Source organism: Hippichthys cyanospilos, chromosome 13 (genome assembly GCF_059441005.1).
Source record: "Hippichthys cyanospilos isolate Australia breed blue-spotted pipefish chromosome 13, RoL_Hcya_1.0, whole genome shotgun sequence".
Classification (NCBI taxonomy): domain Eukaryota; kingdom Metazoa; phylum Chordata; class Actinopteri; order Syngnathiformes; family Syngnathidae; genus Hippichthys; species Hippichthys cyanospilos.
The window spans coordinates 19,608,049-19,680,137 of NC_142381.1; the positions used below are offsets into that span (position 1 = coordinate 19,608,049).

At 40.6% G+C, this 72,089-nt stretch overlaps 2 protein-coding genes across 5 annotated transcripts in view; both read right to left on the reverse strand.

Moving 5' to 3' along the window:
* Positions 1–7,467: 7,467 nt before the first annotated feature.
* On the reverse strand, positions 7,468–45,664 carry LOC148414169 (cytoplasmic polyadenylation element-binding protein 4-like). 3 transcript variants are annotated; one of them, XM_088431229.1, is made up of 12 exons: positions 45,574–45,664; positions 43,599–44,713; positions 34,795–34,893; positions 34,188–34,278; positions 25,499–25,549; positions 20,426–20,449; positions 19,714–19,890; positions 14,747–14,836; positions 14,549–14,667; positions 11,628–11,742; positions 11,148–11,329; positions 7,468–10,410 (listed from the first exon to the last, which is right to left on the reverse strand). In XM_088431229.1, the coding sequence occupies exons 2-12, from the start codon at positions 44,655–44,657 to the stop codon at positions 10,183–10,185; spliced, it is 2,235 nt and encodes a 744-aa protein (XP_088287355.1). In that variant the 5' UTR covers positions 44,658–44,713; positions 45,574–45,664; the 3' UTR covers positions 7,468–10,182. The 3 variants fall into 3 exon arrangements, with proteins under 3 accessions (XP_088287355.1, XP_088287356.1, XP_088287357.1); XM_088431230.1 differs by having other exon boundaries at positions 45,491–45,615; XM_088431231.1 differs by lacking the exon at positions 20,426–20,449.
* Positions 45,665–67,558: 21,894 nt separating this feature from the next.
* The window catches only part of stc2a (stanniocalcin 2a), a 6,714-nt gene continuing 2,183 nt past the window's right edge, over positions 67,559–72,089 (reverse strand). For both annotated transcript variants that reach the window (XM_088432224.1, XM_088432223.1), the window contains exons 2-4: positions 72,056–72,089; positions 70,628–70,839; positions 67,559–70,505 (exon numbers count right to left, since the gene is read on the reverse strand). The exon at positions 72,056–72,089 is cut by the window's right edge. In XM_088432224.1, coding sequence (XP_088288350.1) covers positions 70,151–70,505; positions 70,628–70,839; positions 72,056–72,089 — 601 coding nt within the window. In that variant the 3' untranslated portion in view covers positions 67,559–70,150. The remainder of the gene's footprint in view (positions 70,506–70,627; positions 70,840–72,055) is intronic.

Consider the following 72,089-nt stretch of genomic DNA (forward strand, 5'->3'; position numbering starts at 1 on the left):
TTTTGTGGAACGCGAGTATTTGTTTGTATGTGATTGTTTTAGTTTTGATGTGTTGGGATTGGTGTAATTTGCTGTGTTTATTTTTCTAGAAATGTGCATGATCGCAACCAACCAACGGGTGGGGATAGCGCGTTAATCGTTAAAAATCTTTGACAGGTCATCGAGGGAGCGCCGTGCCCCAGCGTAACTCGTCGTTTGGTGCATCTACGTTACAAACAGTATGGAGGAAGTACAAGTGCTCATGGAACAGCTACAACAGTGTAAAGCTTCTAATGAACTCCTGGAGCAGCAGCTGCAAGCTCAACAAGTTTAGCCCTGTCAGGATTTGAACTCACAGTCTGGGACTTCCCTTTCAAATGCGGCCAGTACAAGCTGTTTGCCCAGTGAAACTGGTAACAAACGTTATGTGTATGTTACGAAAGAGCGTAAGTGTCCTAAGTTTACGAGTAGATTGTTGATTTGCTTACTGTTGAACAATGGGTGGAAGAGGTGCGCAGATGCTTGGAAGACATATGCCGGCAGTCAAACAGGTGCTTTTTGTTACAGATCACTTAGAGGGGGGTGAATTTTCATGCAGTTGGTAACCGGGATACCCCTGAGAAGATTTTTGACTGAAAATTTTAGTTGCACGCAATCCTACGTAAATGCACAGCTTAAATTGTTCCAGCGCTTGCAACAAGAGGGTGAATCCCTGCGTGATTATTCCCATGCTCTGAAGTCACTAATGGATTCAGCGCTACTTAAAACACCGGGCGGCATCCGAAATAGTGATGTTCTTTTACACGATCAGTTCATGGAAAATCTCTCTGACGACACTTTGCAACGAGAGTTAGAGCGATGCGTCCTCCAAAGGCCTACCATTGAAATGGGCCCCGTGAAATGGCCCCGCACGTAGACAGAGACTAAGCCTATTTGTTACCGCTGTAATAAAGCTGGTCCCATCGCGAGGTATTGCAGGGTAAACTTAAAGTCAAATCGGCATGCGACCTCCATCTATTAAGCCACATTATGTCGCCAGGGCGTGGAAGAAGGCCCTGAGTTTGAGTCTCCGGAAAACTAGACACCTCTGGTGCAGAGAGCCAGGCATCAGAAACAGGGTTTGTGGGCTCAAGTGAGGGTGATCCCAGACTCACTGGCGACTTCTCAGTAGTTGAGGACATGATGGCTGGTGTTGTCGTCCCATGTCTTCTCGACACTGGGTCAATGGTCACTACCATACGGGAGAGTTTTTTTTCGATAAATTCATTAAGCCACAGGGGATAGGACTTGTGAAGAAATGTTCTTGGTTACGGCTTAAGGCTGCTAACGGTCTCAGCATTCCCTCCAAAGATTATGTGGAGCTTGAAATTGTAGTACTCTGCAGAACGTTAGAGAAAATGGGTGTTCTTATCACCAAACTTCCCCCTAGCGAGTCCGTGGATTCAAACCCTTCAATGCCTGGTCTTTTAGGGATGAATGTTATTCGGTGTTTCTACAGTCAATTGTTTGGGCAGTTTGGCCGCAACTTCCTTCAACGGCCTATCATGAAAGCGGCTGGAAGCGAATGGCGAGAGGCCTTAGTGAGGTGCCAACGGATCGACAACAGTAACCACGCAAGGGTCCCTAGGGAAAGCTAAAGTTCAAGGCCCAGCAGTTTGTGTTCTGGCTGGCTCCTTGCCCTGGGTTAGCACCATCTGCCCCGCAGCCCAGAACCTGAGGCTACCATCGGTGCTATTAGAACCCTTGCATGATACTAACCATCTCCCTGTTGGCCTCCTGATTTCCTCCGCCCTTCTTATGATTCATCAAAGGAAGGTGGAAATTCCTGTTGTAAACGTCAGCTCAGAAGCAGTGCGTCTTCGCCCTCTTACTCAGCTGGGGGAGTTGTTTGTAGTGGACACCCAGCAATCGAGTACCACTGTAACCCTTATGGAGGGTGAAGGGCAAGAGACAGTGGCCATTATCCAGCAGATAGAAATGGATCCTGTCCTTGGTCCTGAATTCACCCCCCCGTCCTGGCCCAATCTATCCCCAGAACAGAAGCATCAAGCCACGAAGCTTTTGAAGACTCACGCCGCTGTGTTTTGTCAAAGTGATGGGGACATAGGATGCACCAGCCTGGTAGCGCATGAAATACCCTTGCTTGATGAGGCGCCCATACGGCAACGCTATCGCCGCCTGCCGATATCGCAGTATGAGCAGGTAAAGGCTCACATACAGGAACTCGTGGACAAAGGGATTGTACGGCCAAGCTCCAGTCCCTTTTCATCTTCTACAGTCATTGTCTTCAAGAAAAATGGAGAGATGAGGCTTTGTGTTGACTATTGGTTGCTGAATGCCAAGACCAGAAATGATGCGTACCCACTAACCCGGATTGAAGAGACCTTGAATGCATTGACAGGTGCACGGTGGTTTTCAACATTAGACCTGGCAAGCGGTTACAATCAGGTGCCAGTCGCAGAAAAAGACAAGCCTAAAACAGCCTTCTGTACACCTTTCGGCCTTTTTGAGTTCAACCGCATGCCATTTGGATTGTGCAATGACCCAAGAACCTTCCAAAGATTGATGGAGCGGATATTTGGAGACCAGAGTTTACAATCCTTGCTGCTGTATCTTGATGACGTCATAATCTTTTCCCCAACCTTCGACCAACATCTGCAGCGGCTCCACCTTGTGCTGACCAATCTGAAGCTGAAATTGCCGAAGTGCAATTTTTTTCAGCCGGAGGTGCGATACCTTGGACATCTGATCTCAGCAGGGGGGGTAGCAACTGATCCCTCAAAGATAAATGCCGTAGCAGAGTGGCAAAGACCAACTACATGGAAGGAATTGCAGTCCTTTCTAGGGTTTGCTTCATACTACCGGCGTTTTGTACAAGCATTTGCAAAGTATGCTGCACCGCTCCACAAATTAGTGGCTACAATGGGTGGCACTACAAATAAGAGATTCAGAGAGAAGAGACCCATTGCTGAGCTGTGGAGTGAAGATTGTGAGAAAGCTTTTCAAAAATTCAAACCAATGCTGATCAGTGCCCCAGTTTTGGGTTACGCCAACTTCAAAGATCCTTTTATCCTTGAAATTGACACAAGCCATGCCGATTTGGGGGCAGTGTTGTCTCAGGACCAGGAGGGGAGAAGACAACCAATTGCTTTTGCCAGTAGAGGGCTCCTGCCAACAGAAACGAACATGTCCAACTACAGTTCCAGGAAGCTTGATTTTCTGGCCCTGAAGAGGGCGGTAACTCAGATGTTCCGTGAGTATTTGTTGGGGAATAAATTTGTTGTCTTGACTGACAATAATCCATTAAGCTATCTCCAAACGACCAACCTGAATGCAGTGGAGCATCGCTGGGCATCGGAAATGGCAGTGTTCGACTTTGAGATAAAGTATCGCCCAGGCCCAGCAAATTAAAATGCAGACGCATTGTCACGTCAATTCTTAGTATTTCTTTGTTAGTCCCTGGCTTCCCTGTGCTGCAGGGCGAGCTGGCAAGACATCTTCCCAGTTCCACTCCGAATGTTCCCTGCAACACCATCACAGCTCTGCCATTTTGATCCCAAGCTGATTTGGCCACCTTTCAAGCGGCAGACCCAGTCCTTGGAAATTTTCTTAAATTCTGAAAGAGACAGAAGCCGCCTTCAACAGTGCAAGAGTGTACGAAAGGTTGCACAACAGTGGTCGAGAATTAAGATGAAAAATGGAGTCTTGTACCGACAAATGGGTGAGGGACCAATCTTGCAGCTCTTTTTGCCACAATGCCTTCCAAATGAAGTCCTGACGCACCTTCATGATGATCACGGCCACCAGGGCATTGAGCGTACCACTGTTCTTGTGCGGAATCGTTGCTATTGGCCATTTATGGGGCAAGAAATCGAAAACTACTGCCGAAAGTGTCACCGCTGTACTCTGGTAAAAGCCACCCATCCAAAGGTGTGGACATTCAGGGGGAGTCTAGTGGCTTCAAAGCCGCTAAAAATACTGGCAATTGATTTTGAACAGTTGGAAAAATCCACAGATGGCAGAGAAAATGTATTGGTCGTAACTGATGTCTTTTCATAATTTACCCAGGCCTATGCAACTCGTGATCAGAGAGCTAGTACAGTCGCTAAGATCCTCACTGAAAAGTGGTTTTACACTTGCGGAGTTTCAAAACAAATCCATAGTGATCAAGAAAGAAATTCTGAAAGTGACCTTTTGAAACGGCTTTGCAGTCTATATGGAGTTGAAAAAAGCAGAGCAACGCCCTACCATCCATCCGCCCTACCATGAAGGGAATGGCCATTGCGAGAGATTTAATAGAACACGTTATGATCTGTTGTGTACTCTTTCCCCTGAAAATAAAAGGAAATGGCCTCAACATCCGCTCGAAGTCCTGTTTGTTTATAACACCACGGAGCATCAGTCGACTGGTTTCTCACCCTATGAGCTAATGTTTGGACAAAAGCCCCATCTCCCAAAAGACTCTTTGCTTGGCATAGGGCAAGAAGAACCCACTCAAACCTCCAGCCAGGATTGGGTTGAAGAATACTAAAAGCATCTAAATACAGTGTATACCCAAGCAAAGGACAGGTTGCTGCAGGCCGTTTGAAAGAAGAAATAAACATTATGAGGCCAATGTAACATCTCTCCTATTACCAGGTACCCTGGTGTACAAAAAGAGCCATCCGTTGGGACGCCACAAATTGCAAGATGCCTGGGACCCAATGATATTTGTGGTGGTTTAAAGTAGGGTAGGGTCTACCAGATTCGCCCAAGAGATGGAGCGGGGGATGCCAAGAATGTAAATAGATCTGAACTGAAAGTCCTGTCTCTTTTACCAGCCCCCCAGCAAAATCACTTCCAAAGCTCAGACCCAGGCTTGGTAAATAATCAACCTCAACAATTTGGTTCTGATTTGTCAGAGGAAAGTGAGTCAAGATGGCATCATGATTGTGACAGACCGAGGGCCACAGGAAGTTAGGGCACCATACCATCCACCGCACTTTCGAAAAGAAATACCATTGTTAGAGCAGGTAATACCACTATCTACAGCAACAGCAAGCCCATAGACAGACATTGATGCATTTACATCTGAGACTGGTAGGCCAAGGCGTTCCAAGAGAATTACCGCAAGGCAGATACCATTCCACACAGTCTCCCTCGAACTTTAAGAAATTACCGGGACGGTAACCTCTCAAGACTGGGACAAATGTAGGAGAATGTGCTTTTATTTTCGCATCCAGGGAGCAAGTTCTTTTGTTTTGAAAGGTGTTCCGGTAGCTCAAATATAAAATGGGCACTTGACGTACTTCCGGTTTTGCTTTTTGTGAATGAGAGGCACCTCGCGGAAGGTAGTACTGCACGTGAGAGAGTAAGACGCCAGCATATTATATTTCATCCGTCTAACAGATGATCGCTAACCTTATATCTGGGTTGCGTTATCATTTTGTGGAACGTGAGTATTTGTTTATGTTTGATAGTTTTAGTTTTGATGTGTGGGGATTGGTGTAACTTGCTGTGTTTATTTTTCTAGAAATATGCATGATCGCAACCAACCAACGGGTGGGGATAGCGCGTTAATTGGCTGACGAGGTATTGATTGCATTCAGGTGTGTATAAATCAATACGTAGTTGGGATGGACAATTTATGGATGTTTTCTGCAGGACCGTGCAGTGTTGTCCTGTTAATGATTTTTATTTCACTTTTACTATTTTATTGTTTGGGCCCTTTTTAGGTTTTAAATTAATCCACCGGGTTAAACGTTGTGCAAGGGGGTTGATACCGTGGCACATTTTTGTGAATTTGTAGTGTTTTAATTGGGGTGCAGTGTGCAGTGATCAATTGTCAGCGTGTGTCTCGCTCCTTGTACAACTATTTTAGCCTGACTGTCATAATAAAGCTGTAAGAAATATATCCAGTCTTAGTCAGTGTATTCTGACCACTGCGTGAAACCTGCTATCAGAACAATACTACAATTAAATTATATTACATTACATAGTATGGTCAATGGTAAATGCAGCACCTCCTGCTATCCGTAATGAAAAACGGTCTAACAGATTCCACTGCATCCACTCCGCTCCATTGCGGCATATTGCCCACTTTATTATTTGCTGGATTGTGGAATGTATTCTGCTTGGGGATGTGAACTAAATAAGAATTTCATTTCAAGCTATGTTTTCACTACCATGCCTGATTGTAGGTATTGTCATTTTTGGCTCATGAGCATCTTTTTTTTCCCCCAGACTTATTAAGCCTTCATAGGCCCAAATAACTCTTTCTTCACCTCACCAGACCACAGGATGGTTGACCAAAATCTAGAGTCATGCTGGAGGTGCCGTTTTAAAAGAATATAACATCAGCCGTCAACTTTTCCACGAAGCATGCTTATTTCGACAACAATTTAGCAGTACTGTATACGAATTTATGGCTGACAGGTTGATATTTAGCTTGCAGTCTCAGAAAAACCTCTTGATTTGCACAACTACCAGATAAGAAGCAAGCACGATGACAAGTGTTTTACCATGACATGGAGAAGGAGAAAAGTACGCTTTTAGATTCAGCCAATCAATCGATGGAGAAAACAATCTTCCTTTTTTTCTTTGTAAATTTTGATGTAGAACACTTTTTTTCCTGTTTGGTGTGTGGTCCATGGCCACCGTGCAGCACGGCACATATGCACAGCAGCTGTCATTGACATGACCGCGCTGGGCACTGCACGGTCCAAACACAGTATGTCAAATCCACTGATTAAAGAAGCTTTTTATTTACTTATAAATGTAAATAACAATCCTCCCTGCTTATTTGATTCTCTTATGTTGCTATTTGTGATTTTATTATGAACATAGGCCCACAAACATTACAGTGGGTGTAAAATTGATGTAAAGTAACTGTGTATGTACAGTATTGGGCATCCTTGTGTGGCATATGTATTGCAAAATAGGCTATTGGTTGACTTTGTGAACTTAATGTGCTCTTTGAATGCAACTAATTCTGGTGAAATCTAAAGGCAAAAAGCAGTGCTACTATTGTGTAAATTTCATCTCAAGCCTGTTTTTTCGTTTTTAGTTTTAGTTATTAGTTTAGCAACACTAGGCAAAGTAGCCCTAACATACTGCACATTACTATAGATAAGAATCTAGTTTTTAGGATTGTCTCGTCTTGCGCACAGTGCAGGTGTAATGTACATGTAAAACGCAGAGGATAGTGAGAAACGCAATTTTGATTCCTTTGTATGTTAAGTACATGTAAAAAAATTGATAATAAACTTGACTTTGATATGGACGAACTTGTTCCTTTAACCCAATTGCAATACTGGACTACTTCCAATAGGCATGGCACATTTATCCCATCATTAAAATATGTTCTTCTGTGACATGTCCCAAATCATTCAATCAACTTATTTTAAAAATCATTAAATTGTCCCACATTGGTCGCAATACTTAGTTTTTTTTTTCTTTCTGCGACCGTTCTTCACAAATGCAGATTTTACATAAACATAACAAAGAAAATTTTTCTTCCTCACACCTGCTTTATTCGTTCAACATCTCATGTTATCAATACTTCAAATGTATGCAGAGTTACAAACAAGGTTGGCAGCAAATGAAAAGACACTAAGAACTGTTTTGACTTCACCTACAAACCCCCCCAAAAAAAAGTCTGTAATGTTGCATAAAATAATTAGGAAGCAAATATAAAAATTTGATTTTGTGTATAAATGTGAAATTACTAAATCCAAATTATAAATGTGAAATTACACAATAAAAACAAATTAGGTAAAAAAAATATTAATAAATAACTTTCCCAGCATATAATTAAAAACTTACTTAACATTTTTGCAATCCAGTAATACTAAAGAGAAATATTCAATGTTCTTTTCATCTGAAAATGCAGAGCACAAAACAGCTATTAGAAAAACTGGACACACCAACAAGTTAAACACATCACTCCAAAAATTTAACAAAAATCTGATCCAAATCATAGTCATACATTTCAATTGAAAATATAGCAAAGTTAACACATTATCAACCTTGTTGATACAATGATTTGAATCACAGTTGCATGGTAGTAGCAAAATAAGTACGTAAGCACAAAACTAAATGTTTAAAAATAAATTTATGCATAAATTAGCTTTTTAATATATATATATATATATATATATATATATATATATATATATATATATATATTCATGTCTCGCCAACATCCATATGAGGGAACAAAAAGGAGGGAATAATATTAACGACATGAATTATGGATTCAATCGCTGACTGCAAAGACTTGTTTCTGGAAAGCAAAATACAGGTACAGTATTGCACATTGGCTCACAGTTACTTGCAACATTACATCACATTCAGGTTATGTCCCAAAGCATGCCACATCACAAAAGGGGTAAAGTGATGAAGTCTTCCCACCTATGTCCTACCAAGTGTCCTCTACATACAAAAGTGGTGTCACTGTGTAGATTGCATAAACATGTCTGTGTGAGGAAGGCAGACTCCATAATGTCAAGAGCGATAGATGATTTCCAAGAGACAATGTTAAGAAAAACTGAAGAGCTAGTGCATTAAATCATTAGGCCCTGCATTAACACTAGCCATATATTTCATGTAGTATATAATTATGCATGCCAAGACGGAAGTACAACCTTACAGGCAGTCTCAGAAAGAGGATCTAAATATTTAAACCCACTCAGAGGTGACAGAAGGATGATTACATATTGACAAAAGTCAAAACATTTATGACTTCTAATGGTGTTGACTACACCTAAGAGTGAAATACCAGAATACATATGCATTTTCAAGACTATCAAAATCTTTTAAGGTCCTGCCATGCCTTAGGATCCCATAATAATGCATGTTACTCAGGGCAGAGGAGAATCTTTGTAGTACAATTGGCTAAAGGCAGCCTATTTTGAAGCTCCAGAATCACACCAAATCACCAGACAATGCTCAGATTCACTAGCACGTAAACATATAAAAGCTAATTGAAAATTATATTAGTGTCATTCATTTTTTTCCTTAAATTAAGTTTACCATAATTGCAGATCTCTTAGTAACAAAGGTACAAAATTATTTTTCACCAAGTGAAAAAAATGAGGTATTGCAAAAGGAGTTCTCCCGTCTGTGAAAAATGTGCCTAAAATGACTATTGAAAAAAATATTTAGAAAAGTAGTGCATAATAAATGTATATATGTCCATGACAAAATAATCAGCTATAAAACACTGTACAAAAATCAGCAGGCCATGTATAAAATAATATCTTTATCTGTGACAGCAAAATTCTCGCTACAACCATATCCAAGCACAACACGAGTGAGATAAGCTCCGATCCAGGTAGACCGTGCAGTGGTATACAATGAGGACGGCTTAGGACGGCTTAGGGAGAATGGACTGTGCATTCCCGTAGTTTGTACTACATTAGCATGTTTAGCTTCCAGTGCTAAGTTCCCTGACAATATAAAGCTAGCAAATACTACTGCCAATACCTGAGCCACGAGGGCTGTGCCTTCTCCACAAGACTACTGCTACTTCTTCGGTTGCCGGACAAGGCTGTGATAACCCCGCGCTGCGTTTTAGGACAATCTGTGATAACCCCGCGCTGCGTTTTAGGACAATCTTTGGTTTGTCCTTTCCAGTCGATGTCCAAACAGAGACATCAAACAGTTGCAAGTGGTTTCAACGCGGCTCCCATCCAACGCAGGGAGACCGATGTGTGAGTTGGCCAGCTTCCAAACAAACGCTCCTCCTCCAGTCAAACTCAACTCAAACTTTGGTAAATGTTACTTGCTCTCAAATTCTTCATGCAAACAAATAAGAATAGGAAAGAAAGCATATTCGCTTCAATGCAGCTTCCATAGTCAGTATACTGTTTGTCTTGATGAACCGCAATCTTTGTTACTCTCAAAATAAAATGTAAGCAGCTTTGCCAGCTGACAACAAACAAAATTAGTCAAGTAAGAAAACACCGAAATCCAAATACTGCATTCATATGCTCATGCACACGTTTTAGTCAAAAAATAATGTATAAAATAAATGAGATTTTGTTCTCTCCTTAGCAGATACTAGATATAAGTTTAGTGGGCCCAATAAGAAACAACATATATAAATTACGTTTTTTTTTTTGTTTAAGTTAAAACAAAAGTGCATTTATGTTTTTCATATCATGGGACACCCATTACCCTTTTTTCCCAGACCATCCCCAATCCAAGGCTCTCTCCCGTGCCTTAGTTCCAGCGGAAGGAGATGTGCCGCGGTCGGTCACCACCTTCCTTCACTAGGGGCTTGTGGAACTCGCGGCCAGCCCGGGAGTGGATGGCCGCCCAGCAGTATTCACAGTAGTACTGCAGACAGGTCACATTGGCGCAGAAAAAGGGCGCAAACTTTCCCCCGCAGCGGGTGCCCTGGCACTCGTCACACAGCTGGTCGTCCAGGACGTATGGCTTTACTTCCACCTGGGAAGCATGCAGTCCAAGTTACAGCCTGAGCACTCAAATTAAATAATATTTGTGTAGCTGTCATATTTTATTATTATTTTTTTTTTAATATTTGGGTTAGCAGATTTGATTCAGAGCCAATTTGATTCAAAACGATTAGATCAAATTAAAAATGACGTCTACTTTAATTGGTTCAAATAATAAAATGGAGAAACTCATTGTTTTTTTTTTCTTTTCAGTTTCTTTACAAGCTCATCAGATGACTTTGACGTAACAAACTGATAGGCTTTATAGCCAAGTAAGGTATTGCCAGTTTTAAATAATAACAAGAAAAATTGACCAATCAGATCAGTCTAAAATAATTTATTTAAACCAGTGGTTCTTAACCTTTTTGGAACCAAACCCTACCAGTTTCATTTGCTCATTCACCGAACCCTTAGCACCACCCCAAATGTATTGAAAAACTCGCAGTGGCCGAGACCGTGCTGACAATTATTGTGGTAACAATGCTGCGCTATCGTTAGCTTAGCTCAGTAGGACCGGTAGGAAGTCTCAGAGCAGGACGCTTTCAATGACTGTGCCCACTAACTGCAGACTAGACTGAGGAGTGGACCTCTGAGGTGGAGGCAAAAAAAAAAAAAAAACAACCTCTGTGGCGGAGGCTACACCGAACCCCTGAGACCGACTCACCGAACCCCTAGGGTTCGATCGAACCCAGGTGAAGAACCACTGATTTAGACAGTGGACGGGCTTACCCTTTTGTCAATCTCCCCATGCTGCAGTTGAACAAATCTGGCACTAATGGCTGCAATGTAGCTTTGCTGGTTGGAAAATGCCACTCGACCCGCTCCCTTGGGGTATTTTAGTTCAGGATCCGTGTCAATACCAGCATAGCACACTCCACCATAGAGTCGGTCCATGATCATTGCGAGCTCCACTGGAGGGAAAACAACAAGCAAGTTGGTGGGATGAGGGCAATGCACTGCGGTTTGGGGGGCCGTGACCCAATAAGTATGGGGTGGGCAATTCCAGCCCTCGAGGGCCGGTGTCTTGTATGTTTTCCAGTTTTCTTTCCCCAACACACCTGATTTAAACAATTAGCTCATCAACAAGCTCTGCTGGAGATTGAAAATAATCCTAATCATTTGATTTATGCATGTTTGAGAGAGAAAACTGGAAAACATGCAGGACAACGGCCCTCGAGGACCAGAATTGCCCATTCCTGCAATAAGTACCTGCTCGTAGGGGGCGCGGGACACCTCCTACAAAGATGGTCTTCCTCGGGTCTAAAGGCTGAGAGCCATCCATCACAAAGTCACTATCATTTAGGTTCCATGGTCTGATTTGGACCTGGCATAAGAAATGCAGTATACAGATATCAAAGAACACAGGTTTAGATGCCATACAAGCAAACAGTAAGCAGTCTTTACACAAACCTATGAAACCAAAAAACACAACAGCAGCAAGTTTTTTTCCCCCAAGTATTTATTTAATGAGAATTTTCACCCTCTACTAGTTGAAACAAGTTTAGATGTCTTGATAAAAGATTCCTTGTATACAATTGCTTGAACACTAAAAAGGATAAAGAATTACGGCAGCAACGACTTGTCACACACACACACGCACTTATTCAACTTTTTGGGTTGGGGTTTAGGTCAGCAATCTGGTTAAAAAGATCCTCAATGGTCCCTGGGGTGAATCTCCACCCAGAGTTCATTAAGGCTCTGAATGTTGTAGGGTTATCCTAGTTGACACGCTGCTACATCATCACGTGGACATCAGCGACAGTGCCTCTGGATTGGCAAACTAGAATTGTGCTCCCTCTTTTTAGGCAGGGGGGCCGGCAGGTATGTTCCAGTTATAGAGGGATCAAACTCTTCAGCCTCCTTGGTAAGGTATATTCAGGGGTGCTGGGGTTGAAGCTCTAGGAGAGTGAACCACCTGATATGGACTGTTCAGTCCCAGTACCATCGATGTCAATGTTGAGGTGGTCTGGTTTGGTGGTCTTAGCATCGCATCTCCACATTTTGCAAATATCATTTGACATGGTGCTTCTTCAGGCCGAGATCTCCAAATCTCCCGGGAGCAATTTGCAGCAGAGTGTGATGGGGTTGAGATTCACCTCCAAATCTGAGACCATGGTCCTCAGTAGGAGTAGAGTGGTGTACACTATCAGGGTCAGGGATGAGATTCTGCCACAAATGGCGGAGATCAAGCTTCACGGGAGTCCTGTTCAAGAATGAGAGCAGGATGGATGATGGTCTTTTGTGATATGGACTCTGTAACTGTCTGTAATGGTAAAAGAGATGAAACCAAAGGCGAAGCTCTTGATTTACCAGTTGATCTATGTTTCTAACCACACCTAAGGTCAGAAGCTGTGGGTTTTGACTGAAATAATGAGATCCTAGATACAAGCAGCTGAAATAGGTTTCCTTTGCAGGGTGTTCTGGCATTCTCTTTTAGAGATACATAAGGTGAGAAGCTCAGTTTTTCAGGAGGTGCTCAGAGTGTGTGGAGAAATTCTTTGGTTATGCAAATAACACAGTTTCGGCAGCTGTCCAAGCGGATGGTCTCAGACAATCTTGAAGGTTAACATGCTGGATGTGGAGATCCTGGGCTGGTGTGGTTACATGTGGTCTATGGTTGCAAGGCTGGTTAGATGTACTGGTAAATTCTCTGAAATGCCTTTTAGTGATGGCTTATAGTAGACAATTGAAGATTAAATTCACTCTGATGGAAATCCCTGGTGTCAACATGCCAATTGCACGCCCTTGCAAAACTTGCAAACATCTGTGGCATTGTGTTGTGTGATAATACTGAACATTTCAAGAGTGGCCTTTATTGTGGACAGATTAAGGCACACCTGTGCATTAAAAATGCTGTCTAACCCACATCTTGATGTGGCACACCTGTGAGGTGGGATGTATTCGCTCAGCAAAGTAGTGTTGCTCACATGTATCACAGATTGAGATAGGTTTGTGAAAAATATTTAACAGAAATTGTTATTGTGTGTGTAGAAATTGTTTTAGATCTTTGAGTCAAAAAAGAGTCATAAAAGTGAGGGAAAAAAACAATAATAACAAAACGTAAAATAATAAATGAAACGTTGTAGTTGATTTGGCCGACTGCAAAATCTCTCTGGAACCAAAACGAAACTAAAAGACGTGGATAAGGTCGGCATATATCTTCTCTTGCACAGGCAGTGCAGAGAGGTTTAGGGGTGTTGCAAATTGCTTCTGTCGTCATTAAAGCATTTCAAGCCGTTTTCATCTGCAAGGGTGGGCCAGTGCAAGAGTGCAGAATAAGCAAGGAATGCTTAAAAATGCATCAATGAAGGAAAATAACACTTTGGGGGTGCTTAGGGACAGAAATCAACATTTTTCCATAAAGTTTAGTTTTCATGTTAAGGCCCCTAAGGTAACCCATTTAAAACTTAAAAGAACAACTCTCACATAGTTAAAACAATGCATCAGCAATGTGCCTGAAAACCTTTAAAAATAAAGACTGTAAGGCTTTGTAAATTGCCTGTATAGAGGAAAAAAAGTGCAATCTATTTCTTCTCCATTTACCATTTCATGTCCAATTTTATTTCTTTTCCACAAAATGTCATATTAGTAATATACAAATCTAATACATGCATATATAAATATTAACATTCTTCTTGTGTTTTGATTATTTATAGCAGAGTGCCCTGTTGCTGTAAGCTAATATCGTACAAACCCGTGCATGCAGAGGTAAAATTTTTTTTTTTAAAATTGGTGTTTAATTTTTTTTCAGGAATGTCTCTGAGTCTACTATGCAAGCAGATTATTTGATTAGGCAAAAAGAAAACGCTCATTACCAGTGGCAGACAGCATAAGTATTTCTTGAAACACTTTTTTTTTTAACACTGTTAAAGTGGTTATCTGTCTATGCCTATTTTAAACACTTGGTGGCAACTGATGTCCTTGAACGAGACAGAGATGCACGGGCTGTTCCCTATGCACTTGGTATGTTCCAGTGTGTGCCACTGATAGTATGCTTGCTGTATCCACTATTGTGATTTGTTAAATCTCATGTGTCTGTGTGAGCATGGAAAATACAGATGATTCTTCCCTGTTCTTCTATTTTTATATGATGAATATTCCAGTATAATAAAAACCATTCAAAAACTTACAGGCTTGTCTTTGATGGTGGGGCTGGACACACACAGGTACAGTTTGCCATCCTCTTGAATGCAGGCATCAATGAGAGCCTGAACAGAGCTCTCATCTTGAAAGAGTAGGAAGGCGTAACCTGGAAAGTTGTCATCAAAAGAGCAATGACCATCCCAACTGTTGCATTTTAAGTAGAACAAACATATAGCAGCACTCACCTTTAGGGGGAAAATAGGACTTGCTCTCTGCCTTGTGAGGCCAGTCAACAAACAAGTGACCAAAACGTCGAAAACTGGCAGTGATTTCATCTGTAACACCAATGATCAAATAATCAGTAATTTTTCATTCATTCTACCGATTTATCTAGAATCGGGTTGCAGAGGCAGCAGCTTCTGCAGGGAAGCCCAGATTTCCCTTCCAACACTTTGTCCAGCTGCTTCAGAAAGACCGCCAGGCATTCCCAGGCCAGCAGAGACATAGTCTCTCAGATGTGTCCGGAGTTGTCCCCGGGGACTCCTCCTGGTGGGACATGCCTGAACACCTCACCAGGGAGGCATCTGGGATGCATGCTAAACATATGCCTGAACAAACTCAACTAGCTCCTCTCAACGCAGATGAGTACTGGCTCGACAATGGATGGATGACCAAGTTTCTCACCTTATTGCTAAGGGAGGGCCCGGACACCCTGTGGAGGAAATTCATTTCGGCAGCTTGCACCCGGAGTCTCATCTTTCGGTCACGACCCACAGCTTGTGAGCATAGGTGAGGGCAGGAACATAGATCAACTGGCAAATAGATTGCTTCGCCTTTTGGCTCAGCTCTTTCTTTACCACAATTGATTGGTACAGAGTCCACATCACAGGAGACGGCTGCATCAATGTGTGTGGAGAAGAAACTCCTACGCTTGTGACAGGACCTCATCCCTGACCCAGAGAGGGCACTCCACCCTTTTCCCATTGAGAACCACTGTCTGAGATTTAGGGGTGCTGATCTTAATTTAATTCGCTGCACGCTTGGCTGCGAACCACAATAGTGAGAGTTGGAGGTCACGACCTGAAAAAGCCAACAGCACCACATCAACCGCAAACAGCAAAAATACAGTGCACTTTCATGCATCCTTGAGGATCCAGCTGAGGGTTTAGGGCTGGTCCACTGTTCCATGGCCGGGACGTACACCTCACTACTCCTTATATATCCGAGATTTGACTTCCTGATGGACCCTCCTCTCCAGCACCTCTGAATAGACTTTTAATGATGATGCTTTCAATAAAAGACTCAAACAGGCTGAATCATTGTCCGAGTCCATTCTTGTTCACACACAGAAATATTACAGAAACGGAGAGGATCATGTAAAGGTGATGTGTCCATCTGATTCAATTAAGAGTGGTATGAGCTTGTTCATCGGGCATAGAACACGGAGAGGTATTACATTTGACTCGTTTATTATGATCTTTTGACATATACTGTGCACACAATCATAAACTTGGTGGAACACGGATGGTGCACAACTTTGGATGTTTATGGCAAAATGAACTCAAACTGTGTTGTGAGGAAAAGGAAACGTAACTGCTTACAGTGCATTCAACGTTACAATGACACAGCATTCAGTGATCACTCTTTAATGTGGGAAATCTGAAACATGCTTAACGCTTAACTGCAAAAAATACACAACGTATGGCTATGAACACGAGAAAATGTGTTTTTACAAAAGAATTTACAAAAATTTACTCTTGTTTTGGTATAGGTTTTACATTGTCCCCAAACAGTTGGTCCGTCCTATACTTGGTAACATAGAAATATCAGAATTTGATCCCCAAATTAAGGGTGAGTCCCATCCTCATGTGCAGGCTATATTTGACGAATTATGCTATATGAATTATAATGCTGCAAATCATTTTGTAAAGATACATTTGCTGTGAAATTGGACTGGTGTTGTGGTAAAAGAATCACAATCCCAATTGCTGATTCTTCATTTGTAGTAGTGTAGTAGCACGAGCTGTTCCCATCATATATATCTAACCAGAGCACGCATCAGTTCAAATGACATACGGTCTAACAACCAAACCAACGAACCTCTTCCTGAATCAGTCACGTGGTACATGCTTCAGCATTGTACAATGTAATTGCCACCACTCGTCACTTTGCTGCTGGATTGATTACAGAAGCTTTGAAGTCTTTGTTCATATCAGCTATTAGTACAAAGTACTCGAGACAAGATGGTTGCAGCCGCAGGTGGCGGTAATTAGCGAGACCGACGTCTGTCTGCCCTGTAAAACAGCCTAATTGCTTGAACTCTACTGTGCTGCAACTTCTTGGTAAAGAGCAGTTTTGGGAACACTATGTCAAAACTGTAATGTATTATTGAATACTTATTACTGTAATTTCAAAGAAATTAGTTACAATATTACTGTACTTGAAATAATGCATTACACTACTATTGCATTACTTTTATATTACTACAACCACCATAGCTGGGAATATGCCATGCTAACTATGGCTCATTATGTTCATTACACATTCACAGAAAGGTTGGCTTAAGCCTAAAACCAAGACAAATAATTTCATCTGTATTGTATTGTAAACCTTTAGAGACAAGATAGATATATAGACAAGATTATATATATATATATATATATATATATATATATATATATATATATATATATATATATATAGTATTTTAATCCCGTTATAACTTAGTTTAATAGCATAGTGATGCATTGTTTATGCTGCAGGCAAAAACAGTTCGTGCATTTCACAATTTCAATGTTAATATTCAAGTTCAAGTTCAGTTGGCTAGGTTGGAGACATACTGTGTATCAAAAATAGATGGGTTTCAGTGGGGTAAACATTAGCAGCTAGCCTACATCATCGTTCTTGTGTATCATCTTGATACACATTGACCAGAGCTATTTAGAGACTATTATCAATAGCAATTACAGTGAAAATTAGCACTAACTTACCTTGTCATTATAACTAGTTGTGACAGGGTTTCTTTCATTTGCTGACAAGGTTTCCAAATGCTAGTGAATCCACTGTGGAAAGTGTCAACATACCTCCTAACGCATCTTCTAACCTCTTGATGTCGAAGTGTCATCCCTCAGTGAGAGAGTGCAATGCTCCGCGTGTTTTCTTTTCGCTAACATGGCATAACTAAGGCTAAATGGTTTGTCAAATAACTGGTCCTATTTCATGAAGTCGACAGCTTTTTAGGTGTCACGCGCAAAGTGGTTTATGAGATTAATCCATTCCGCGATTGGGATCGTAACGCAAATTCGCCGGATGGCAGGCAATCCAAATCTATGTTAATTAGCTAATGCGTGTAAAACCCCAGGTAAAAACATAAAAAATGTTTTTACATATTAAAAATTGGGATCAAAATAGTATAGTAAGTGCTACTTCTATATAATATACATGCATACAAATAACATCATAAATAAAAAATATATAAAGGATCTATTTACCTGAGTGATGCTTGTTACGGCCATATTTCCTAGTAAGGGTAGCCTTGGCTAGGATAGTTCAGTTTTCTTTGTATTTCTTCATTATCGCCAGCTTCATTTCCATATTAATCATCTTCTTACTTCTCTCTTTTCTCTTCTCTCAATAGCAATCTTGGGACTCATAGATAACCAATTCAAGTTTGAATTAAGCACTAAAATGCATAATAAATACGATATTGAAAGCACTCTCACACGAGATCAAGTCTTTAGGCAGCCATCTTTGTGACCCCGTATGCCGACCAATAGCAGACCAGCATCTTCGTGACCCTATCACGCTGACCAATAGTAGACCAGTACCTTAGAGAGTTGAGACACATTGCAGACGCCACATTGCTGACGCCACCAGAAAATAAGAGCAATTACCTAAAAACGCCTCGAGAGGGAGGCAAAACAACAAACAACCAACTCCACAGGTCATGACAGTTTTTGATATTAATTGTAAAGCAGGATAAATGCCTTAAAGAGGGGAGGAAAAACTCAGTATTCCACATTGTAACGTGAAAAAAAAAACATAAGCCAGGGACACCGTAACCTGGGGGTCCACTGTATCTTTCTTGCCTTTATCTCTGACGAAATGAAAGTAGTGGTTGTATGTCCATCTTGTGTGTATTATCCATAGTCAACCTTCCGTTTCATCTCAGCTGTAGTTTTGCTCCGGACTTTTCTCCTCCGATCTTGCGGTGTTTTGGGTGAATTTGGATGGGGAAAAAAACACCCCTTTCAGGCTAAAAATGCATTGAAATGCATTATTTTACTCTCATTTGTAACAATATTACAATTTTTGTGTCTAATATATTACATTACTGTTTTAAAATAAAAAGTAATGCATAACAGTAATTACATTACTTTTGTAATGCATTACTCCCAACACTGATGAAGAGTATTAAAATATTCCTCTCAACTGCACATTGTGCCCTCCTCCAAAAACATGACATTGGATACGTTCCTGGCCACACTTGACTATATTTCTCAGCACAGGGGTTGAAAAACACTGCTCTAAAGAAATGTAAACAATACACTATTAAGTACTTCAGTGAATACAGTTTGCAGGTTAACAATGTTAACAATAGGTTATTATGAAAAAAACATTTGGTGTATTTATTAGGGACAATTAATGGACGTTTTCTGGGGGCCTACGCTGTATTGTTGGTCTACGTTGACTAGATGATGGAGGCATAAAATTGTTGCAGGGGATCATTTTTAAACATCAAACTTCATATTTATCAGTTTTAATACCAGGAAGTATCACCTTTTTGATTACCATTATTGCTATAATCCATGTTTTTTTATTCTTACAAATTAACTTTGTCTTGGTCTTCGTCTTGTCTTCATGCTTAATTTCACCAGTCGTCTTTCTTTTTTCCACACACAATTCTACAGTAACATCCATATTGACTGAATTTGGTACTAATTTATTTTTAAGAAAAAAATTGCTTGTATAATCTGAAAAATAACGATGCTGCTCATTAATATGGAATAATCCCAACACCCAATAATGTAATGCAATGTAATCTTATGAGTGAATCAGAATAAAGTATTCACCAAGACTCTGATATAATACTGTGCTCTAAAATAAACACTGATGCTGCATTTGAATCATTCTGTTGTTATAAAGTCAATTCCATAGTTGCATTTAAACCTTCTAAGCAGTATAATGTCAAGATTATGGCAATTGTTGTTACCTTCATCTATGTCCGGTGGCAGCCCTCCGACAAACACTTTGCGAGAGTAGCGCTCAATGCGCTCTCCATTGAGGTGAGGGAAACAGTGCGCCGAGTCAAGTCCACTGAGCTCCTGGTCAGTGGTCTCATCCTCCCCGAAAGAGCACTCATCTTCCATAGGAAACAGAGAGGAATGGCCTAGCAGAAAAATATATATATTTTTAAAATAAATAAAAAAAAAGGTTAAAGTGGTGAAGAAACCTAGAGTGCCGATGATTAGAACACACGTTTAAAAGCAAATTATACGGTTGCAAAACTTGCAAAACCCAAGAGAATAGAAATTGTTCGATTATATCAAATTTTGTGAAAACACTCTTCTTGAGCAGTCAACCTTGTAGCAGCACAAGGACAAAGCTTCCCTTTTTTACTGCTTAATATGGCACGTGTTATTTATTAGTACTCTGCATCTAGTGCAAACCGTTGAGCCTGGAAAGGGGATCCTCCCACCTGCGGTCCCTTCTGAAGGTTTCTAATTTTCCCCCAGATGGGGTTTTAGAGATTTTCCTTCCTCTTCTGGAAGCTTTGTTCAGGGGATGCTGTTGTGTATTTATGATGTTCTAAATGATTATTTTTTCACCTGTGAACCCTTTGGAGATTGCAGTGATTAAGGGTTATAAAAATAAACTTGACGTCTTTCTTTAGTGATTTATTGCAAATGGATTCCAAGATTTACCTCGTCTTCTGCCATAGCTTCTTGCTGCATGTAAAAGAAAACAACAAAAACCTTGACATAGTTTGCTTCTCACTGCATGTCAAAGAAAATAACAACCTTGACATAGTTTGGTAATTAAACAAAAAACACTCCAATTTAAATAAATGAGTATCAAAAATGGTTGTCTGTTAGAACAAAAATGCATCAATATGCAAAAGGCATCAAAGTTTCCAGTTCAGGGACTGCATGGAGGGAATATTACTATTTTCAAGCAGATCAGACAGGTAATATCATATCATTATCAACCATTTTTTTGTGTGTGTTACTAAAATGATATGATTTTGAGAGGCATTTCTACATTGAATATTGTGCAATATCCGGTAAATGACTGAGTGAATGTAGGCGCTCCTGTCCACCTCCTTACTTTTTTCACTAGTTCCAAGAAGACTGCGAGACTACCTGCGGCTGTGCACATTACCAAACAGGCGGCGCCTTATGGGCTCAGCTGGCCGTTGTTATTCAATGCCTTCATTATATGCAGGTTTGTAGATAGTAAGATTTATCGTACTGGTTTATGGGTAAAAATGAGGCTACGTGTTGTGTGTGTGTGTGTGTGTGTGTGTGTGTGTGTGTGTGTACATACTGTATATACAGTGGGCCCCCGTGTTAGGAACTTAATCCGTTCAGCGGCTACGCTCGAAACTCGAACTGCTCGTATGACGGGCAATCCAAACCTATGTTAATTAGTGAATGCGTGCAAAAACCTTGGGTAAAAACATCGCGACTTTATACACATATTAAAAATGAGTAACATAATCTACTGTACAGTTAAATAACATAAATATACAAAGGTAAAATGACATTTACCTTTGGGACGACGTGACTTGAGCTGGTGGTGGGTGGAGGCGGAGGGGAGCAGAGACCAACCCGCAGAATGTATTTATTTATTTTCTTAAACGGGAACTTTTCTCAAACTAGAACATATCACCGGCGATTTCTTTCTCTTTAATCCATAATAGAACAAGCCTCTCCATTTTGTTGTCGACCGAGGTCCATCCCCTGGCAAGGAAAGTCTTGCCCTTAGAAGATTGCCGAGCGGTTACGGCCATACTCACGAGCAAGGTTAACTATGTGTGCGCCTGCTTCGTATTTTTTTATTATCTCCTGCTTGGTTTCTATTGTCATCATCCTCTTACTTCTTCCTTTACCGCCAATTGCAATTTTAGAAGCCATGTCTAACAGATAAAGTTTGCAAAGTCTTCACAACATTCCTTCCTTGCGTTTTTCACTCATTTTCTCTCCTTCCTTCCATCCCGACCAGCTGTGCCATCAAGCTAGATAAAGGCGTTCGGCCAATAGCATATCAGCATTTCTGTGATTGACATGACGCCGGCCAATAGCATATCCGCATCGCTGTGAGTGAGACCGGGACTGTGACCTTAATCGACCAACAGCATATCGGCATCTCCGTGACTATGGCGTTATATTTGTGCCACAATTACGCACGCGCGGAAAAAAAATTTGAGCTTTGAAAATAAAACTGAGCGAGCGTAAACAGATTTTGAGCGCAGAAAAAAGTTCTTGAAAAGAAGTTTCTCGCTCAAAATTCCTTTTTGCTCGCTCGCAATAGCATTCTCGCGCTCAACATCTCGCTCTCGTTCGCGATACTCCTCCCTCCCTCGCTCAACATCGCGTTTGCTCAGCTGCCAATCAAAGTGCTTTTACAAGCTCTGATTGGCTGGTTTTGTGTCACAATCGTAACGCGTGAGCAGAATTGAGCGAGCGTGGAGGATGACTCGAGCGAGCGAGAGCTCAATGTTGAGCAAACGCGATGTTGAGCAAGGGAGGGAGGAGTATCGAGAACGAGAGCGAGATGTTGAGCGCGAGAATGCTATTGTGAGCAAGCAAAAAGGAATTTTGAGCGAGCAATTTCTTTTTCTTTGTTCAAACTCCATCGGCGCACGCTCAAACTCTTATCATTACGTTCTCAATAGTTTTTTTCTTGCTCTCAAAATCTGTTTTCGCTCGCTCAGTTTGATTTTCTCCGCTCAATTTTTTTTTCACGCGCTCGTAATTGTGGCACAAATATAACGCCATACGTGACTGACTCCGTGACTGACACCGTGACTGAGACATTGTAAGAGCAATAGCGTTCAGCGTTGTTGATGCATCAAAGCGAAAAAAATTGTACGAACACATTGACCGGCATGTCGGATTGTTCGTAAGACGAAAGGTTTGTGCGTAAGTGGGGGACAAAAAACTCAGCGGTCCACGCTCGTAAGTCGAAATGTCGTAAAAGAGGGGGGCCGACTGTATATGACATCACTTAAGGCGTACGTGTAAAACTCAAGGAAAGCCACACACGTACACATTACTGGGCTACACAGCGTATTTATTTATTCCGGAGCTTGTAAATGTCAATAAACCCATATCAGTCATTAAAACTTGTCATTATACATGATAATGTCAAAACTTAAAAAAAAATAATTTAAATCAAATATTCACAACATTTTATGAAGTCTATTACAAATCGCCGTTTAATATGAGAACATAGTATTATTTACTTACTATTAATTGAATATGAACGAAATAAAATAACACAAACATATTAAAAACATTCTTGACTTCTTCATGCTCTCTTTCTCTTCGCACTGAGATGTAGAGTGTATCCACTCGGGTGTTCCCAAAAGTTTTTTAAAAGCACTATAGCGCATTAAGGAGCTCTCTTTACCTTTGAACTGAGATGTACAATACTGTATATCCACTCAGGTGTCCCAAGAAATTTTTAAAAGCACCATAGCGCGTGTGTCCAGCTGTGCTTTGTCAGTTTGCTACCTTGGTTAAACAATTTAAGTCTGCAAATCCATTGTTGCTCCAAACACCAAATCAATCCTTTGCAAACAAAGGGCATTCCGAGAAGAACTATTTGCCAAGGTTAGCAACCCTGGTAGCCGAGCCAGAATAACGACAGTCTAGCTCACGCCCCTGGTAGCTCAGTCAGAAAAATGGCCAAGTTGAGACAGGTTAGCTAATAGTTACGCTACAAATTTAACGCAATCCACACCCCTGGTAGCCCAGTCAGAAAAATGGTCCAAGTTAGGACAAGTTAGCTAATACCTACGCTACGCCTTTAACGCAATCAGCCAAAGCCAACACCGCGTAACTTGGTTGTTGGGCATTACAGAGGCCTCTAGATGGCGATCTTATGACTCGATTGGCTATTGCAGTCATCTATTAACTCCAGTACAGTATATGGGCCCGTTCACATATCCATTTGCGCATGCAAGGAAGCCCGCAACTGTTGAAGCGAATGCCCTAGGACCTTCGGGAGCAGGCAGATTTCATACAGCCTGGCGACACAAGTTAGCTGAATTCTAATTGGCTAAAAATTGCAACTTAAAACTACGTCACTAAAAGGAGTGTAACCAAATGTATATAATATGACACGAAAAGAACAGAATACAGAGAATTTTACAAACTAGAAAATGTGCAGTTCCTGACGAAATTGCGTGTGTAGGCATAAGCGCTGAAGGGAGAGGCATTTAATGGTGGAATGATGTTGAATGTTTGAATGGGTTGAATTTGTGGAGGAATGTGAATAATACAAAATTGGAATGGTTTGAATAGGCCAAATAATGTAAAATATACAAGAGGAAAAACAGAAAAAAAGTGGAAATTGTATGGGTATTGAAATTGCAAAAACGTAAATTAATAGGTGAAAGTAAGTGTATGGCAGTGGAAAAAACAATCTTTAATATATGAATGTGAAATGGGAAACCACAAAATGTGAAATGTTAATTCTCCCATTAGATATGAATATTGGAATATAGAGGTGAAAATATGGAATTATGGGAAAATATTAATATTTATAAATTATTAGGATGATCCATAAGGCGAAATGAATGAGTTAAATGTTGTCAATATGAAATGGGAAAGGTCAAAATGTGAAATGTTAAATCTCCCATTAGATATGAATATTGGAATATTTGGGTGAAAATATGGAAAAATGGGAAAACATTATGTATAATTATTGAAATGATCTATAGGGCGAAATGAATGAATTAAATGTTGTCAATATGAACTGGGAAAGTTCAAAATGTGAGATGTTAAATCTCCCATTAGATATGAATATTGGAATATTGAGGTGAAAATATTATGTATGAATTATTGAAATGATGGGAATGACCATTTGCACGTTAAATTTTGTTAATATGAAATGGGAACGCTCAAAATGTGAAATGTTAAATCTTCTATTGGGAAAGATTGGGAAGCCTTCCCATTGGAAAAAAAAATCAGTAATTATGGAAAAATATTGAAAATGATGAATTACCGGAATGATGCGAATGATTCCTAATGCCGCGTTCAGATGGAGCGCGAAGAGCGTACGGTTTTGTACTGTAGTCAATGGAGTTCGCGCGACAGGCGCGGAGCAACGTGCGGCATGTAATTACGCGTGATGTGAGAAGTTAAAAAAAATTGAACTTTTTTCGCATGTTGCGTCGCATCAGCCAGTCAGCTTTGGGAATGTTCAACGTCTCAAGCAGGGGGCAGGAACGAATCATGGTGGCTGCTTTGCGGTCACCGGGAGCTATCCAACACGGCCAGCTGAGCTTTCAATACAAAACGAAGCCAAGCAAGAGCACTCACCTGGCTTGTAGAAAGGCGTAAGGGAGAACTTGGGACAACTGGTATGTGCAGCGTTTGCTTCCTTTTTTTAACAGCTGTTGAACCGTTGTTACTGTGCTAAGCTAACAATAGTGCAGAACTGACAGTACAGTATTTAGCACAGTATTGATTGCGACATTGAAACTTTTTGGTTTTTTTTGGCAGACGACTGAGCGAGCCTTTGTCATAAGCAAAGGCATTCCAGTATTTTGGACAGCCTCATCTAACTTAATCAAGCTTTATTTATAAAGTACATTTCAAAAGTCTGTACTCAACCAAAGTGCTGTACAATGAAATAAAAATGCAAATAAAAACATAAAAACAAACAAAACACTTAAAACTTAAAAAGTGTAGATCACAGTTTTGTATTGTGTCATGTATCAATTTCAATTATGCCATGGTGCTTTTTAATGCAAGTAATTTACATACCATTCATAGGCAGAGGGCCATCTCCACCCAGGTGAGAGAAGTTGAAGCGCCCTATAGTGAATGACAAAAGAGGAAAGGCTTCAAACCATGTTACAACATGCGTTTGAAAGGAATTCAATTGATGTAGCAAATAATACACCATTTCAGTGTTAGTCTTACATGTACTAATGTACATAACAAGTGCATTTAAGTGCACAACACTAAACTACCACTGAACATGGTTTTCAATTTTTATTTTGGTGTGTGTCATTCAGTGATCAAAGTCATAAAGGGAATTACCTATACAGTAAACTGATAAAGAAAGCTTTTGAGTATTCAATGTGATGACACAAGAGATGAAACATTGGCGGTCCGTGACTTTCACACATAAGCCTTCAACGATGTCAGACCCTTAAATAAATACCCCTCATGCACACATGTACACATTACTGGGCGACACAGGTGATTTTCCTGAGCAATGAAACGTCAATAAACCAGCATCAGCTATTAAAACTTTATCATTATACATGATGCTGTCAAAACTTAAAAGAATGAATAATAATTTAAAATACATTTCTACGAAATTTTATGAAGTCCAAATTACAAATCACAGTTTAAGACTAGAGCTGCAAGCAGCTATAAAGGGCCCTCGCAGACCTGTGCACGTTGGGGTATGAACAGGTCGGGGTACAGTGGTACCTCGGTACTCGACCATAATCCGTTCTGAGGTGGTGGTCGAGCACCGATTTGTTCGAACACCGAAACCAATTTCCCCATAAGAAATAATGGAAAGTATGTGTGCACAAGTAAATGTGCACAAGCAGTACATGACAAAGATAAAGATAAAGATAAATAAAGCATTATAAACCATTTTGTATAATTTACTTATGTTTTGGAGAGTGGTTGATGGCATACAGGAATGGATGTGGTGAGGACGGGAGGGAGGGTTACTCCTTCCATGATGACGCTAGCTAACTGCGACGCGAGGTCGGACACTCGTACACCATGTTCATATTTTGCTATAATTTCCTTCTTCAGTTCAATAGTGGTCCTCATTGTTTTCCTCTTTGCATTCCCCTTATCACTGTCTTTCTTTGGACCCATTATTAAGGGCTAGAGCAACACGAAAAAGTTTAAATCCGGGAAGAAATACTCGAACAAACGTCTTACTCCGCTGGCGGTCTGAGTTGAACTGGCGCTTACCCGCTGGCCGAGAAGGGCTGAGGAGCGCGTTCGGGTCGGCTCGGCTAGTCGAGAACCGAAAATCTGTTCGAGGTCCGATGCATTATCTACTTGAATTTTTTGGTCGAGCACCGATTTGGTCGAGTATAGAGACGGTCGAGTATCGAGGTACCAATGTATGAACAAGGACTATGAACGATGAAAAAGTAGTTGTAGATGACTTCAGTGCAGGACTCCTACCAAATATGTAAAATTTAGACAATGTGGGTGGAGTTACTGCAGCTTTTATTGTTCCAATTTTGTGACTTACAATGCCATATAGGCCACACCCACTGTCGAAACATCGTACTGATTTGTGGAGGGCATAAGGCATGGCCACTGGCTTTTCAGAAAACATTTAAGGGATATCACTTCAAGGGGCTCAGCAGAGTACATAAAAACATTAAGGATTTGCTATATTTTTTGCTGCCACTAGGTGGCGCTCGTACTATGATTAAAAAAATAGGCTTGTAGGTGTGTTTCACATTGGACTCCCATCCCATATATGAAGTTTTAAAAATATCAGATCGTCTAGGTCAAATTACAGCAACTTTTACCGTTTTCACGAGACATCGGATTTTGAGTTGGCATAGAGGCCACGCCCTTTATTGAAAAGTCATAAAAGTTGAGAACCTTAATGTTCCAATGTGTCATAGCTTTTTTGACCATTTTTGAGTTCATTTAGTCAAACAGACATTTCACAGTACATAAAAATATAAAAAATGAGATTTTTGTCCGCCACTGGGTGGCGCTGTAAATTATTTGGAAGTTTAGCACATAGCTGTATTAGGGCATGCCTTTTAAAGTCCCTGCAAAGTTTCACATGGTTTGAAGCTGAAACAGCTGAGTTATTAAGGTTTTTGTCACTCTTGGCAAAGGAAATATCAAACATAAATTGAAGCTCCACCCCCATGTTATATGTCATGAGATATTCACGAAATTTGGACTGTGTGTGCCCGTTAGTCGGATAATGATCCATGCCAAAATTGAAGGTCATGGGGTGAACCGTTTAAGAGAAACAGGCAATAGTTTGAGACCAGCTAATATCTAAGTACAGGGCAAAATAATACATTATAAAAATTCATAACAATTTTTCTGTACATCCTAGCCCATCACTTCTATTGACTTTTATGTAGGTCTTAGAGTCTTTCATTTGCCTACAAAGTTTCATAGCTGTAGGTCAAACCAAACAGGATTGACTGTAATCTTTCGACTAATGACATTTTTTGCAGCCACTAGGTGGCGCTAGCTTTAAACTGGAATATATGTTTGTCGATGTCTTCAGGAATAGATTTTAATCCGATGTGTGAAATTGTGAGAAGATCAGATTACCTGGGTCAAATTACAACACCTATTACTGGTCCGATAAAGCTTCAGAATGAAAATGGACGTATAGGCCACGCCCATTATCGAAATATCGTACAATTTGGTGGAGGTCAGCAGGGCTGTCTAAAGGTTTTTCAGACTTAATTTCAGCGATATTACTTCAAAGGGCTCAGCTAAACACATAAAAACGTTTAAAAAATGCTATATTTTTGGCTGCAACTAGGTGGCGCTCGCACTATGACAAAAAATACGTGGATGGGTGTATTCCGCTTTGGAAACCCATCAAATATATGATGTTTAGAAAAGATAAGACCATCTGGGTCCAAACACAGCAACTTTGTTCGTTTTGGCAAGACATCAGACTGACATTTTTGTTTGCCACTAGGTGGCCTTATAAGCAATGGAAGATTTTTTTAAACACGTGTGTTAAGGGCTTGAGTCTTCATGTGTCTGAAGTTTCAGATTTTTCCAAGCTTGTAAAGCTGAGTTATAAAGGTTTGTTTCACATGTGGCAAAGTAATCATCAAAGGCATAATATGAAGCCCCGCCCCCAACATATTTGATGGCGGATCGTCACAAAAATTTGAACAAATGTGCCTCACAGTGAGATGAAACATCACAGCAAATTTGACTTCGATTAAGTAAAGCATTTAGGAGAAAAAAGGAGCAGTTCGGGACCTGCAAATGAGCAAAAACGGGACAAAGGTGCACATTCAAAAATTCATAACTCTCTTTCTGTACATCTGAGCATATGGCTCGCGCTGACTTTTTTGTAGGGCTCGAGGTCATACATAAGGCTACAAATTTTTGTAGCTCTACGTCAAACGGGCCGGGAGTGAGAGGCTATTTTCCACTCATAAGGCCATTTCGGGGCAAATTACAGCCACTTTTTTCATTTTGCCGAGTCATCTGACTTTGAGGTGGCGTGCAGACCACGCCCATTATTCTAAAGTCGTAAAATTTTAAAACCTAAATATTCCATGTCTTAATGATATTCTGACCAATTTTCACTTGTTGTACTCAAACAGACTGAGCACAATACATGAAAGTGTAAAAAATGACATTTTAATCAACCACTAGGCGGCGCTAGTAGGTATTTAAAAAAACTTTTTTTAAAAGTGTTAAAGGCATAAGTCTCCATGTGTCTATGAAATTTTAGATTTTTTTAAGCTAGTACAGTGGGCCCCCGGATTACGAACTTAATCCGTTCAGCGGCTACGCTCGTAACTCGAACTGCTCGTATGACGGGCAATCCAATCCAATTAATTCGTGAATGCGTGCAACGCGTGCAAAAACCTTAGGTAAAAACATCACGACTTTATACACATATTAAAAATGAGTAACAATCTACTGTACAGTTAAATTAATTAACATATACAAAGGAAAATGACATTTACCTTTAGAGCGACGTGACTTGAGCTGCGTGGAGGCAGAGGTGAGCAGAGACCAACCCGCATGGTTAACACAGTTACGCTGATATGCTATTGCTCTTACAATGTCACAGTCACTGTTTCAGTCACGGTGTCAGTCACGGAGATGCTAAAACATATCATCCTCTTACTTCTTCCTTTACCGCTACTAGCAATTTTAGAAGCTATGTCTAACAGATAAAGTTTGCAAAGTCTTCACAACATTCCTTCCTTCCGTTTTTCACTCATTTTCTCTCCTTCCTTCCATCCCGACCAGCTGTGCCATCAAGCTAGATAAAGGCGTTCGGCCAATAGCATATCGGCATTTCTGTGATTGACGAGATGCCGGCCAATAGCATCTCCGTGAGTGAGACGGGGTGACCTTAATCGACCAATAGCATATGGCATCTCCGTGACTGACTCCGTGACTGACACCGTGACTGAGACAGTGACTGTAACGTTGTAAGAGCAATAGCGTTCACGTTACTGTCACAAGCGTCAATTGCTGATTTTGTTGACACAGCCAAGCGAAAATATATTTGCATATACAATGGCCGGCATGTCGGATTGTTCGTAAGACGAAAGGTTTGCTCGTAAGTGGGGGACAAAAATCTCCGTGGTCGTAAATCGAATTGTTCGTAAAACAGGGTGTTCGTAAACCGGGGGCCGACTGTACATCAAAGTTATTAAGGTTTATGTCACTCTTGGCGAAGGAAAAATTGAACACATAATTTGAAGCCACGCCCCTATCATATATGTCAGCGGATCTACACCAAATTTTGCCCAGTTGCCCAGCTATGTCTAATTATAGACCACAGCAAATTTGACGGTGATTAAATAAAGCGTTTAGGGGAAACAAGGAGCAGTTTGGGACCTGCAAATGTGTATAAATGTGTGTGTAAATAATAATAATAATAATAATAATAATAATAATAATAATCCGGAGAAAAACAAGAGGGCTCTCGCAGCGGTAGCTGCTCGGGCCCTAATAATAATAATAATAATTCGGAGAAAAACAAGAGGGCTCTCGCAGCGGTAGCTGCTCGGGCCCTAATAATAATAATGATAATAATAATCCGGAGAAAAACAAGAGGGCTCTCGCAGCGGTAGCTGCTCGGGCCCTAATAATAATAATAATAATAATAATCCGGAGAAAAACAAGAGGGCTCTCGCAGCGGTAGCTGCTCGGGCCCTAATAAGAACATCATTTTATTTCTTTACTATTAATTGAAAATGAACAAAATAAAAGAGACAATGCTATCACTCACCAAAACAAACGGTGGTCATAATCGATCAGTGTTTTCAATATCTCCTGATTTTTCTTCCTCTCCCTCTTTATTGTGGAGCTCTCTCTTTCCCTTCGCACTGAGATGCAGTGTATCCACTCGGGTTCCCCAAAAGATTTAAAAAGCACCGTAGCGCATTGAGGAGCTCACTTAACCTTTGAACTGAGATGTAAAATACTGTATTTCCACTCAGGTATGCCCAAAAGTTTTTAAAAGCACCATAGCGCGTGTGTCCAGTCGTGCTTTGGTGTCTCGTTGCTGCATTAGCTAAACAATTGAAGTTTGCAATCCAAACACAGAATCGAACCTTTGCAAACAAAAGACATATCCCACAGATCAATTTGCAGCGGCCCTAAGAAGCCGTAAGCCAGGAGTACAGCTCATAGTTTGTTGATTGGAAGTGGCGGACAAACTCCTTCCCCTTCATTAACAGGTAAGCTAAAAGCTAAACCACCACCATTAAAGCAGATCAGCCAAGCTAAAACTATTGCGTAGCTTGGTTGCTGAGGATAGCACCGCCTTCCTGCAGTGAGCATTCAATCACGTCAGATTCAATGTGAGGCCTGTAGATGGCGATCTTATGACTCGATTGGCTATTACAGCTGTCTTACAACTACAGGGGCTTGTTCAAATGTGTCTTTACACACCGCGCAGATGGCCTGCAACTTTTGAAGCTAATGTGAATATGTGTGTGTGTGTATATATATATTATATATATATATATATATATATATATATATATATATATATATATATATATATATATATATATATATATATATAGCTCAAGTCACCTCGCCCCAGAGGACAATGTCATTTATTCTTTGTTTATCCATGTTAATTAAATTGACTGTACAGTACTAATTTTGAATGTATGTGTAAATTCGTAATGGTTTCAACTATGATTTCACCACGCGCTGCCAGTCAATGTGTACGTACAATTGACATCGTTTTACTATTTCGATGAAATCATCTGCTCACGCATGACACGGAAATGCTGATATGCTATTGCTCTTACAATGTCACAGTCACTGTTTCAGTCACGGTGTCAGTCACGGAGATGCCGATATGCTATTGGTTGAACGCCTACATCTAGCTTGATGGCACAGCTGGTCGGGACGGAAGGAAGGAGAGAAAATCAGTCAAAAACGGAAGGAAGGAATGTTGTTAAGACTTTGCAAACTTTATCTGCTAGACATGGCTTCTAAAATTGCTAGTGGCGGTAAAGGATGTAGTAAGAGGATGATGACAATAGAAACGAAGCAGGAGATAATAAAAAAAAAAATACGAAGGAGGCGCACGCATGGTTAACCTTGCTCGTGAGTATGGACGGAACTGCTCGGCAATCTTCTAAGGGCAAGACTTTCGTTGCCGGGGGACGGACCTCGCTCAACAACAAAATGGAGAGGCTTCTTCTATTATGGATTAAAGAGAAGGAAATCGCCGGTGATATGTTTTAGTTTGAGAAAAGTTCTTGTTTAAGAAAATGAACTAATAAATTATGCGGGTTGGTCTCTGCTCACCTCCGTCTCCACTCAGCTCAAATCACGTCGCCCCAGAGGAAAATGTCATTTATCCTTTGAGTATCCATGTTAATTAAATTAACTACACAGTAGGTTATGGTACAAATTTTAAATGTGTGTGTAAATACGTGATGGTTTTATCTCTGATTTAACCACGCGTTGCCAGTCAATGTGTACGTACAATTGACATCGTTTTACTATTTCGATGAAATCATCTGCTCACGCATGACACGGAAATGCTGATATGCTATTGCTCTTACAATGTCACAGTCACTGTTTCAGTCACGGTGTCAGTCACGGAGATGCCGATATGCTATTGGTTGAACGCCTTCATCTAGCTTGATGGCACAGCTGGTCGGGTCGGAGGGAAGGAGAGAAAATGAGTGAAAAACGGAAGGAAGGAATGTTGTTAAGATTTTGCAAACTTTATCTGTTAGACATGGCTTCTAAAATTGCTAGTGGCGGTAAAGGAAGAAGTAAGAGGATGATGACAATAGAAACGAAGCAGGATATAATAAAAAAAAAAAATACGAAGGAGGCGCACGCATGGTTAACCTTTCTCGTGAGTATGGCCGTAACCGCTCGGCAATCTTCTAAGGGCAAGACTTTCCTTGCAGGGGGACGGACCTCGATCGACAACAAAATGAAGAGGCTTCTTCTATTATGGATTAAAGAGAAGGAAATCGCCGGTGATATGTTCTAGTTTGAGAAAAGTTCCCGTTTAAGAAAATAAATAAATAAATTCTGCGGGTTGGTCTCTGCTCCCCTCCGCCTCCACCCAGCTCAAGTCACGTCGCCCCAAAGGTAAATGTCATTTTTCCTTTGTATATGTTATTTAACTGTACATTAGATTATGTTACTCATTTTTAATGTGTATAAAGTCGTGATGTTTTTACCTAAGGTTTTTGCACGCGTTGCACGCATTCACTAATTAACATAGGTTTGGATTGCCCGTCATACGAGCAGTTCGAGTTACGAGCGTAGCCGCTGAACGGATTAAGTTCGTAACACGGGGGCCCACTGCGCATATATATATATATATATATATATATATATATATATATATATATATATATATATAGCGGGGGTTGGGGACCACTGGTCTAGGGCATAGGTGTCAGACTCCAGCCCTCGATGGCCTGTATCCTGCATGTTTTCATATTTTAACAATAGCAATGATCCTAATCATTTGAATTAGGTGTGGTTGAGTGAGAAAGTTGGAAAACATGCCGGATACCGGCCCTTGAGGACTGGAGTTTGACACCTGTGGCCTAGGGGAAAACCTTCCAACTCACTGAAATAGCTCCGCAACACATCAATTGTACATGTACAAAATCAGCAAATAGTTGAGTATATGCAAATGACAAAAAGTAACAAAAAAGACCCTCATGTAAATAGAAAAAGACCAAACATGCGAGTGTTCCCACAAAAAATACATGAATAAATAAATAGCACATGACCAAAAGTATAAACAATCAACAATTTCAGTTTTCTCTGTCTATTCAATATTAACTGAAAGCTGCGCAAAAACAACAAATACTTTTGAGTGTCTTATAAGGCTTTTAGTCAGGTATCGCCAACCTTTTTGAAAGCGAGAGCTACTTCTTTGGTACTGACTAATATGATGGGCACCAGTTTATATGAAGACACTGATCATGTTAATGAATTCTCACAACAATGAAGGAACAGCTGTAAATATGTATATCTAATGAAATGTTATGTACATATAATTTATGTATATTTGTAACATTCCTAGAAAATCAAACTTCTATCACTTGTGAGCTACTTTCACTTGTGTGCTATTTGCAGAACAGGTCTGCAGGCTGCTCATTTGATCCTTGCGGGCTATCTGGTGCCTGTGGGCGCCGCATTGGTGACCCATGCTCTAATTCAATTAAAGCAAGTGGCAAGAATCTGTCCTCACTATTTGTTACTGGGAACTAACCTTTCAAAGAATCCTGTTCAGCCCTCATAATGTCAATCAGGGAGTTCTCCAGAGAGTGCATGTTGAAACCCTCAAAGGAGCGGGTTCTCTCCTGGTAAAATAAAGGAAGAAAAAACAACTTGATTCCTCACAGCTCACCTAGCACCATCTGTGCCACAAACCTATTACAAGAAAATGCTAGATTACGAAGGCTAGCTAACACACAATGATCATCACTATGGAATGAATAAAACATTGACACTAAAATGTTAGTCGAAATCGCAATTCTGAAAACATGATGCCGACTGTTTATCCACGAGAGTTAAAGGCAGACAAAGCTTCATGGAACTTACTGTACATCTAGCACACGCCTTTTGAAATGTGGGCAGTAACCAAGTGAAGAATTATAAAAAAATATATCTCTAGTCAAATGATGTAGATATTACCATAGAATACTCTTTAATTCAATGGCTCATTTGTCATATATACATGCAGTCAATAGCAAAAGCATTATCGAAAGCATAACTTATCACTGATGATCTTTGTATTTTCCAGCATAAGACTGGACAGTCTCATCGCAATAGGCTAAAAAAAAAAAAAAAGAAGTGAAATCTTGTAAAAGCCTGACCTGGAAAGGGTAGACAGTTTCACTGCGGCTGACAGAATCCTCCACCCAGCCCTTGTGATTAAAGCCAGAGCTATTTCGGGAAAACTTCTGAGAAGGAACCTGGGGAAAAGTAAGAGTTTAATCCACAGGCCAACATATGTTTTTGTACAATTAGGGCAGCTTTTGGAAAAAACAAAACACAAACTTTTTTACTCAATCACACAGTTACACTGTCAAAAAAAAAAGTCAGTAAATAATACGGTAAAACAAAAAAAGAGTGTCAAATTGTAAAAGTCAAACACTGTAAAATCAAAAAAGGGAAATGACCAATTTACGGTTACTAAATTACCGTTAATCAGCTAATAACACAAAACTGATTTTTACAGTAAGTATATGCAGAAAAAATGATTCTGTGGAAGTAAAAAAAATGTCAGGTTTAATAAACACTCCTCCTGCTGTCTGTAGCTATAACAGACATGGCGACCTCCGGAGGAATGCCCCTCCCATGTAATATAATTGAATGATAACTAGACCTACAATTATATTTAAAACATACTGTTGGTCATTAAGAACACATTTAATCCAAGTTTTTGAAATTATAATGATTTAATTGATTCATTTTCAATGAAAAATGTTCTAAATCTTACACAGTGTCACTATAAAGTCACAAAAGAGTAAGTACCGTAATTTCCGCACTATAAGGCGCACCTTATAGTGCGGAAATTACCTTATGGTGGTTTATAAAGCGCACCATCAATGAATGGCTGAGTTTCTAAAAAATGTCATAAAAGGCACACCGGGTTATAAGACGCACATAGAGCTGAAACCATAGTACTGGGTCGGGTTGCATTATGCATCCACTAGATAAAGTTGCGTTATGCAGGCACTAGATGGTGCTTCACTAAAGGGAATGTATTAAAAACATTCAGCAAAGTCATCAAACTTTAATTATAGAATATAAACTTTATTCATACAATATAAGCGTTGTATGGATATTATACTAAGGAATATTTGTTATTAAAAAAATCAGATAAAACAGAGAATGCGTTATTGGTACCGTATTTTCCGCAAGGCACACCTAAAAGCCTTAATTTTTTTTTAAAAAGCTGATGGTGCGCCTTATAATCAGGTGTGCCTTATATATGGATCAATATTGAGATTGGGATCGGTAGATGGAAAATGAACTGATAAAGTAAGATTTAATTTCTTTTTAATTTTCCCTCGGCATGCATATTTTTGACCTGCTATTCCAATATGGAGCAGCAAGAAATTACGAATAAACAAAAGACAGGGAAATTGAAAAGACAAGCATGAGTTTGGTGCCACACTCTCTGTGTCCTCCCAAAAAAAAAATTGTGTTGGGCTTGCAAATCAAGTTAATTAATTGGGTTGGGCTGAGTTGGGCTTTAATACCCTCGGGCCAGGTCAGTTCGAACTGGATTTTTTAGGCATTAACTATAGTTTATGCACTCAGGACATGATATGATCAATACATAAGGCACACTGGATTATAAGGCACACCGTCAGCTTTTAAAAAACATTAAGGCTTTTGGGTGCGCCTTATAGTATGGAAAATACGGTATATAAAATTAACAGCATTATTCCGCCAAAATAAAAAAAATAAGAAATGATGCAAATGTTTGAATTTACAGAACGAAACTTAAACATTCTACAAGTTCTTTAATTTTTACTTAAAAATGTGTTTGGAATGTTTTAATTTAAAATGTAATGTTGATTTCAATGGAAAAACATCACAAGTTATAATCATTTCAAACAGCATGTATTTTAGTACAAGGCCCCCTTATACAACATATAAGCTGTTGTCATATCACAAATTGAAACGTTCGGAATTGTAGTTAATAGTCCTAGCCATATCGGCCTGCTGATTAAACAGCCAATTATCAACTACATAATATCACGTTCAACAGGAGAACCTAGATTATTTTTCCCTTCAAATTGTTTTGACTCAATCTGTTTGAATTGTGATTTTTTTCCATTCCTTACATATGAATCCTAAATTTAATTTGTGTAGTATGTATTTTTTTTTAATTGTCTGATTCATCTTAACAAACTTAGGATACTTTTCTGGAAGAAAAAAAAGGCATTGGCCTAAGATTAAAAAAATATTTTAAAAAAATACATGTGGGGGCCCCATAGTTCTGATCAACTGTTGTGCCAAAATATTAAGACAGGGTTTCAATATAGAATTAAAATAATTTGAATGAGTTTAATTTTTAAATATTAAAATCATTTGAATGAGTTTAATATTTAAATACAGTGGGCCCCCGGTTTACCAACTCCCTCTTTTACGACTTTTCATCTTACGAACGTGGCCCGCGATGTTTTTTGTCCCCCTCTTACGCACATACCTTTTGTCTTACAAACAATCCAAAATGCCCCAACATGCCGGTCAATGTGTCCGTACTATTTTTTTCGCTATGCTACATCAACTAAATCAACTGTTCTCGCATGTCACGGTAACTTCCGATATGCTATTGCTATTGCTATTACAATGTCACAATCACTGTCTCAGTCACAGTGTCAGTCACGGAGATGCCGATATGCTATTGGTCGATTAAGGTCAGAGTCCCGGTCTCAGTCACGGAGATGCGGATATGCTATTGGCCGGCGTCACGTCAATCACAGAAATGCCGATATGTTATTGGCCGAACGCCTTCATCTAGCTTGATGGCACAGCTGGTCGGTGTGTTGTGAAGACTTTGCAAACTTTATCTGTTAGACATGGCTTCTAAAATTGCTAGTGGCGGTAAAGGACGAAGTAAGAGGATGATGACAATAGAAATGAAGCAGGAGATAATAAAAAAAAATACGAAGGAGGCGCACGCATAGTTAACCTTGCTCGTGAGTATGGCCGTAACCACTTGGCAATCTTCTAAGGGCAAGACCTTCCTTGCCAGGGGATGGACTTCGGTCAACAACAAAATGGAGAGGCTTCTTCTATTATGGATTAAAGAGAAGGAAATTACCGGTGATATGTTCTAGTTTGAGAAAAGTTCTCATTCAAGAAAATAAATAACTAAATTCTGCGGGTTGGTCTCTGCTCCCTTTCGCCTCCACCCACCACCAGCTCGTCATGTCGCCCCAAAGGTAAATGTAATTTTTCCCTTGTAAATTTATGTTATTTAATTTAACTGTACAGTAGATTATGTTACAAATTTTTAATATGTGTATAAAGTCGTGATGTTTTTACCTAAGGTTTTTGCATGCGTTGCACGCAATCACTAATTAACATAGGTTTGGATTGCCCGTCATACGAGCAATTCGAGTTACGAGCATAGCCGCTGAACGGATTAAGTTCGTAACACGGGGGCCCACTGTATCTGAAAGTTTTCAATTACATTCCCTTAATTTTTTATTTACTATAAATCCATCTCAACTTATGGGAAAGATTTTAAAACCTTCTCAAAACTGAGGAAGCTATTTTTCCACTCCAATTTGGGATTGTTTATTGGTCTTAATGTCCCAAATTTCACATTTTGCTTCTGACTTCTGTGAACAATTTCTCAACACTGTTGACGAGTGCCCCTGACTGCACCTGTTCAAGTTCAGTCTTTGCTGAATGAGTTTCAGCACCAGCGTCCTGGATTTTTAGCAATTTGTCTCTGACAGTTTTATGAAAGAGAAAATATAAAACAATATTACCAATCATTTTTTTAGTTTGACTGTTTATGAAAATGCTGTGCGGTTTACCTACACCTGGCGAGCTGAAACCGATGTTTTGCTAGCCGTGCTGCTTGTATTACTCGTATATCTCGGTGAGTGACTGTTCGACATGTATTCTTGTAACATGTGGAGAAACCATTTTCTGTGAAAGTCTTGCATTGCAAACTGCACCACAAAAAGCCCTGACTTATTTTTAAATGTATTTAAACAATTTGTAAGCAAGTATTTTAAAGCTGTATAACATTTAAGTCACACTTCTACCGACACCATTATAGTGTTCCTACGGTTGTCGTGATGTGACAATAATGCCATTATAATGCACTGTTTCCCTTTGTGAACACCAGTGTGAAGGGACAAAACAAATGGTTGCTCACTCAAAGAAACACATTTTAGGAGGCCATGAGCCAGTTACACAATGGAAGTGTTTTCACAGTAAAAACATCTTTTGCTTCTGACATGTCAGAGGACCGTAATCATGTTCCCAAAAGAGATGTTCAACCTGACTGTTAGAATGGTAAGGGGTTTAAGTCAGTTTTTTTTAATGTATTTTTTTAAGGAAAACCTAAGTGGGTTTTACAACACTATGATGCATTCAAAGTCGTGAACCCGTTGAAATCTGGTGGTTTTACAGAAAATTTCAGTACATCTCAAAACTTCAGCATATTTGGTTTCATTTATCAAACTAGATTTCAGGGTTGCTGATTCAAACATCTGTGGACAGGAGTGGACTCCAGAACCAAACAGATCTGAGATTGAATGGCTGGAGACAAAGAATGTGCCACAAATACAAGTGATAATGTTCAGGTCAGTGTTGATTAGTCCAGAAAACTTTGATGTTTGTTCCCCTGACATGCGTCCATGTCTCACCCATGACATCTTCGAGGGTGTCCTCTCATGCTCATTAAGTTGCTCATTTTTGTAATCGTCTGCCAACAGCAACATCCTCTCTTTAACAGACTGAACATGCCTGCATGTTTAGTCCCAACATATTTATAGAAAATGGATGGATATTTTCAACACTAACAGAATACTGTTTGTTAAATAGCAGTTCAAAATCGAAATCAATACTTCAACAGCATCTTTTTTTTTAATGTCACTTTGTTAAATGGATTCGTTTAGTGAACATAAAAACACAATGCACATAATTCATTCAACTTTCAGTTCTATTTCAGAGTTGTCCCATAAATTGAAATCTCGAACAGATACACACATTTCCTTGTTGGTGGGTAGCAAAAAAAATAAAATAAAATAAAAAAAAAAAACAGATAAGCCGCACTGGACTATAAGCTGCAGGGCACAAATCATGAGGAAAAAGTCGCGGCCTATAGTCCGAAAAATACGGCAAATACAGATTTTGGAGCAACATTTGTTGCCTAGAGTCGTCTTTTTCCATGGACGCCGCTGCTTATTTCAGCAAGATAATGCCAAGACACATTCTGCACATGTTACAACAGTGTGTCTCCGAAGTAAGAGTCCAGGTTCTCCCCCGGCCTGTTTGTAGTCCAGGCCCGTTCTCCCATTGAAAATGTGTGGCGCATGATGAAGTGTAAAATATGACAGAAAGGATCCCGGACTGTTGAACAACTGAGGCGAGCATCATCAAGCAAGACTGGGAAAGAATTCCACATGAGAAGCTAAGAGAATTAGACTCCTCTCTTCCAAAATGTTTATTGAATGTTATTGAAAGGAAAGGTGATGTAACAAAGTGGTAAACATGCCCTTTCTCAACTTCTATTGAACATGTTGCAGCCATGAAATTCTAAATTAACTATTATTTGGCAAAAAAACATTACGTTTATCATATTGAAGATTAAATATGTTGTCTTTGTACAGTATTCAATTGAATATGAGAAGTATTTTCAAATCGGTGTATTTTGTTTTGTTTACATTTTACACAATTTCCCAACTTCAACCAAATCCAGTTTGTAGTACAGTATATTGTACCAGGGGCTGAGAAAAGCAGAGGCTTTTGGCATGCAAACATGTGGGAAACATTGTCATCTAAAGGCTTGTAACCATGATACCAACTTCAGCAATGTGATTACGTCCCACTCTTCACTCAGCCGAGTCTACAGCATACCAACTACACTCGTAGATTAAAACGATCAAAATTCTTCCAAGCTTTTTATTTTTTTAAAATCAGCTATCAGACTAAATCGCTAGTTGTATTCACCGGAGAATTCCTATGAGCGAAAGTTTGTCCAACATGTTTTCTGCCCTGCGTTTCCACGCGGTAAAGAAATTCTAGAAGGTATGTGTTGCAGAAATTTTGGCCAGCATGACACTGCGCGAAGTGGTGTGGTTTGCAGAAAAGACGCCATTTTGACCCATGGAGCCGCATCGAACTTGCGGGGCGCGTCAAGCATAAACCAAGCTACGGACGCTCTTGCAAGATTGGCTCGCTTGCTATTTCTTAAGCTTAATAATGTCTTAACCTTGTGTTTTCTCCCTGGTGGTACGATGACTGAAAGTGCTTGATTTGACATGTGGAGGCAGATTTTTAAATGTTAATGTCGCCGATTTTCATCTTAATTACTCAGGGAAGCCAATATCGTGATCGCGATTAAAATTTGATTAATCATGGAGCCCATATAAACAAGTTCTGGATGCTCTTCTGCAAATGAGAGATAAGTCCAATGGTTGCCGAGAAGAGGTCAGACACATGGTGGTACTTTTATAGTCCACTTCGAGACTATCAAAGATGACTTGTTTTGTCAAGTGTCATTTTATGACTTCCATTCAAAACTTGAAAGAAAGTACCATCGAGCTTCTATTTGTAGTTATTAAAATTCTCGTCATAAAAAGAGTTTATTTTCTACCCGTTGTTAATTACAGTGGACCCCCGGTGCACGGCATCCCTGGCTTACGTTTTTTTGACGTTACGATGTGGAATACAGAGTTTTTTTTGTCCCCTCTTTAACACATTTATCCCACTTTATGATTAACAACTGTCATGACCTGTGGGGCTGATTGTTTTTCTTGTATTGCCTTTCTCCTAAGTCATTTTTAGGTAATTGCTCTTATTTTCTGTTGGCGGCAAACTGCCTCTGCTGCAACAGGTCACTACAATGCTGGTTTGCTATTGGTCAGCGTGATGGGGTCACAAAGATGGCTGCCTAAAGACATGATCTCTTGTGAGAGTGCTTTCAATATCATATTTATTATACATTTTAAAGCTTAATTCAAACTTGAATGAATTATCCATGAGTCCCAAGATTGGAGATAATCAAGAAAAACGAAGAAAACTAAGCTAGCCTAGCCTAGGATACCCTTTGTCGGGAATATGGCCATAACAAGCCTCACTCAAAGGTAAATAAATCCTTTATTTAAATCCTTTATTTGTGATGTTATTTAATTGTATACATATATATTATATATTAGTAGCACTTACTATACTATTTTGATGCCAATTTTTAATATGTATATTCAATTTTTATGTTTTTATCTGGGGTTTCACATGCATTAGTTATTTTACATTGGTTTGGATTGCCCACCCTACAGCGAATTTGCGTTATGATCCCAACCGCGGAACTGATAAATCTTGTAAACCGGGGCCCACTGTACACACGCACGAGCGCACCCCCCCCCCCCCACCCCCCCCCCCCCCATGCACACACATATGCACACACACGCACGCATACACACATTTTTTTCCATGGATTACTCAGATGAGTACCAAGACATAGTTTTTGGTAGTATTTGCCTTAAATTGAAAAAGCCGAAAGATGCCTACTTCTCTCAGTGTAAACTGTATAAAATCATAGTGACCATTTTTTTAACTTAACTTTGTGCAACGTTATATTCTTATTTTAAAAAAAATATTCCTAAAGTTTATCAGTAAATAATTATATACAATATATTGTATGATGCAGATCAGTAAACATACAATGTATCAACAAAGCACGTAGCGCAGATCAGTAAACATACAATGTATCAACAAAGCACGTAGCACCAGCAGAACAATGTTCAATTGATATTTCCAGTAATCTGAACAACTAATACATTTTTAATGGGGGACGCAGTTTGACAGTTCAATGAAATAATTCTCCAATAACTACTAGAGCAGGGGTGTCAAACTAAAAGATTTTAGCTCAGGGGCCGCATGGAGGAAAATATATTCTCAAGTGGGCCGGAAAGGAAAATATTATATAACATTTTAAAAACATCATCGTCAATCATCGTCATTTACAGTGCATGTAGATTTTTGATTTGCGTGCCAGCCTGGTCCCAATTCCTCACGGGTTGAAAATAAAATAAAATAAATACATAAACATTTGATGAACACAAGATGTCTTTTTTTTTTTAAATCAAAATCTGTGGTTGCGGTGATGATGAAGAATTGAACGAAATGGGTGATTAGGATTAAAGCTGAGGCACCATGAACCTCAGCTGGGCCACCTGAAAGAGGGTGTCTGATGTTCGAAAGGACCGAAACACTGATGTGCCCCAGCTATGCATCAGTAGATGTTTCACGACAAAGGTGCTGTAGTGTCCCATTTTGGATATTTTAGTCTAAATCTTACACACTGTTCTTTCTTTGTAAGAATGTTGTCATTTAATGAATGTTGTCAGTTAATATGCCCAAAATTTGTTTGTTGATCCAACAACTTGCGTGGATGCGTTGAGCACGTTAGCATTTTTGTTTGTGCCATTAAATCCCTTTGGTATATGTTAGCATGTGCAAAGGTTTTGCATTGATAAGAACTAATTTGCATCTAAATAACATTTTGTAATGAAATGAATATTATTTGTAATTCGGTTATATGACTGACCTAATCAATGTAATAGGCTACATGTTAGTACATTTTGAGCCCCTGCCAGTCTACAATAAAAATCTCAAGTGTTAACTGGTTCGTCGTGATATAAAGGTTGGGGACCACTGCTTTAACACACACAAGAGCATTATAGTATTATAGATGGACTAAAGCATTTGGTGATTTTTCTTTTTTCTTTTTTATGTTCATAAAAAGGTTGGGGACCACTGCTTTAACACACACAAGGGCATTACAGTATTAAAGATAGACTAATGATTTTGGTGCTTTTTTTCTGCACTACAGAGAAGAAAAAAAAAAAACATCAACTTTGAAGTTTACACTATACACAATATGAGTGTTTTGACAAGTAGCGACATTTGCATATACCTGACTGCTGGAGAAGGACTTCTTCAGCGGAGAGATGGAGTTAAGGCCAGTTATTCCTCCACCTATGCCACGTCGGTACTCTCGAACCCCATGTGTGCCCCCCCAGCCTCCATAGCCACCAGGGCTCCAGGTGGTTGAAGTGGGCGTGGAAGGGTTCTGGTAGTTTCCCCATGGTGTAGGGTGTTTGCTCTGGGCAGGAGTGAGGTGGGGAAGCTGAGGGAAGCCACCGGTCCGATGCGCGTGCGGCGGGAAGGACGGCTGAGTAGGGTGAGGGCTTGCCGGGGAGCGTCGGTGCTGAGGTGGAACACCCTGTCCATGAGGGTGATAGGGTTGGGGGTGAGGTGCAGGAGGATGGTGCTGAGAGACTGCTCCAATCTGCGGCGAGAAATTGGCACCTGCACTAAATCCAGGCCCAGCTTGGTGGGAGAAGCTCTGGAACAGCAGGGGAGGCACGTTGCCATTAGAGCCAGCAGGACCGAAGAAGCTCCCAATGTCATCACCCACCACTGGAGATTGGGTAGAAGGAACAGCAGGGGACCAGTTGTTGAAGCTCGTCAGTGAGGAAGTGGGGGACTGTGTGCATCCTGTACCCATTCCCAGAGTGTCCTGGTAGTCAAAGCCTGTCAGAACTGGTGAATCCATCCTTAACTGCTCCTTCCCACCACTGCTCTCCAGAGATCCTTTCTCCATCAAATTGTCTTCAGAAAGTGCTCCCTCCAGCTCTCCTGAAGAGGCAATTGCCTCCTGCTGGTCTGGAGAGAGGGCCTGAGGCTGGGCGTGGACCTGAGACTTCTCCTGCATTTCCTGGAGGTCTAAACCCTTGGACTTGTCCGACTCCAGAATCTCATCTTGCATGTTACTGTGTTGGGCTACTGAGGGAAACAGCCAAGAACTGCCCCCATTGGTGGAGCAGGTGTTGTTTACGAAGGAGGGGGGGCTCGAAGGGAAGGAGGGGTGATGAGGGTGCTGGGATTGGAGGTGAGGAGGGATTCTTACTGGGAGAGCAGATTTATTACCACTGCTGTTCTTCACAACAACTCCAAACCCGTAGTCCCCCATTTAGGACGCCCAGTAAATATTGAGTAGGTTTTGCCTTTTACTGACTTTCTATTAACCTAAAAAACGAAAAGGCATACATGGATTAAAAGGACATTTTCCACGTAAAAGGTAGACTTTGAGTCACTTTATCAAAAATAACAACAACAAAAACATATTGCTTTCGTTTCATCGTGAATGTTTTATATGAAAACAAAGCGATGAGAGAAACGACGCTTCGGAGTCATAAACGGCGATATGCAAACCGGAAAACACCCAACAGAACCAACATAAGCAGCAGCTGAATGGCCAATTTGACGCCTACAAAGGTCATTGCGTAGCTAGTTGCAAAGCTAACATCGAGTCCGTCAGATTGTATGTGTCTTTTTCAACCTATAAACGTACCAAAACTGGGGTATTTTGAACCGCCCCTCGGCATTACTGTGTATTCGCGGAGGATCCGTCCGGGACCAAGGTGGTCAACAGCGTTTACACGTCGCGAGGATTCCTAAAGCAATTACCTCCTCACGCGTGGCCATTTAAATAGAGGAAAATTCTGATGACGTCTATTCGTCGGTTCTCATTGCAGGGTAGTTCCCTTTCCGAAGCCGCTAAGCTAGCATATGGGACACTGGAAGGCTAGCATCTTTGCAAAGTAGTCGGCGAGCATTAAAGCACTTTTGCGGATATCACTGTCAAACGACACGAATAAACGTGCGCAGCACTGCAAAGAACAATAGGTCGGTGTATATATCCCGGGATAACAAATCGGAAAATGACCATGCTTCTTAAGACGACCTCCTATATTTCGTGCCCTGTATGTTCAATGTCACACAGCAAAGCCATTAAATTTTCACCTCGAAACAACGCGTCGCAACCCCTTCTACTTCTCTGGGCATTGAGAATGAGAATGCAACGGTAGCGACTCGGTCGTAACTACCTTCAGTTCGGCGTCATGACCTTAACGTTTTTATGTTGCCATATTTCTACGTTTTTCCCTTTTCTGCATTTCCCTGGACGGCCAGTGTAAATGTTTTTTCCTATAAATGAGATGACAGCTGAGCCAGTCGGTGAACACTTCCGACTAGCAGCCCCGCCCCGAGTGGTTCTGCGAAGCCAATGAGCCTCAGGATTTCCTCCATTGTCCCTCCCAGTCATTCCTCCGTCTTCCATTTGATTGGATATTTTTTGTGTAACCGCGCCTATAACAGGCTTTTTTATCCGACGAATCGCACATGTTCACCTTCCCGAATAAGGATTCATTGAAATCAATGGGAGGAGTTGTGGAACACATTCTCCATCAAAAATGGGTATCCTTGCGTGTCATTCAAAGGCCTTTATGCCATGAAGTTGTTTCAAAGTCAGGTATTTACATTTTAAATGTTTAAAAAAGCAGGATGCGTTCTTTCTAACAAATTAGTAAATATGCACTGGACATAGTTTGAGAATACAAATGTCAGCAGCTCTGGCATAAGGATACACGTGATAAAAATGAGAATTGACTCATCTGTATGCTAATTCTACACTTACCCATTAAAATTATATATATATATATATATATATATATATATATATATATATATATATATATATATATATATATATATATAAATAAATATACATAATATGTATAATAATATATAATACATGGAATTATCTCAAAAACTGACAAAAACCATTTGAAAATTTGCTAGGTTGAAATCTCTTGGTTGATGTATTGTAAAAACATCTTTCAAAGAGCCACAGTAATCATTACCTTAGAAAAAAGATATTGGCCTCAAACCTTCTGGAACTGCTGAAGTATCACTGGAAAGTAAGACTTTAAAAGCTGAGGCTTTGACTTCTCAACAGATAAAATTGGGCAAAAATGGTGATTTGGCTTCATTTCAAATGATACATTTCCTGAGGCATCAACTGCCAAAGTTTGCTACTTGTCTATGGAGGAGCCAGAGAAAAGCTTTATACCAAACTATACTCAAGAACACCCCACATTTCAAAAAAGGCTTCGAAAGGCTTATTTAGTTTTAATTTCATTATAATGGTTTTGATGATTCAAAAAAAAAAAATAATTCTCACCATTCCTTCTAATGGTCAAAACTAAAGAATACAGCCAGCACTTGGGACTAGTCTCAAATACTAGTGATTCAACTTTCACAAACTGACTTTTGAACTTCTGGAGAGCATTGCATCTTGGCATATTAGTGGCATACAGTTGTACGTGGGTCTTTAGCTCTGGAGCGCAAACAAAAAGCAGAGGAGAGAAGGGCCGAGGTGAGTGTAGTTGAGCAGAGAAATTGCCATAGAGTAGATTTGAGTGACTGCAGACTGGATTTGTTGCGCACAAACCCCGGCCCCTCATCCGTGCGGATTACGGGCATCAAAGTAGATTCCTGGCCATATTTTCTGAAGACTGCAAAGAGGCTTTGCTCGACTAGGCCTTCCGCATGTGTCCGTCGACCAGCTTCCACATAACTGATTTATGTCAGGTCAAGTCCATAGAATGGTCAACTTTTGGCGGGTTATCACTGACCATGGCCCATTTGCACCTAGAACATAAATCACTGCAAAAATTGAGCATTCTGACAAAAGTCAAGCAGAAATGCACCAACATGGATATTTATTTCTTTGAGCCAGAAAGAGCCTCTGATTCAGAATCCAGCATTAAAAGTGGCATGACCAACTCAAAGAAAATGCTGTGTTTCATTCGAGAGACAGCAGGGCAAAAATGGAGGCTGCTACTCCCATCAGATGCAGAAGACATATAGTGCTGTATATATTTTATATGTTAAGTGTTTTTGTTGCATTTACCAAAAACTTGCAGCAATATAAAAATAAATGAACAAATAAATAAATAAGCTGTCAAACATTGCATCAAATTTGAGCATCTTCTTAGACGTGTCTCCCAGTAGCTTTGATGGTAGATTGTTTTCATAGCACGATTCAAGAAAATGGTCCTCGTAAACTACTGAATTCCTGCAAAATAGTAATGTTTTCACCAAATGCCCATACCCGTGTTATGCAACCAGCTTTCTGTTATCAAGTTACGTTCTGAATTAAAAGGTTTGGACACACTAAAGTAGTAGTGCTTGTCGTTGTTTTTCCTCTTCATATTGGAGCACCCATACACATTGCATTGTGCCATTATAGTGTTTTCATAGACTACTGTAGAATCCTGTTTTCTAAAGATTTTCTATCTTTTCTTTTGAGGGTTTACAATCAAATACAGATTAAATGATTTGGCCTGGTTTTAGGCTTAAACCAACCTTTCACTTGATGTGTAAAGTGTTTAATGATCTACACTTAGAATGGCAAATCCATATTTCCTGTTATGGTGGTGAGAGTAATACAAAAGTAATTTAATAGTAGTATAATGCATTATGTTTCAAATACAGTAATATTGTAATGTAACTACCGGTAATTACTTTGAATTCACAGTAATAAGTAATAAACAACACATTACAGTTTTGAAGTAATTTGCCCAACACTTAATCTAATCATCTGTATTTCCTTGCTACACCAGGGAAGTAACTCAGTCGGCTTCTTCCACAGCACACTCATGTGGATGAATGATGAAATAAAAGGGACGAGTGCCCTCAAGAAATTCTCCAAAAGTGGGTTTTGAATGTCTGCAGAAAATTAGATGTGAAGCCAACAAGCAGCTGGAAACTGAAATGTTAAGTGGGGTTATTTGCTTTGCATTTTTCACTAAATTTTTTCAGTCTTTCAAAATGTAGGAAATGGCCTGTTTCAACATCTACGAGGAAAAGTTTCAGCTTGTTTTTTAAAGCAAATAATGCTTGTTGAAGGGATGAAATTGTATTTCCAAAGCCTCGCATTTCACACTGCACTGATTCAGATGTTCAGTCATGTCCTTAGGAGACTAAAACGTCTCTTTCTTTTCCCCACCATACGTAGAGCCCCATCAGGACACACCAAAATAAGTTATTCATTGGCAGATTTGCTTCTTTGGCAAATTCCATGAATGTCTTGAATAAATCCTCTCTTCCTGTTGTCCCTTTCATTGAAAAAACAGCAAAACTTTCTGAAAGGATTGGAAATTGCACACGTAGTCTTCTTAACGATTCGTTTACTCCGCCATTACTCAATTCCCGCTCATCAAAAACCAACCAGTCTCGTAAGTCCTCGCGACAACACACAACATGTATAATAATAACAATCTCCCCTTTCTTTAAAACAAAACAAAAGAAGAAAATAAAATAACTGAGCAACAACATTAAACATCACAAATAACAGGGCAACAAGTTTGAACATCATTAATAACAGCCACAAACAATTCGCTTCAATGTGCGCATACACCCTCCTCTAAGGCTTTCAAAAGCATGAGGGTTGAAGCGCCTTTTTTCGTTAAACAATCAGCTAGTTGTAGCTTTGCATTTGACCAACGTACATCTTTGATTTTATTAGTTTGTAGAAGCTCTTTAATACTGCTGATTTCTAACCTGAGCCTCTTTTCTGTGACTTGTTTTGTGGATTTAAGAGCATCAAACAGGGAATGATTGTCTGTGACACAAATGAGAGGAAGAGGTTTGAGGTCAGGATTTCCAGTAGTAATCTCAGAATAGAGTGTAGCCAGGAACAGTGCATAGTCAATCACATCTGACATGGCAAGTTATTCTCCTGCCAGTGTGCTCCTTACCACACGCCTGACTTTTTTAGACCGCCAAAACAGTGGGGAGAATCTTCCATTTATTCCCATGAGAGCAATCAATGTACCTCCTTGCGTGCCTCCATCTGGAAGATTACCCAGCGAGGCGTCACTGAATACAGCCAAACTCAAGTCATCATTTTTGCCTAAATACTGAAACTTAAGTGTGACCTTCTCTGACTTAAATTTGCGGATTATTTTGTTGACTTCAATGATGGACTGAATAGTAGCATTTTTAATGTTTGATGCCAGGCTCCATGTTCTGGCTCCTTATGAGCCATTGTACCATTTCTGTTGTTACAAAACTGTTCGTTTCATTCATTTAAAAGTTTGCGTGAATGTGAAAGGACAACCGGATCCTGTTGCCTTGGGCACTTCCTGTTTTCCCATCAAGCATGAAGGGAATGCTTGAATGGCGACAACTCACTAGTCCTCAAGTCTTGAGCCAAGCACAGCCTTTTTACACCTACTTAAAGCACCTAAAGTGATTAAAAAGGGGAAGAATCACCAACAGGTGTCTTTTTTTGGAGGAGTTGACTATCTGCCTAGCTAGCTGAAACGTCAGCGAGGGCAGAATAGTAAAAAGGCTAGCAAACGGCTCGCTGCACGGCTACTCCACGAGGACAAGGGTGCAGTTTTCGAGGCTTCAGTGTCAACCACAGCAATGCAGTCTACGGAGGAGGACAAGCAGGACGTCCGCTCCATCTGCTTGAACTCATCTTCCAGATCCAGCAGCTCGCTCGTCAAGGCAGCAGTTGAAGCTCGTGCAAAGGCGGAAGCCGCACGCGCCAGAGCAGAGTTTGCATGCAAAGAAATTGAAATAAAAATTAAACAAGCAGAACTCAGCGCCACACTGGATGCCCTCAAAGAGGAAAGAGAGGTACAAGCTGCTCTTGCTGAGGTTAATGTGTTTGAGGCAGCAATAGCTGAAGAGGAGGCAAAAAGTGAAACATCTCCATATGTACTAAAAGACAATCATGCTGAGCAAAGTAAAGACTACACCTCTACCATGCTCACTCCACATGCATTAAAGCAGCTCCCATCACCTACTCATCCAGGTGTTTATAGTGTACATGATTATCTCAAGCCATCACACGACCAGCATGGTGAGGATCCACAAGATGATGGACATTGTGCACCAAACAACCAGCCCCCACGTGCCTACACTCCGGCTCCATACCCATCTCCATCAGCCAACGACGAACTTGCTAATCTTGCTAAATTTCTAGCAAAAAGAGGTTTAGTCACAGATGGGTTAACGACCTTTTCTGATAGAGCTGAGGACTACTGGGCTTGGAGGGTGTCATTTGAAAATGCCATAGATGGGCTAAGTCTTAAACCAAGTGAAGAACTGGACCTACTCACACGGTGGCTTGGTGAGGAGTCTTCAAAGCACGCCAAACGCATACGCTCTGTTCACCTCAACAATCCAGCAGAAGGCCTTCGCAGAGTGTGGGAATGGCTACAGGATTGTTATGGAACCCCAGAGGCTATTGAAAAGTCTCTCTTGGACAGACTGGAATGCTTTCCCAGGGTTTCCATTAAAGAGCCCCAAAAACTCAGAGAACTAGGGGACCTCCTATCTGAAATAGATGCAGCCAAATCTGCTGGTGATCTACATGGTCTAGCATACTTAGATACTTCACGTGGCATTGCCCCTGTTGTGGAAAAGTTGCCAATTAATTTACAAGACAAGTGGATGACGGAAGGAACAAAATACAAACAGAAACACAATTTCAGTTTCCCTCCATTTTCATTTTTTTGCAATTTCATACAAGATCAAGCTAAAATGAGGAATGACCCCAGCTTTAAGTTAGCACCAGCTGCTTTAAATCAGTCCCAGCCCTCTCAAAACAAGCACTACTCGAGGTTTGGGAAATCCAGAGCTCCTGTCACCGTCCAAAAAACACAAGTAAATAAGACATCCAGAACAATCAACATAAAGTCGGGTGAGTTCACTAACAAAGAGTGTCCGATCCACAAGAAGCCACATGCACTGAAGAAGTGTAGAGGTTTTTGAGAAAAGACTCTAGATGAACGCAAGGCATTTCTTAAGGAGCACAACATTTGCTTCCGGTGTTGTGACTCATCCTCTCACCTAGCAAGAGACTGTAAGGCAGAAATTATATGTTAGGAGTGTAATAGCAATCGGCATATAGCAGCCTTGCATGCAGGTCTCGCTCCATGGATAGCGCAGGACACACAAGCACAACACACAACTGATGGCGAGGTTGGGGAGCACCAGGGTCGGGAGCACGCGGCGGACCATGGTGGGGAGAATGGCACGAGTACTGTAGAAACAAGCTCGGCATGCACGCAAATATGCAGAGATTTGAAAGGGGGTCGCTCATGCTCAAAAATATGTCCCGCCTATGTGTATCCACAGGGACATCCAGACAAGAAGGTCAAGGTTTACGCTATTATAGATGACCAAAGTAATAGGTCGTTAGCAAAATCTGCCCTTTTTGACACCTTTGGCATACCAACAAGCCATATTGCGCCATACACACTTAGGACGTGTACAGGGGTCACAATGACAAGTGGCCGGGTAGCTGAGAACTTCATTATACAATCAATTGATGGGCAGTTCACCTCCAAGTTGCCTCACCTGCTGAGTGTGACTCCTTACCAGACAATAAATCCGAAATTCCTACTCCAGACGTTGCTCTTGCACATCCACACCTTAGACGTTTGGCAGGTAGAATCCACTCTCTTGACACTAAAGCTGAGATTATGTTGCTTTTGGGGCACGACATAGTACAAGTTCATAAGGTGGTAGAGCGCATTAATGGCCCAATTAATTCACCATTCGCACAGAGACTCGCGCTTGGGTGGGTTATCGTAGGCGACGTATGCCTGGGGGGTGCTCACAGGCCTGCCGATGTAGCCACCTACAGAACAACCATTCTAGGAAATGGACGTCCTAGTTTCCTACCACCATGCGAGAATAATTTTCATGTCAAAGAGCTTTTTCAGTCACCCAGTGATCTCGGGGAAACTCAAGGTACACAGCATCAAATGGGGGACCATGTGTTTCAACAAACTGAGAAGGATGAGAAGCTAGCCCCATCACTTGAAGATCAAGCCTTTCTTGAAATAATGGAAAGAGACTTTTGTCAAGACAATGCAAACAACTGGATTGCTCCACTTCCTTTCCGCACACCCAGACTTCGTCTTCCAAACAACAGGAGTCTCGCTCTCAGTCGTTTCCAGTCACTGCGCCGCACTCTAAAGAAACGTCCTGAAATGGAAAAACACTACATGGACTTCATGCAAGGGTTGTTCGATAGAGATCATGCAGAGCCAGCACCAACTCTGGGGGAAGAAGACGAATGCTGGTATCTGCCGTCCTTTGGGGTTTATCACCCACAAAAGCCAGGGAACATTCGAGTTGTCTTTGACTCGAGCGCTAAATATAAAGGGGTGGCTTTGAACGACGTGCTGCTTAAAGGTCCAAACATGAACAACAGTCTAATTGGAGTACTCGTCCGATTCCGAGAAGAGTCCGTGGCTGTCATGGCAGATATACAACAAATGTTCCATTGTTTCCACGTGCGGGAGGACCACAGGAACTTTCTTAGGTTCTTTTGGTTTCACAACAACGACCCAACAGAACCAGTCAGGGAGTTCAGAATGAAGGTGCATGTGTTCGGCAACAGCCCGTCTCCAGCTGTTGCAATATTTGTCCTGAGGAATGCAGCAGAGAGGTCAGATTCACAGCACTCAATTGAAGCCAAGCAGTTTGTGCAAAGACATTTTTACGTGGACGATGGACTCAAATCCGTTCCCACTGATTCCGAGGCAATCAAACTTCTTAAAGACACTCAAGAACTGCTTGCTACTTCCAACTTAAGGCTACACAAAATAGCCTCAAACAGCCCAAGCGTCATGGCTGCCTTCCCCAAAGAGGATTTGGCAAACGGACTCAAAGACATTGACTTCTACACCGAGTTTCCACCTATACAGAGAAGTTTAGGAATGTGCTGGGACATAGGAAGAGACACATTCACATTCAAGGTTTCAAAGACCGCTAAGCCTTACACGAAAAGGGGCGTCCTGTCCACAATTAACAGTCTCTTCGACCCGCTGGGGTTTGCAGTACCAATAAGCGTCCAGGGGAGGCTACTGTTGCGGGAGCTGACGAAAGAGACTTGTGGTTGGGATGAGCCGCTTCCTGTGGCAATGTACAAAGAGTGGCATAAATGGAAGAATGCCTTGCAACAACTTGAGCAAATTCAAATTCCAAGACCGTACTTTTCATTTTCATTGGCAATTGCAGAACGCAAGCAGATCTGTATATTCTGTGATGCCTCAGTTCAAGCAATCGCAGCTGTAGCTTACATGCAAGCAACCAACAAAGATGGTCTCACACAGCTAGCCTTTGTATTTGGAAAAGCCAAACTTGCTCCCAAGCACGCAACCAGCTCAGTGGAGCTATGTCCATACGGATAGCAACCCTGCCGACCATGGCTCAAGATCTCTTTCAGCAGACAAACTATCATCTAGCACATGGTTAAGGGGCCCAGAGTTCTTACTGAAACCCACACAGAACAACTCAAGCGAAACCTTTCAACTACAAGATCCTGATTCGGACATAGAGATTCGACCTTTGCTTACAGACATCGATTCTGGAGTTCTACCAGCTTGTCTCAAGGCGTCAAACGTCCAGTCTTTCTCTAGCTGGCAGTCTCTCATCAAAGCTCTTGCCCGGTTAGTACACATTGCACAAACCTTCAAACACAAATCGACTGATGGACAATGCAAGGGGTGGCACATTTGTCATGAGCTCTCCGCCTCACACTTCGAACAAGCTAGACAGGTGGTCTTAAAGGCAGTTCAAGAAGAATATTTTTCAAAAGAGCTTAGACACCTCGTGGCAGGAAAAAACATTCCAAAGGGAAGTCCTCTTGTAATGCTTTCCCCTTACCTTGACCAAACAGGACTTCTCAGAATTGGAGGACGTCTCCCCCACTCAGACTTGGACACTTTAGAGAAACAACCACTCATTTTACCACGTCAGCACCATGTAACTAGTCTGCTAATCCGCCATTACCATGAAAATGTTAAACACCAAGGGCGTCACCTTACGGAAGGTGTTTTACGGTCCGCAGGTTACTGGATTTTGGGGGGTAAACGTCAGATTAGCAGTCTCATTCACACTTGCGTGATTTGTCGAAAGCTAAGGGGAGGGACACAGTCACAGAAAATGTCCGACCTTCCTAGAGAACGCCTTAGCATAGAACCTCCATTCTCATATGTCGGCGTTGACGTGTTTGGGCCATGGTCAGTTACCTCTCGCCGAACTAGGGGTGGGGTTGCTAGTAGCAAACGGTGGGCGGTGATGTTCACCTGCATGAGCACTAGGGCCGTTCACATAGAGGCGATAGAGTCCATGGACACCTCTAGTTTCATCAACGCTCTCCGCAGATTCTTTTCCATTAGGGGGCCAGCAAAACAATTAAGGTCAGACTGTGGATCTAACTTCAGGGGCGCCCGTAAGGAGTTAGGATTTGACACTAAGATTCCTTCAGATCCGAACGTAAAGTCATTCCTTAATGGTAGCGGTTGTACTTGGATCTTTAATCCTCCGCACTCTTCGCATATGGGGGGCAGTTGGGAGCGGATGATAGGGGTAGCACGTAGGATCTTAGACTGTCAGCTTGCGCAGCACGGATCACGACACCTCTCCCACGAGGTCTTAACAACCTTCCTGGCCGAAGTATCAGCAATTATGAATGGGAGGCCGTTGGTTCCGGTGTCAAGCGACCCAGAGGCACCATTCATACTCACTCCTGCAACTCTTTTGACTCAAAAAGTTGGTGTGCTTCCAACTCCTCCTGGCGAACTTGAAGAAAAGGACATCTACAGGCGTCAGTGGAAACACGTCCAGCATTTAGCCAATTCTTTTTGGCATCGCTGGCGAAAGGAATACCTGTCGACTCTGCAATGTCGACGCAAGTGGCAGTCTGCAAGACGCAACCTTCAACGGGGTGATGTTGTCCTCCTCAAGGACACCCTGGTGAAGAGAAACCAATGGCCTATGGGACTCATTGTAAACGTTTTTCCCGGCAGTGACGGCTACGTCAGGAAAGTGGAAGTTAAAGTGGCTCAAGATGGGAATACGAGAGTGTACCTGAGACCTGTAACTGATGTTGTTCTTCTGTTGTCAGATGCGGTAAAGCAGGATTAGTTTGGGGTTCTAGTGTGACATCTCACTGATGTCAGGTGGGGAGTGTTCTGGCTCCTTATGAGCCATTGTACCATTTCTGTTGTTACAAACTGTTCGTTTCATTCATTTAAAAGTTTGCGTGAATGTGAAAGGACAACCGGATCCTGTTGCCTTGGGCACTTCCTGTTTTCCCATCAAGCATGAAGGGAATGCTTGAATGGCGACAACTCACTAGTCCTCAAGTCTTGAGCCAAGCACAGCCTTTTTACACCTACTTAAAGCACCTAAAGTGATTAAAAAGGGGAAGAATCACCAACAGGTGTCTTTTTTTGGAGGAGTTGACTATCTGCCTAGCTAGCTGAAACGTCAGCGAGGGCAGAATACTCCATACATCAAACATAACATCAGGTCTTGTTTGTTTTGCTACCCACAAAATTTGTCCTATATTAGACCTCAGCTGGTCTCTCTCCAATTCGTTCAATGAAGCATCATTTTGTATAGCACGCACTTTCAGTATAGGAACTGGTTGTACTGTAGGTTGTCAATGTAGGTGTGTTGATGCACCTGCACTACACCGTCAACAATTACAATGTCCATGCCCACATATGAAAAACTCTCATGTTCTTCTCGACCCACATGAAATACAGATTTCAGTACAGGGATAACAGTGGAAATGAAGTGCTCTGACCCTGCCCAAAAAAAATCATCCACATGTCACGTCAGTAGTCCTGTCACCTCAGACTGCTCATTCCGCCAATAGAACACTGCAGGGTCAACTTTTGACATTTTACCCCCAGTCTTTAGCATGAGGTGTTTGAGTTTGTTGTACCAATAGAGGGAGGCGTCCGCAAGTCCTTACACACATTTCTTTAGCTTCCATACAACACCATACACACCAGCTTCTGGTGGTGGACGGATATAGATGTCTCTCAAGAGTTCCATTCCCTGCAAAAAGGCAGATTTAATATCCATAGAATGAATTGTCCATTTGTTTTGACATATCACAGCTAAGAGCAGTCTGAGTGACTCTGACGCACATGTGGGAGAATCTTTTTTGCAATTCATGAATACTGTATTGACTTCCTCAAAACCTCTTGCCACAAGGCGAGCTTTGGGAACAATTCCCTTGGAAGTGCCTTTCAGTGTACAAACCCATCTAATAGAAACACATCTTTCTCCCCTGTCACTTATTTCTTCAAAAACATCATTTTTCCTCCAGTTTTTAATCTCTTGCTTTTTAGCAACATCAAAAGAGATATCTCTTGCAACGAGTACATCAGCATCCGCATTTTCACATTCTGTTTGAAGATTTTCAACTTGTGCCATATTTAATGCTCGTTTTTGTCCCTCACTTCCAATAGGTTCAAGATATTGTCAATTGTACCAGTTTTTGTACTGCCCCTTGGCTTTTCCCGCTCTGCCTAAAACTCTAGCAGTGTGTTGGGTATCATGATTTTTGTTGGTAAATGTGACTACTCGCCCTGCTCTCAATTTGACATCAGTAGTAGCAACAGTACTAGTTACATCACTTTTGGTTACTGTCTCATCAGTTTGTTTGTCAGTTTCTACTCTAACTGTTTGTCTGTTGTCAGTAACATGTTCTTCTTCTCCATTAGCACTATGTTCATCATCAGAACTCTCTGACACCTGATCTTGAACTTTGCTTTCAATTTCTTTGCACTTTTCGGAAAGACAGGGCAGAGCAGGCTGACTTTCATTTTGTGCATTTATTTTATTTAGCCTGGATTGGTGTACTCTGACAAGCATTCCACCATGTCTGATGAACACTACTGCTCCGTCCTGACCAATGACTACAGCAGAACCTTTCCACTCTGAACTATCAGCTCGTTTATAATACACTCTGTCTCCTGTTTCATAATTTTCATATGTACATCTGAGCTGATTGCGAAGTGCTCTTTTTATTCTTTCTGAGCATTCCACCTCTGTAAAAGCTTTTCCAGCAGCATGTATTGCTGATAGATGTTCTCCTACTCGACTACCCATATTGATGCTCCCTAGAGCAGGTAGTTTATCAACCAAAACAGAAGGAAGGCTTGGATTTTGTCCAAACACAAGCTGATGTGGACTATATCTATGCACATTGATCATAGAGTTTTTTGCCATAAGTGCCCAGTCTAAAGCAGTTTTCCAACCACATACATTTTCTTTTTTAACCTTTAAAAGGATCTCAGTCAAAGTCATATTATGTCTTTCTAGTAGTCCATTGCTCCAGGGGCTGTATCCGGCTGTGGTCTTCGTCTCAATGTTGAATTTTTCTGCCATGTCTCGAATCTCCTCATTGTTGAACTCGCCGCCATTGTCCGTAAAGATCTGTTTGGGAGCACAATGAATACTTATCCATGAGTGAATGAAAGAGTTGACGATCTCTGAAGGTTTCTTGGTCCTCACAATGTTTCCAGCGCTGAATCGTGTAAAGTGGTCGATGATGTGGAGGTACCAAACACCAGGCTCGAGCTCGTGTAGATCCATTGCCACTGTATCATTGTATTCTGACGCCAAGGGTAATCCAACAGCAGGCTTGGGCTTTGTCCTGCGATGTTTCTGACAAATTTCACAATCGTGAATGAGCTCCTCCAGAATGGCTAGACAATCTCGGTATTTCCAGAATTTTGAATAAGTCTCTGTAGCCGGTCTGCACAGGCGTGACCAAATTGCTTATGAAGCTTCAGGAGCACTTTGTGTTTTTCTTTAGAAGAAATCTCTGTTGTAACTACAAGGGTTTGTATTTTCATCTCTGATATCCACACAATAGTGTCCTGAGCTAGTGAAATCAAGAGGCACTTGCTGATTAAACATGACAACTCTGTCTTTCTCCATATCTAGGACTGTTCCCGCTTTCTTTAAAGACATTTTGCTCAACAGTAAAGGAATATCAGCTGGAACAACTTCGGTTTCAAGGTGGCATTTTGTTTGCCCAATTTTGGCAGGTATTTTTACTTTTTTATTTGAGCATACCACTTGTCCATCTCCAAATCTAAAACGCCTGCAACTTGGAGATTCTGTTTGCAACAGCTTGCTGATTTGACTTTGGTTCAGTTCGGTGATGTAGTTGTCCAGCCACTTCTCACCACACACAGTGCGTGTGCAAGCAGTGTCAATAATGGCTGAACCCAATGATTCAGTTAGGAATACCTCAGAGTCCGTCATAACTTTAGTAAACAGTGTGATGTTACACTCATCCACACTGTCGTCTTCTGTTAACTTGACTTCATTTCTACGAAGAGGACAATCTTTTGCCCAGTGGTACGTGCATTGACAAATGGCGCATTTTGTCCGCTTACCATACTTGTCTAGTGGATTTGTGCCTTGTTGCAACTGTCGCTGTCCGCTCTGCGGCTGCCGCTGTCTGCTCTGCGTTGGTATATGGCTTCTCTAAGTTTATCAGTCATTCCAGACTTTTGATCGGTGAAAAAAACTGCATCTTTAACTTCACTGCCGTTGCCCACTCCGGGGATTTTTCCTCCAAAAATCCTCTTCAACGCTGATTTCATCGACGTAAATGTCACTTCCGTGCACGCTGTAAGTGCAAGCTGTCTACTCTTCTCTTCGAGACACGACGTATCGAGGAGTTTAAATGCTAACACAGCGTCAGGCAAAGTCATATTTTACTTTTTCATGCGGTTGTATCTTTGCTCAAAGTCGATTATATAGTCAGCCATGGAAACCGCACTGTCTTTAGATATCGAATCAAAATAAGAGTATGCTTCATACGCACGGTCTTTCTCTTCTCGTAAGAATACGGTGGCCAATTTAGTAAGCAATGTCTTCATACTGTCATCTTTATTCAGGTCTTCTGCGGATATTTCCAACGCAATTTCTCTGGCTCTTCCTTCGAGCCCCAGAGCCACCGCGTGCGCTTGCTTCTCCTTATCCAACTCCGTAACTAGTCTCCAAATGCTGACTTCATTTTTCCAGCACTCATATGGCCTGGTTTCGTCAAATTTGGGTGGTACTTTATAATTGGAAACCATCCTCTGCTACCATTGAAAGGATTGGAAATTGCACACGTAGTCTTCTTAACGATTCGTTTATTCCGCCATTACACAATTCCCTCTCATCAAAAACCAACCAGTCTCGTAAATCCTCGCGACAACCCACAACATGTATAATAATAACACTTTCCTCATGCAGTGTTTCACCAGTCGCATACCTTATCAGTAATTGCATTGAACTTGCCATATATGACTTACGTATGTAAGTATGCCGCTACATATCTGTGCTTCAATTGTGATTTTTCCACTTGGTTTGCCGTCATGGTTGTATGTCTTTTATTTGTTTGAAAATGTTAGTTTTATCGAGAGAGCCATCAAAAGTTCGTTGGTGACATCAAGCATGAATGTTTTGGCATACTCCTCATCTGTGAATGGCTTTCCGTTCCTCACTATAACTAAAGAACTAGCAAAGCTAGCTGAATTCCTGTCACTTTACTGACTCCATACACAGAGTTTTTGCTGACTCGCTTGCACTCTGCACAGTAGTCCTTGACCTTTTTCCTGCTGTCACCCGCTGGATATTTCGAAGCAAATGTTGCATGGCATGCATCCAAATGATTCTTTACAGCTTCTTTACATCTCACAACAAATGTTCAAAAGATGAAACACGTTTACATTTTCTGAATTGTAAAAGTGTTGCATCTTTTGGCCATTTGTTTTGTAAATGTTATTTTGTTTAGTTTTTTGTTGAAGTGTTTTGTGAAATGTTAAAGTGTTTCACAGATTGTTCATTTGTTTTGCCTTTCAAAGCCACTGTATACTGGTACTGGAGAGGAGGGATGGGCAGCAGCACTGCAGTGCATTGAAGGCAGGCTAGTCCCCCAAACATTTTGTCAATTATTGCATGACAACATTTTTATTTTGAAAAATTATCCTTTCCATTTATTTCATGCAATTTAAGGAATAATGCTATATTGCGATGTGTGGTGGACCCACAAGGAAGTTAACTTTAAATTGACTAGGTTTATTTTTTAAAATTTACATTTCGTACTAAATTTACAGTTGATCCCTGCTACTTGAGAGCTAAATGGGACCAGGTAATTGAGCAGAGCAACAATCATTGTAAACTGTGGGAAATGTTTTCTTTAAAGAAATAAAAAGACAGATGTCCAGGCACATCTTGGTTTAAACACAATAGCTCATAAAACAAAGAGTTGGCGTTTATATCTGAATTTGAATAAATTCAAATTCACGTGTGTATAACCTAGATGTGAACTTCTGTATACTTCTTTCTAGTGGCTCATTCTTTTCTGTTCAAGTTGCCCTAGTCTGGTAAAAACTGAGCTGGACATGCAACCATTTGCAACCAATCATGACTAATTGATCTTAAATGATTAATTAATTGGGCAGCAAATCATTCATATATTTATAAGTTCCCACATGGACCAGACTGGTTATCTCAGGTTTCTCGATCAGGTTAGAAGACACATAGTCAGGTTTTTATTATGAGTTTTCAGGTTTCTGTTTTGTGGCGTTTCTATTTATTGCTGTTCATGTTCTGGTTTCCTCGTTAGTTTATTTAGTATGATTTGTTCCACCTGTCGTCCGCGTGTCCCCACCCCATTGTCTTCAGCCTACGTATTTTCTCTGCCTCTTGTTTCCTGTCCACCTGTTGCGCGTTTCCATGATTAGTCTTCGTCTATTTAAGCCTGAGTTTGGTTTTAGTGAGTGTCGGGTCATTGTCTGATTCCGTCGTTTTACTGAATCCGTAGCCGCGTGTCTTTTTTCCGAGTACCCCTTCGTCTCCCCTCCGCTGCTTCTTCCCATTAATATGGTTTCTGTCTCGAGTCTTGTTTTGTACTTCACCTTCATTTTTGCCTTTGTTGGATTTTTGGCTTCGCGTGTCATTATATCATTTGTTTTTGAGCACTCCTGCCACACTTCCACTCACCATACCTTGTGACAACTTTCTGTGATTTCTCCACGTTACATGTGTAACAGCACAATGCTGCCTATACACTATAAATTGAAGGCAGCACGGTGGTAGACTTACAGACAGACATCTGCCTCACACTTCAGAGATCCCGGGTTCAATTCCAGCAGGCTTTCTTGTGCGGAATTCGCATGTTCTCCCCATGATCACGTATGTCTTCAACAGGCACTCAGGTCTCCTCCCACATTCCAAAATTCCATGCATGGAAGGTGTATTGGACACTGCAAATTGCCCTTAGTGTCATTGTGAGTCTTAATGGATATTTGTCTCTGTGTGCCCAGCAATTCGGTGGCAACCTCCAGGGTATCGCCTGCGTACTGCACAAAGAAAGCTGGGATTGGCACCTGAAAGCCTCTCTGTCCTCCTCTATTGAGGGTTAGGGTTTTTGTAGAGGCTTACTAAACAATTGTTTCACACGAGGCAAATGCCGCCTGTAACAGGGGGTATCCTATCAATGTGACTCATACTCTTTGACTGCCCTAACCAAGCATGTTCTCACGTTCACTTTTTGGTTATTAACGTTTTGATGTGACTCACTCTCTTTAGCTGCCTTAGCCAATTGCTCCTTTGACGCTACTTTTACGGAGCTTTATCTTGGATATCGTTCGAGGTAAGACGTGAGCAGTCTGTCGCGCTAAAGTATGGGTCAAGAAGGCAAACCAATCAAATTTTTCCCCAAGTCCAAACAAAGGAAATCAGCTGTCAGAGGCTTTTGGCTTTTGAAAACGCCCCGGCGTAAATGCAAGACTGACAGTCAGAACAAGGCTATTAAGGGGGAAATAGTCTCTCATCGACATGAAATGATAGAACTCACATTGAACTACAGTAGACCCCCGGTTTACGACGTCCCTGCCTTGTGTTTTTTTCACCTTGTAACGTAGACTGTGACTTTTTTTGTCAACACATCCAACATGGCGGTCAGTGTGCGTGCGTGACCGCCATGTTGGATGTGTCCACGCTCATACGTCTATACATGCGTCACGGTTTACTTCACAACAATACTGGTCTGCTATTGGTTGGCGTCACAGTCAAAATGGCCGTATGCTAAAGACTGGATATTGTCAAGAGTGCTTAAAATAATGTAGTTATTGTGCATTTTACTGCTTAATTCAAACTTGAATGGGTTAGCCATGACTCCCAAGATTGCGAGTGATGTTAAAGAGAGAAGTAAGAAGATGATTTTTATGGAAACAAGGCTGGAGACAATCAAGAAATACAAAGAATCTAAGCTAGCCTAGCCTAGGTTAGGCTACCGCCACTACGGAATATGGCCATAACAAGCTCGTCACTCACTCAAAGGTAAATAAATCCTTTCTATATTTTTTATTTATGATGTTCTTCAAATGTATACATAATCCGTTCTGAGGTGGTGGTCGAGCACCGATTTGTTCGAACACCGAAAGCAATTTTCCCATAAGAAATAATGGAAAGTATGTGTGCACAAGTAAATGTGCACAAGCAGTACATGATAAAGATAAAGATAAATAAAGCATTATAAACCATTTTGTATAATTTACTTACGTTTTGGAGAGTGGTTGATGGCATACAGGAATAGATGTGGAGCGAACGGGAGGGAGGCTTACTCCTTGGAAGGGGAATCCCCTTCCATGATGACGCTAGCTAACTGCGACGCGAGGTACACCGCGTTCATATTTTGCTATAATTTCCTTCTTCGGTTCAATAGTGGTCCTCATTGTTTTCCTCTTTGCCTTCCCCTTATCACTGTCTTTCTTTGGACCCATTATTAAGGGCTAGAGCAACACGAAAAAGTTTAAATCCGGGAAGAAATACTCGAACAAACGTCTTACTCCGCTGGCGGTCTGAGTTGAACTGGCGCTTACCCGCTGGCCGAGAAGGGCCGAGGAGCGCGTTCGGGTCGGCTCGGCTCGGCTCGGCTCGGCTCGGCTCGGCTCGGCTAGGCTAGGCTCGGCTAGTCGAGAACCGAAAATCTGATCGAGGTCCGATGCATTACCTACTTGATTTTTTTGGTCGAGCACCGATTTGGTTGAGTATAGAGGCGTTCGAGGACCGAGGTACCACTGTACATGAATATACTATATAAGTAGCACTTGCTATACTATTTTGATACCGATTTTTAATATGTTTATTCAATTTTGATGTTTTTACTTAGGGTTTTACATGCATTAGCTATTTAAAATAGGTTTGGATTGCCCGCCATACGACAAATTCGCTTTACAATCCCAACCGCAGAACACCTTAATCTTGTGAACCTGGGGGCCAACTCTATTAATTAATACACATAGCACTTGAACGATTGATTTGAAATCATCTACTATCACTTGATGGTAGTTAGTTTCAAATCAGTCATCTTTCAAAATATTATTGTGCATTTATACTATGAGTAAAACAGTTTATATCATCTAGAAAAATGGCTATCTACCCCAAAAGGTTTTAAAATTATATATTATAGAGCTCTAATTTCAATACAGTGATATTTTTGGTCAACACTCAAAATAAATGTTACAATTGTGACTGATTTTTCTCCCAATATGTTTGGAACAAACTGACATACAGTTTATGCTTTGCACACACAATTTAGCTGCTCACTTGAAAAAGTTTATTTTCATTTCGTTTGTCATAAATGTATCGAGAAATATTAATATGTTTCATTTGGGAAACAGTTTTTCCACATATTTTGGCACTGCAGTTTCCTTGGAAATGACAATGTATCTTGTTCTAACTTTTTAAAAATTGTGTTTAATTTTTTTTAATTATTTATAAGAGCTATATAATTAATATCTAGGTTCAAAGAGTAGGGGTTGTCCACATGGTATTTTTGGGAAAAAAGGCATGTTCAAATGCGTGTTCAAAACTAAGCAAATGTAACGAACGAAAAAAAAAGAAAAAGAAACGTTTTCCCCTTTTTTACTCTGTCTTGCAAAGCAGACTGAAGTTGAATGATTGTATAATGAAATCTATACATTGAAGTGGAAATCATTTTTGGTTAAATCAAATAATTTTGAATCGGACACCCCAAAATTGGAATTGAATCGCGAGACAGTCAAAGATTTCCACCCCTAGTGGTTGGAAGTCAAAATATTAATTATAGTACATTTACTGTACAATTTTGTTCAGCAAAACATGACCACTTACTAACATTTTTTACAACATACAGGTCCTCTACCATGTCTTTAATCTCACAGGTCATGTTTTCTCGTTTAGAGTCGTGGGTTTTTTTTTCATGTGTTTGAGTTCATGGTTTTGTTCCCCTCATGTCAGTATCTCATCAGTGTGATTGCATCCACCTGTCCCTGTTAATCTGTTTCCCTTGTGCCGGCCAATCAGCTCCTCGTTCCAATTGTGTCTTGTCCAGTTGCTACTTGTTGTCTCATCAGTTTTGGGTGTACAGTGGGCCCCTGGTTTAAGAGATTAATCCGTTCCATGGTTGGGATCGTTACGCGAATTCGCCATATGGCGGGCAATCCAAACCTATGTTAACTGGCTAATGTGTGTAAAACCCCAAGTAAAACCATTAAAATTGTATATACACATTAAAAAATGGTATCAAAATAGTATGGTGAGTGCTACTTATATATAATATACATGTACTGTATGCAATCAAATATCATAAATAAAAAAAATATAGATAGGATTTATTTACCTTTGAGTGGCACGACGAGCTTGTTATGGCTATATTCCAAAGTGAATCTTAGCCTTCTTTTTCGTATTTCTTGATTATCTCCAGCTTTGTTTCCAGATAAATCATCTTCTTACTTCTCTCTTTACCATCACTAGCTATCTTGGGACCCATTGCTAACCAATTCAAGTTTGAATTAAGCACTAAAATGCACATTAAATACGTTTTTGTATGCACTCAGAGGAAAACAAAGCTTTAATGGTCTGCCGTTTTGGAACGAGTGACGCCGACCAATCGTAGACCAGCATCTTAGTGCCTCTGAGACATTGACCAATAGTAGACCAGTATTTTCGGGAGTCGTTACGCTGACCAATAGCAAACCAGCATTGTAGTGAAGTAAGCAGTGACACTTGTATAGACATATGAGCACGGACTGACTTGCAGTCACGCATGCACACAGACCCCCATGTGTCGTGAGGCGAAGAAAATGGTGTAAAGAGGGGACAAAAATGCGTTGCGGTCCACATCGTAAGGTGAAAAAAGAAACACAAAGCAGGGACATCGTAAACTTGGTGTCCACTGTATTTAGTTTCCTGTTTCCTTTCAGTTCTTGTCGAGTCATTGTCAAAGTGGTGCGCTTGATGATGTCCTGATTCTGTAGTAGTTGTCTCTGTAAGGGTTATTCCAGTTTTCCTTTGAGTCTATTCAAGTGTTTCTGTAGTGACCTTTTGTGCCTTTTTTGTTTGTTACTTTCTATGCCTTTTTGTCCTTTTCTATTTTTTACACACTTATGAAATTATTTTTTCGAATGCATTCTGTGAATTGGGTCCACATCTTCTACATCTCTCCCCACCATGCTTGGTCAAAACATTGAGATGTTTTACGAGGCCTTTACATTCAATTGCTACTTTTTGTTGGTTCTTGCTCAGTAAAGTGAAAGTATACTATTTTGCAGAGCCATATCCTGTTTTCAATGTCTCTCATATTCAACACACCTGATTCAAATGATTGACATTGTTAGCAGGCTTTCACAAAGCTTGCTGTTGAGGTGATCATTTGAATCAGGTGTGAAGGAAGCAACACAATGTAAACGTAAAAGGAATGATACTGCTCTTGAGGCACTGGAGTTCCATACCCCTGCTCTTTTGGTTTAAAATTGCCGCAGGGTGTGTTCCAACTATAGAGGGATCACACTCCTTAGCCTCCCCTGTATAGTCTATTCAGTGGTGTTGGAGAGGAGGGTTTGTCAGGAGGTCGAACCTCGGATTCAGGAGGAGCGGTGTGGTTTTTGTTCCGACCGTGGAAGACTGGACTAGCTCTACACCCTCGGCAGGATCCTCGAGGATTTTTGCTCAAGCAGTCCACATGTGTTTTGTGTACTTGGAAAAGGCATTTGACCATGTCCCTCGGGTAGTTCTGTGTGGTGTGCTTTGGGAATACGGGGTACTGAACGCCCTGATACGGGCTGTCTGCATTGCCGGTTGTAAGTTAAATCTGTTATCAGTGGGGGTTAGACTCAGCCAAGGCACCAGTTCTGTTTATTACCTTTATGGACAAAATCTCTAGTCACAGCGAAGTGTTGAGGGTTCTGGTTTGGGAGTCCTGTCATTGCATTGCTGCTGTTTGTGGATGATGTGGTGCTGTTGGCTTTTTCAGGGCGGGACCTCCAACTCTCACTGGATTGATTCACAGGTGAGTATAGAACTGCTGGAGAGAAGACCAGCACCTCCAAATCCAAGACTAAGGTCCTCAGTCGGAAAAGATTGGAATGCCCTTTCCAGGTCAGGGATGAAGTCCTGCCCCAAGTAGAGGAGTTAAATTATCTTGAGGTCTTCAAGAGTGATGGTAAAATGGAACGGGAGATCAACGGGCGGGTCAGTGCAGTGTCTGCTGTGCTGCGGATGCTGTACGAGTCTGTCGTGGTGAAGAAAGCGCTTCGCCTTCCAACTCAGTTCAGAAAGAACAAAATCCTGTATACAAGCTGCTGAAATGAGTTTCCTCCACACGCCGCTGCTCCAGCACATTGAGAGGAGCTATTTGAGGTGGTTCAGGCTGGTTAGGACCCGATTTGTCTGATTAAGATGCTTCCTGGACGCCTACCTGGTGAGGTGTTCTGGGCATATTCCACTGGAAGGAGGCCCTAGGGACAACTCAGTACACACTGGAGAGAATATATTTCTCGGCTGGAATGGAAATAGGGCCTGGAAATAGGGCTGGCCTAGGGATCCTCCCAGAGGAGCTGGATGAAGTGGCCAGGGAGATATGTTTTTATCTTTTTTTCTAATTTCTACCTGTGAAACATCTGAGAAATGTCACTATTCAGTGGTCATTCTGTATCTTCACAGAGTCTTGACGCTTTGACACTTTTCTTCCCGTCACACTGTTTAAAAAGTGAAGATTTTAGCCACTGCAAAACTGACTCTAATATATAGCATATATTAGCCTTAACAATCTGTATTTTTGAGCCAGTCACTGATAATTGAGTTGGAAAAAAAACAAAAACAAACAATGACCAATCATGAAGTCGATCAAAAGATGAACCAATACCATTTATATAAGTCATTTATTTAATGTACGGTCAACCCCTGCTATTTTCAGAAAATTGGGATTGACCTCAATTGAGGTCCAATAAAATACTACATATAAATATAATACTTCAGGGAGAAATAGCAACTACATCATACAAATTGTCCCCATAATTTAGATGAAACACACACACACACCTACACACACACTCACAATGAGGCAAGCCCACCCTGTCTTTAAAAACAAATTTCCTACAAATTTTTGGAAAATAACCTCAATAAAACATCTGATTGTACCTGCTGTGAAACCTCGGTATTTTACAAATGGCAGCACATAAATGCTGCAACGATCCAATCAATGATGTCATTTGTAAAAATCACAATTTTACATCTAGCTATCAAATCACAGCTTTGTGTATATGTCCTGTAGTCTCTTGCGAATGACTCGATTAAAAATAAATGTACCACACAAATTCAACTTAGTGTTTTACCCTTTGATTGGCAACTATTTGCACTTAACTTTAAACACAGGCCATATTTCACTGCCAAGAGAAGTGACAGCTAGTCAGATGAGAACTTTTTATGTGTAGAAAACTCAGACGATGAACATTCTCTTCTGACCTGATTTCATCACAACTGATATGATTGCACTGCGACTTTTTCATTTTGAACTATTTTAAAGTAGGCACAAAAGTAAAACTCACTTTTTGCTGTGCAAAATAAAGTAAAATTTTATTGGTGGCAAGAGACTGTCCGTATGACCTCAATAATGTAAAAAAATGCGATGAATAACAATCTTATAATGTGAATGAAAACCTCTAAACCACATTTGAATGATAGAAGTCATGCAATACCTAAAATACATCATGGGGTTATGACAAACATAAGATTAGTTTATTCTCTATCTAAACATAAACAAAAGCCACTACATAAAACAGAATGTAGCGTTAGACATGTACAGTACATACTCAATAAAAATAGCTTGTGTCTTAAACCTCTATAACAGAATTGAGGGGGTTGTTATACATTTTGTTTGTAATCTCTTTATTACAGTTATACATTATATTTAATGGGGAAATCAAAACATTTGAATTGTTTACTGTTATTGTGCTTTGAAGCATGATATAGCATGCTTCTAAACGTCATTCCTACTGTAAATGTATGGCTGGTCTTAATAGGTCAACAGTTTATTTTGATGACCTGAGACAAGTATCTCAAGAAAAAAAAAAGGCTTTTCTCACTGCTAAAACACAGGCCTGCCTTTTGGAGTTACTGACTCTTGGCTGAGGCCCAGAGGAACGCTCTTGTGGCCTCTATAAATATGACGTTTATAACAACATACGCCATGTGTAGACATAACCCACTTCGTGGCCCTTGCTGGTTAAACAGATGAAATAATAGGCCCCCGCATCGCTGACGACTTTGGTGAGGGACACAGTAATGGGTGACGTGACTTACTGCAGTCCAGATCAAAAAGCACACATACAGGACTTGGTGATATGGAGATACAATGCTTTGTTCAATTAAGTAAGCCCGTAGAATGCAGTCTTTAGAATGGTGGTGGTCACATGGTTTGTTCTCCTAAACTTTCAGCAATCCAAAGAAAGCTGATAAAAGTGCATCAGCAAAGACATTTGTGTCTCAACAGCTCAGTAAAATCACCTCGATTATTTATATAAAATGCGGTGAGGCCCCTTTCACTGTGTCATTTCACCTGTGAGATCCAACCTGTTGATTCACCACAGATCATCAACCTGTGATGTGAGCATGGCTACACGGATAACAAGCACGGACCGAATGTTGACAGTGCACAGGAAGAGCTTTAAATGTGACACCTTTTTTGTTTAATGAATGATGTGACTTCTGCATCTAAAATACAAAAATGTAGCAGCTTATCCATCATGTAAGCACTGTTAATCGGTAGACAAGTTTGCACATTTGGGTGACATGCAAAATTAATGAATGCAATGAGTTTTAAGTTTACCTTAAAACCAGACTTTTCTGTTGGCATTAAGGCTGTGATAATGCACAGCAATTAATATGTGCCACAACTGGACTTCAAACCTCGACAAACTGTATCCCACTGTCAAGTATCTATTAATTACAATAGACATTTCCACTGCAAACAAGACTGTGTATCTGACATATCTACAGATTGATGTGAGAGGTGCAATACTGTGAGAAAAACACTGTACACCACCTGAAATGCATAACTATTCTAGAGGCCATTATATTTATACATGTTCACATAAATAGATACTTTTTCTATTTACATGTTAATCTTTTATCATTGCAAAAAGAAGGAATTAAATAATAGTCTAATCTTACAGTAAGTATGATTAGAGAAATGCTAGATTAAAACAAAAACAGTCCAAGAAATTAATGCTAATCATAACAATCTGTCAAAATTTCAAAAACAAATGTGGCCTACATGCTATGCCACAATTACCCTGCATGTGCGACTCTTGGAATGACTGGAAAAAGTGGAAAAAAAGAACACAAAGAGGGTGTCATTTCCCTCTGCTCGGTGTGTGTTTGTGTGATCATGCAAAAATGTCCAAGTGTGCTATGAAATGGTGTTCAGGGTGTTGTACAGTGTTGTAATCTGCATTTTCACCTCCTAATGTCAGTGGCCTCAGGATTTTCCTGCTCCACTGCTACACCGGCATCTGGACTCTGGCGACGCAATCCCTGAATGCGAGCGCGAGGGTGGGCGTGGAACCCCACCTTGCTGGCTTTGTCCCTGTCGCCGTGTCGTGTGTGGCGAGGGTGCTCAGGCTGAGGGTGAGATGGCGAGGTGCGACGCTGTTCGTCAGCAGAAGGCGAGGGCGTCAGAGAGGAGCAGAGGCTGAGACTGTCGCACAAAGCTCCCCAGTTCTGCTCGCATTGAAGCCGGACACTACGGGTTAATGCCTCCTTCACCTCCTCGCCGCAACCCAGCAGAATATTGACCAGCTCCACATAAGGACTAGGCAGACAGACGTCAATAAATTACAAATAAAGGGCAAATACTATTAACAAGGTTGAATAGGAAATAGACAAACAAGAAAGGCCAGGCTTTATTTCAAAACACATCATGCAGTCGCTTACCCTTTTGGGAAGAGATCTTGGAAATGGATCATCTCCACCATGACAGCCACATTCTCCTTAGCAGCTGAGCATAGATTGTGTTTGACGTAACACTCGCTTTGGAGCTGGAACACCATCTCCTTGATGGAAACACACTTTCTACTGATACAACTAAACTTATGTCGAAGCCCGTGGGCCATACATTTCAGAGCATCTTTGATGAAGGATTTCCCCTGAGAAAAAAATCAAGCAAAAAAAAAAACAAAAAAAAAACAACAACAGTAGGCGAGAAATTAATAGCATGACAAACCCGTTTGCATTTTAGAGCCAACACAGTGAGGACATTGCAGTTATCTGTTGACATAAAACTTTGATCACGTTGTTATCGAGGAAGTCAATTTTCCTTACAAAGTTCTCTGCATCATCACAACACTAAACAAGGCATTCTGATTAATATTGCAGTTGTGAAATATTTATCCATCACAGAGGCATCTGCTACTTGCACACTTTAAAGAATAAACTAGGGATTTACTTCATTAAACAAATGGCATAGAGACAGATTGATACAATCACAATGATAATAAATATGACTACAATATAAAGTTAACAGGATTTCAAATATAGGGCGTCACATAGGGCGACGATGAGGCACATTGTATTTACAATATTGAACTTCAAATTTGAAAAATTCAAAAGGAAAAGAGCATTATACCCAGCCCACTAATGATATGTGAAACTATTACAAAATGCTGAAACACTTTTGGCCATCCATCCACCTTGAGACTGTTGGACATATTGTAAGAGTATGTGCATGTCTACTATAGAATTTGTTTGTTTTTTTTACATTCAACTATTCAGTTGTATTAAATGCATTTGTATTTAATTACTGTATATTAACCAATTATATTTTATTCGGTTTTGTTTAGCTAAAAAAACAACAACAACAAATAAATTACACAAAGTCTCATGAGCACACATAGCCTCTTTGAAACGAAATTCGGTTATTGGTTTGGTCATGTTTTCTGAAGTAAATGCAGATATTTGAAACTCTTATTTTGGTTAGACACAAAAGATAAACATTCTGCTTTCATGAAGGATGACAATAATTGGAGAATAAATACTTATAAGAGGCTAGAGTTGGATCATTTGAAGTGAAACATTGGCTCTAAACTCTTACTTGATTTCTAATGGTAGTATATTAATTTGTTAATCAAATTGTTGTTGATTATTTGACATGACATTACATAATTTGACATAATTTAACACCTCTGATGTGCATCAACTTAAGCAATTCGTAGAGGTGATGCCATAATTACAGTTATGTTCACAAAAGCTGTCCCAAACAGAAACAAACAAACAAAAACCTAGTTTCAGATCAGTCGGGATTAGTGAGTGAGTATTAAGGAATGTTGCCCTATGAATATAATAAAATAAAAGAATAAATATTACCTGAGAGTCAAATTTGCCAGCGTTATGCAGGAAT

Coding starts and splice junctions, on each gene's coding strand:
- LOC148414169 (XM_088431229.1), bottom strand. CDS start 44,657: ATGGGGGACTACGGGTTTGGAGTTGTTGTGAAGAACAGCAGTGGTAAT. Junction 20,450..25,498: donor TGGCCCTCTGCCTATGAATG/GTATGTAAATTA, acceptor TTTTACATGCAG/CAAGAAGCTATGGCAGAAGA. Junction 14,837..19,713: donor GCCACCGGACATAGATGAAG/GTAACAACAATT, acceptor TTGGTGTTACAG/ATGAAATCACTGCCAGTTTT.